This window comes from Oryctolagus cuniculus, chromosome 6 (genome assembly GCF_964237555.1).
Source record: "Oryctolagus cuniculus chromosome 6, mOryCun1.1, whole genome shotgun sequence".
Taxonomy (NCBI): Eukaryota; Metazoa; Chordata; class Mammalia; order Lagomorpha; family Leporidae; genus Oryctolagus; species Oryctolagus cuniculus.
Window position 1 is genome coordinate 133,415,244 of NC_091437.1, and position 72,089 is coordinate 133,487,332.

Sequence of the window (72,089 nt, forward strand, 5' to 3'; positions counted from 1 at the left end):
TATTACTAAATTGTTAGTATTTCCAGGCTTATGTGAGGTATTCAAATGATACAAGTCCTCTTTCTCCTTAAAGTTATTAAAACAGAGGGCATGAAAATGCTGATACACAGTACGTAAAGATCTATTTCTATTCCTGTTATCTATGTCACCTTTTGGTACTGTCTCTTGGTAATTTTTTACTACCAGTAATCACCACCCCACACACATACAATTTTTTCTATTTGGCATTTTTACAACAGTGAATAAAATAACCACACTTGGTTTACCCTAACCAGTAATCCTATCCTGTTCCAGTACCTTTGGTCACAGCTTTAAGTACCTACCTCTACTACAGCAGAGTCAGAAACCACAGCAGATGACCTTAGGATATTTGTAAACACAGCAGTTTTACTGCAATGCAGCCACAGCATTTGCTTACCTACAAAGCCTGCTTTTGAGCTACATGACAGTTGGGTAATTACAACAGGGAACAAATGGTCTGAAGAGCCTAAAATACTTGCTATATGGCCTTTTACAGAAAGTTTGTAGACTCTACACAAGGTTTAGTACTGAGAGGCCTCTATGCACTTTAAAAATGGCAGATGCCTCTTAACTTCTCTAGTCTCTAACTTACCTGAATTTTGAGGTTGGCCTGATCATTTGACCAAAAAGTAAAAATAAATAAAAAAAACTATATATACACACAAATATTTATTTATATTTTATCTTTGTATTACCTTCCTTGAGAGCAAACTTAAGTTCCTGTTGACTGGGTTTCAACTCAACCAAACTGAAAAATCAAACCACTTCTTTGTAAAGGAGACCCAGTAAGAACTTTACATTTCTTAAATACTTTGAGTATCCAGTAAACAATGTGTATGTGTATGTGTGTAACAATCAGATAAGCATTTATAAAATCCAACCTATTCTATCTAGTCTCTGCAGTGTGGGAAATTAAAATACCCTTCAATAGGGAAATGGTTCATTCCGGGTTCCCTGAGAGACTCCTCTCTTACATAACATGGTGTAATTATATGCGTATAAATTAACTGCATTCTGTATCATTTCTACATTACTTATAATAATCTAATCCACTGTAAAGGCTACGTATGTATAGTATTGTAGGAAGCAAAGATAAGAAAAAATCAGTACATGTTCAGCAAATGGAACTCTTTTTTCCCTTGCGTACTTTGAATCTGGGGTTGGTCAAAAAACTTGCAGATATGGAGCACTGACTCTAATTCTGTTCATGTAACACTGTCCTAATGGACAAAATTCTAGAAATGGAGAACAGATTGCTGGTGGCCAAAGGGTTCAATGGCTACAAAAGGGTAGCAAGAGATGTTTGTGATGACAGTTCTGTATGTTGACTACAATGATGACTACACAAGTGTACACACTATAAAATGGCAGAGAGATTCATACACATTGAATTAATGTCAGTATCCTTATTTTTGTACTGTGCTATTGAGTAAAATGAGGTGAACAAAGGGGGACCCCTCTACTATTTTTACAACTTCCTATGAATATATTACTATTCTAAAATAAAAAAAAATTTGACACACAAGGACATTCACATCAAAATAAAATAAACCATGGCCAATTTTATTCAAATTCTCCAAAATTTATATTCAATATGTCATTTCTAAAATGTATGTCACTCTTTATACAATGGTTCCATTATTTCATCTTTATTTTGTAGTTTTTTTCATCTTTTCATTACAGTTCTTCAGTAGAAGCCAGAGTCTTGAGTTGCCCAGTTAGGAGCCTAAAATATGTAGAGAAACCGACAGGGTGAAAGAAAAATACTTTCCAAAACAGCCAATACAGAAAAAAGTGACATAACACATACTTTAGCACTACTACTGCCAAGCTGCTTTAAGGCTTTCACTTTGCAATCACTTAATATGAGTTGCCCCGTCAAAATGTCACCTGATACTGGGGCCTGTGTTGTGGCATTAGCAGGTATCCCACATGGGCACCAGTTCATGTCCTGGCTGCTCCAGTTCCCTGTCAATGGCCTGGGAAAAGCAGTAGAAGATGGCCAAGTGCTTGGACTCACTCCACCCACAGAGGAGACCACATAAAGCTCCTGGCTTCGGCCTGGCTCAACCCTGGCCACTCTTGGGAAGTGAACCAGTGAGTGAAAGACCCCACCCTGCTTCTAACCCTGACTTTTAAATAAATAGATAAATCTTAAAAAAACAACAAAAATTCAGGGTTGGTGTTTTGGCACAGTGGGTTAAGCTGCTGCCTGTAACACCATATTCCATAAGGATGCTAGTTGGAGTCCCGGTTGCCCTAATTCCAATCCAGCTCCCTGCTAATATGCCTGGGAGGGAAGTGGAGGATTGCCAGTCTTGGTTCCCTGTACCCGTGTGAAAGACCCAGATGAAGTTCTGGCCTGGTCCAGCACTGGCCGTTACAGCCATCTGAGGCGTGAACCAGCAGATGGAAGATTTCTCTCAGTCTCTCTCTCTTCCTCTCTCTAACTGCCTTTCAAATAAATAAAATAAACCTATATTAAAAAAAAGTCAACTGATACAGGTCTGCCCAATTAAAAAGAGAAACACAAACATTGGAACAATAATGGATAATGTTATATATAGAAAAATACAATATAAAAGTAATTTTCCAGGCTCAGCTATTCTTGGCCTTGGCTGGGAAATGAAATTCCTATTCTAATTCATCCTTCTCTTTTAAAGCTAAAGGACTAAGCTAAGGACAACCCAGCCCCTAAAATTTAATCTAGTAAGGCCACTGAATGTCCCATAACTGCTTCTCATGCCTTCCTATTCTCCAGTTACACATAATCATGTCTAAAGAGAATTAAAGATGGTTTTTGGACTCCAAAATTACAGGTACATTCAAGTTCCTTCAACACCTAACCGGGCTCACTACCAATACAGGGGGCTAATGGTTATTTTTGGGGTTTTTATTTTAACTTATTTGAAAGGCACGACACACAGACACAGAGAGATCTTCTATTTTCATCTGCTAGTTCACTACTGAAATGATTCCAACAGGGGCCCAAGAACTACAGCAATTAACTGCTGCCTCCCAGAGTAAACAGAAGGAAGCTGAATTGGAACCACAGGCAGGACTCAAACCCTGGCTCTCTGATATGGGAAGTGGTCTTCTGAGGCAGCAGCTTAACTTTCCGTGCCAAAATGCAGCCCCGCAGAACTATCTTTGAGATTTAAAGAGCATAACACTTATCATAGACTCAGAAGAGGACTACACATGAAAATTATCACTTGCCAATGTCAAAATTGTATGTTGAAAACCCTGGATATTAGTTAATGAAATCACACAGGAAGAGTAAAAGAAAAGAAAAATAGTTTAACTAGGAACATAATTTTTCCCCAGTTTCCTGACTAATGTATATAATAAATACAGGAAAAAATTGCATTTAGTCATTTCTTACATAAAACATTCATTCTCTTAAGTAGAAATACAAAGACAGATACAATGAATAGTAAGATGTTCTCAAATGGAGTTCAAGTAACAATTATGTTACACTATTGCTAAATTCCAGACAGAATCAAAATCTGTGATTCTTACCTCTGACCTACTATTCTGATTAAGTTTCTTCTCAATATTCATGGCCAACATCTGGCTTCTAAAAGAAAGGCTTTTGGTCTTTTCAATCACTTGCTGATAGGGTGAGACTGCATTGTTTCCCATAACCACGTGGCCCTAAAATGAAAACAGCAAAATTAGTCTTTTATTATGCTTTTTGAAGTTTTGTTGATTTATTTATTGGAAAAGCAGAGTGACATAAGAGAGGGAGAGACAGAGATCTTCCAGCCACCGGTCCACTCCACAAATGCCCATGAGTGAATTCAGGAACCAAGAACTCCATGCTGACATCCCCACATGGGTGGTAAGTCAAGTACTTGAAACATCATCTGCTGCCTCCCAGGTGCACTAGCAGAAAGCTTATTGGAATCTCAGGCATTCCAACATAGAATGCGAGTGCCCCAAGCAGAAGTTTGACGCACTGTGCCATAACACCCACCCCTGTGCCTTGTAATAGTAATAAGTCATGAGTATGACCTAACAACACTATGGCACACATTTTACCTATTTTTATAGGGATGACACCATTTATCCAGTTAAGGAAAAATGGGAGGTTATTGCTGCTGCCTAAAAATATGACATATTAAACTCTTAATTGAAGAAAATGTTCTAATTTAAAACTCCCAGAAGGATGAAACAAAATTAATATAATACTTACTAATTTGGAATCAATCTTGGCATCCAGTCTTGCATTCCTAATCAAATTCACAATCCACCTTTCAGCTTCTTCTGGAGTCATGTTCAGTTTATCTGCCAACATACTAATTAAAAAAAAAAAAAAAAAAAAAAAAAAAAGTTAAATGGGCCCTAAGAGTTACTTTTTGGTACACAGTGTTTGATCCATATTCTGCACTCAGACTTGTAGTTATTTCTAGGTCATCTTCTATTACATATCATGACTATCCGCATTGTTCATACTTATATTGTCTTGGACTGTCCATAACCTATTCTACTTCACCACATAATAAATCCCTATAGGAAAGGTATCATGTTCTGCATTTATGGAAACCCTTCCAGCTTCTAGAATAGTACCTTACACTTGGCAGGTGCTCAACAAGTAATGTAAGGAAGAAAATATTTTATGATATATAATGATTATATGACATATAATGATTATATACAAACAAAGTAAACCTTCTACAAGGAGCATCAGCATCTAGTGAAAAACCTCACTGAAACTCATGACTGCTGTGGAAGTTTCTGGGATAAATTATACTCTATAACCTATATGGCTCCTGAAACACACTCAGGAAGGGAGGATGTGGGATGAGGGAAGGGAGAGAGTGTGAGATCAGTCTCAAGACCCTGACCTAAAATAGGTATTGGAATCCATATTTTATAGTTTTCCAATTCATAATCAGATTGAAGAGGGCCACTACATTACTTAGTTTGTAAGGACCAAAGTCAGTAGGTAGCCAGTTAGTATCTAATATTTAAGGTTTTAAAGTGTAAGTGCATGCACACGTGGGTACATGAACTGTTTTTTGTCTTCACTGAAGATATTACACATGTTCAGCTTTCCAGTGTAATCACTTGGTTTGATTACAAGAATTGGAATATCATAAAAACCACTTCTTGAAATATTCTAAGCTAAAATTCCTGATCTGACAGCATTCCCATCTCTAAAATGTAAACATTCAGGCCAAGGCCAACTCCAGAGGTCTCAAAAAATTGTAACCAACCACTCCAGCTAACAAAAAATGTCTGTGGAAATAATAGAATCTTTCTGCTATCTTTATTTTATGTGTTTATTGACATGGAGCGAACAGAATTTCATTCAGAATGTGAAAATTAAGTTGGGCTATTAATAAAATATTCTAAAACTAAATATATGAAGAGATAATCATTTAAAAATTTTCCTTGACTGGCTCAGAATTAAAAATGACACCATCAGTAAGGAATATAGCCAACTAAACCACAAAGTTCCGTGGACTTATGTCAAAATTTTGTTTTTCATGTTTTCATAAATAACTGCTGTAAGCACACTTTCATAGCAAACAAACAAAAATTAATGCATTAATTCACATGGATTTTACTCTATCACCATTATTTAACTAAATCTCATTTCTTAAAAATAGACTTATTTATTTATTTAAAGGAAGAGTAACAGGGAGAGACAGAGGGAGAGAGAGATCCCCTAACTGCTGGTTCACTCCCTAAATGGCTGAGCTAGGCTGATCTGAAGCCAGGAACTAGGAGCTTATTCTGGGTCTCCCATGTGGGTACAGGGGCCCAAGAATTTGGGCCATCTTCTGCTACTTTCCCAAGCACATTAGAAGTTAGATGGAACTGAAGTGGAGCAGCTGGGACTTGAACTGGTGCCCATATGGATGTTGGCACTGCAGATGGCAAATTAATCTGCTATGCCACAGCGCCGGCTCCCTTAGTCTCATTTTTAAAAAGCCATTATAAAATTGGGAGATATGCCATTTTATAATTCAACAAAAAGGCTCTGTTTTTTATTTTAGAGACAGGCAAATTTCATTTTCTTCTGCACTAAAAAAAGGAAAACAAATTAATCTAAAGGTAAAGGACAAATTTTTCTTAATACATGGAAAAAGCTTATGGATTTCAGCAAAAGCAGTGATAAGGAAGAAGTTTACAGCAGTAAATGCCTACATTTAAAAAAAAACAGATTTCAATTAAGCAAAAGAACTTTTAACAATGCAATTCAAAGAAAGTAAGAATAAACCAAATCCAACATTAGAAGCAGAAAATAAATAATACAGATCAGACAGGGGCTGCTGCTGTGGCGTAGCAGGGTAAAGCCGCTGTCTGCAGTGCTAGCATCCCATATGGGTGCCGGTTCAAGTCCTGGCTGCTCTACTTCCAATCCAGCTCTCTGCTATGGCCTGGGAAAGCAGTATAAGATGGCCTAAGTCCTTGGGCCCTTGTACCCACGTGGAAAGACCCAGAGGAAGCTCCTGGCTTCAGATTGGTGCAGCTCCGGCCATTAGCGGCCCATTGGGGAGTGAACCAGCGGATGGAAGACCTCTCTCTCTCTCTGCCTCTCCTCTCTGTAAGTCTGACTTTCAAGTAAATAAGTAAATCTGTTAATAAAAAAAAATCAGACAGAAATAAAGGCAATAAGAATTTTTTAAAAATCTACAAAAGAAACAAAACAAAATTTGTTTTTCTGAGAAGATAAAAATTGATATATTTGGTTAAATTAAGAAAAAAAATCATACCAAAATCAGAGATTAAAAAGGGAGACATTACAACCGATACCACAAGAAATATAAAGGACCTTTAGGGACTATAAAGACAACTATAACCAAACTGTAAAACCTAGAAGAACTGAAAAAAATCTGGACACGAAGGAATTAAATTATAAACAGACAGAAAACCTAAACAGACCAATAATGAGCAATGAAATCAAATCAGTCACAGAAAGTCTTCCAACAAAGAAAAGCCCAGCACCAGATAGTTTCGTTGTTGAATTTTACCTAACTATTCTTTTCAAACTTTTTGAAAAATTAAAGGCAGAGAATTTTTGCAAATTCATTCTATGAGCCCACCATTACCCTATCAAAGCCAGACTAGGGTACAACCAAATAAAAAACTGATGAATCAGTCTCTGATGAACATAGATGAAAATTTTCAACAAAATATTAACAAACTGAATCTAATAGTACATCCAAGAGGTACAGCATGATCAAGTGGAATTTACCAAGGATGCAAACATGGTTCAACATATGCAAATCAATGAACAGGTATATCACACCAACATAATGAAGGACAAAAACTAAATGAACATCTCAACAAATACAGAATAGACTTTCACAATTATCCCTTCATGATAAAAACTGAACAAATTAAGCATACAACACATCTGAATCAGTACCATCTATGACAAACTCATAGCTAACATACTGAACTGCAAATAGTCTAAAGTGTTTCCTCTAAGAAAAAACAAGACAAAGATGCCCATTTTCACCAGTCTTAGTCATCAGGATACTGGAAGTCCTAGCCAGAGCCACTGGGCAAGGGAAAGAAAGAAAGTGCATCCAAATTGAAAAGAGGAAGTCAGTATGTTTGTACACAACATGAACTTACATTTGAACTGATAAATTAATTCACTAAAGTTATGATATACAAGATCAATATATAAAAAATCAGTAGCATTTCCATACATCTATAATGAACTAGCTGAAAATGAAATCAAGAAAGCAATCCATTTACAATAACTACAAAAAAATCCAAGAATAAATTCAACCAAAGAGTAAAAGAATTCTACAGTGAAAACCATAAAACACTGGTGAAGGAAAACTGAAAATGACATAATGAAATAGTAAGACATCCAGTGTTCATGGATTATAAGAATTAATATTGCTAAAATGCCTACACTACCCAAAATGATCTCTACACATTCAATGCAATCCCAACCAAAATACGAATATTCTTCACAGAAAAACACCTCCCAAATTCATAGTGAATTACAGAAGACCCTGAATAGCCAAAGCAATGCTGAACAAAAATGAACGCTGGAAACAAGAGAATACCTGACTTTAAAACATTACAAAGCTATACTTATCAAATCAGCATGGTACTGGCATTAATACCAGATACACAGACCAATGAAACTGCTTCAAAAACCACAAATAAATCCATATATTGACAGACAACTGATTTTTGACAAAGGCACCAAGAGTGACATTGGAGAAGGAACAACTTCTCAATAAATAGTGCTGGACATTCATAAGCAATTGCTTCTTAGCCTTTGGCTAAGATCAAGTGTATTCATAAGCAGAAATGACAAACACCCCCCACCCCCATTTCTCACTATATGTATTAAAAAAAACCCACTCAAAATGGATCAAAGACTTAAATGTCAAGATCCTAAAGTATGGAGTACTAGAAGAAAATATAAGAGGAATTAATTCAGGATACCGGTCTGGGCAGAGATCTTTCGGCTATGACCTCACAAGCTCAAGCAACAAAAGGAAAAATTGACTAACAGGATTAAATCAAACTAAAAAGTCTCTGAGTACAGCAGAGGAAAAAATTCAGATGATGAAAGAAATTATTTGTAAAGTATGCCTCCAACAAAGGATTAATTTCCAGAATATTTAAGAAACTGTCAAACTCCATGACAAAACAACAACAACAAAAAACCAAAATGACTTGAAACCACAACTAGATACCACATCTTCCTGGTCAGAATGGCTATTATCTAAAAAAATGGCTATTAACTAAAAAGAAAACAGGGGCTGATGCTGTGGGATAGTGGGTAAAGCCACTACCTATGATGTTGGCATCCCCAGTGGGTGATGGTTTGAGACCCAGATATTCCAATTCTGATCCAGCTCCCTGCTATTGTGCCTGGAAAAGCAGCGCAAGATGGCCCACGTACTCTAGCGAGACCCAGAAGAAACTCCTGGGTTGTGGCCATGTGGGAAGTGAAGCAGCAGACAGATCTTTCTCTGTAACTCTGCCTTTCAAATAAATAAATAAATCAGAGAGAGAGAGAGAGAGAGAGAGAGAGAGAAAAGAAAACAAACAAAAGACAAATGCTAATGCTAGCAATGGTGCAGAGAAAGGAAAGCTCTTAAACACCACTGGTGGGAATGTAAATTATAACAGTTTTATGTAAAACAATATAGAAGCTCCTCAAAAAACAAAACAGAACCATCATATAATCCAGCAATTCCACTAATGGGCATATAATCAAAGGAAAAGAAATCAGTATGCTGAAGAGGTACAAACTTCTGTGTTTATTCAGAACTGTTCACAACAGCAATATAAGGAATCAACATAAACACCCATTGATTGATGAGTGGAATGTTAGTCAGCCATAAAAAAGAATTAAATCCTAGCATTTGTGACAACACAACAAGCTAGAGGACATTCTGTTAAGTTAACATTCTGTTAAGTGAATTAAGTCAGGCATAGTAAAACAAGTATTGAGTGTTCCCACAGATGAAACTAAAATAGTTGATCTCACAGAAATAGGGAGTAAAATAGTGGTTAACAGAGTATGGTATGGGTGGGACGAGCAGACAGAGAATAGCTAAAGGGTACAAGGTGCAGTTGAGGAGAAGGAATAATTTCTAATGTTCTGCAGCAGAGTAACTAAGGTTGACAACAATTAACCGTGTATCTCAAAATAGCTAACAGAAAGGATTTTAGATGTCCCCAACAAAATTATCAATACATGAGGTGATCAATATACCTACAAATTATGTCAATTAAAAACAAATATATAAAAAAATAAAAAACCTAAAAGCATTTTCAAAAAAGATTTTCCTATAACATACTAATCATTTTACTCCAATTAGCACAAACTAAACAAATTGTATTCTCAGGACCTGTATATTCTGCTTTTAAAAAGTAGAAACATAACTTTCAGATACCAATTAATTATCTGTAGTGGGTAAAAATTTAAAATTATTATATAAATCCTATTCAAAGACTAATAACTAAAGTGATAATGAAACATTTAGTGTTGAAACCTGGATTCTGATGATCTGATTCTCCTTGCTGCCTACATCCAATGAGATGTCTTATCAATTATTTTTTCTTACTGCTTCTCATCTAAAGTGACTTATTCTCGTCTCGATACCAATACTTTGTGTACACCAAATATGCCAATGTTCTAAACCACTTCAAGATCTTTGCACAATGCTGTGTTGTTTGCTTAGATGGACCATTCACACTTTTCTTCTCGTGGCTGTTACATGGGTGACAGCTAACATAGCACCCTCATAAGCCAACCAAAGACACCACTCCCAACTATGATTTATTTATCTGTTTGACACTTTCATAGCCCAATTATTTTTCCCATAGTATTCAAAACACTGTAGTTGTTTTAAAAATAACTTCTACAAATACTATAAATCCATCTTCCTTGTTCACTGCTAATATAATCAGTAATTTGCATATTGACCATCACTCAGGAATCAATTAATAATATTCTTCGTTTGACTGCTGTTCTATACACTATACTAGTTTGGGTTCTATTACTATTTCCTAGTTTTTTAACTAAACTACCTCTTGAGTCTCTCCTCAATATATTTTATCTGGCTTAGCCTTAAAACTCAACTGATCAGTTTACTCCCAAATTCCTTTGAAAACTTTTAACAGAACCTTTATACCAAACAAAGAGAATTCAAACTTCTAAGTTGCTCATTCATGGCTCTATATAATTTAACTTTCCAGCCTCCCATTATTGTCCTTTATGAATTCCATATGCTAGCCAAACCAAACTAATTCTCTTCCTTCCTGTCATTCATTCAACAAAATATGAACCTTATTACTTGCTAGTGACAAAAATACCATCTTTTCCTCAAGCCTCCAGAATTAAGCTGGCAGGCTGGGAGACAATCATCTAATTCCCCAAATATATAAACAACACTCAATATAGTGAGGAAAAACTGGAAGATTTAAAACGCAGTTCTAGTCTGGGGGTTTAGGAATATGATAGGAAATAATAATAGGAAATGATAATCTCAGATTTTAAAACAAAACTCCACTCTATGCAGCAACTCTGGAATTCTCTTCCCTACCTCTTTCTTTATATCCATATTCTTATATCTCTTATCTGACAACTGCTAGGGCAACTTGGCAACATGAATCAAGACCCATAAATGTCTGCACGCTCTGAGCTATAATCCCAGTTTAGAGATTTATTGTTTGTTCTACACTTGTTGATCCTTTACTTAGTAAATCAAGTCACAGAAAAACTTGAAATAAGGTCCAAGAAGTATTGGTAAATAATTGATGGCGTTTCAGGTTATCTAACCTACCAATCACTGTGAGAGAGAATTAAAGAATGTGGCCAAGAGTACAGTTTAAGGAACATGAAAATATTCAGTAAAAAAATTAAATGATTAATCAAAATTCCCAAATATACAAATCCATCCTTCTAATTTTCGTGCAAAATGAAGAATTTCTTAGAAAAATAATTCAACCCAGATTTTTGACACAAAAATGTCTTGTTATTTAAATTACACCAAAAAATGTCAACCTTGTATACAGGTAGCTTTATTTTCTGTAAGTTCCTACATACATCTTTAAATTGACTAGTTTTCCTGTTCAGCTGACAGAAAAACATAATATTGAAAATGTTAAAGAAGATGTGCACAGAATCATTAAGTACTACTTTAAAAGACATAACAAAGTTAAGTATTTCATCCGTAGTTTAATTTAGTTAAGCACGTACATGCTTTTAGCACAAAATCAGATACTTGTTTTTGTTTCTGGGCAAATTAATATTAGGTGTCTCACTTAAGAACACAAGATACATATATCTAAATTTAGGGATTCGATGAAGACTTCAACTCTAGACTGATTTTCTATCAAGTATTTAATGCCTGATCTTTTAGAGGACTCCAATGTCTGAACCTTCCCCACAGCCCCCATCTATCTACTCTGTATTCCCCATACTAAAAACTAAAGATCTGCAAAAATAAGGACTTGGGGACAGTTTCGTATGTCTTACTAATAACCTCTTTAAATAATCTGGCTTTCCAAATTTTATCTGATAAGCACAATTTATTACAAATACTGCTGATTTAAGCATTAGGATCTGGAAACCTCTGGCCAGATTTTTACTTAACACTGTGGCCAAATACTTAGCATTTCCAAAGAAAATCACTCCAAGCCTTTCCTAATAGTATGCTATGACAACTAATTAAATAATAAATGTTTAAGTGCTGACTGGGTTTCACTGTAATATTGAGAGGAAATGGAAAAAAGAAAACAGGAGAAAACTGAGAAACTAAATGCTTCACGTGACAACTGAAAACTCTCAATAATTTTCCAATATCTTCAGTAATCAGAAATAAGTTAACTCAGAAATAACTTGTATAAATACAAGTATAATGGCCTTTGAAACCATTTATTGAAAACAATTTATCTCCATGAGGAAATGAAGCTACTTCTCCTATCAGTGAGTGTAATTCTAAATATTGATTGTGCAGTAACAAGAACTTCAAGAAAAATACTCAGACGTAAAATACTACTTAATAGAATAAGCAAGTAGAATGATTTCGTAAGTTAAAGAAATACAAGAGTAGTTGGAAAATACCATCTTTTATAAAAAGCCAAAACTTATCCTGGTATAGGGAAATTATATTAATGAATGCTTCAACATATTTGTCATACACATTCAAAATATTATTTCCATACTTTGTTTTTATCTATAATTGAAAACTGGTCCACGGATTATTTAAAACAGCTTTTAAACTTCAAAAACACACTGTGTCTGATAAGCTATTCAGCTATAAATTCAACTATATTAAACTCCACTATGATAATCTTTTTTGACAGATGTTACATACTTTATGATAAACAGATTTGTATCCTTATCCTACAAATCTATAGGGTTGTATATAAACTTATAAAAACCATTCTTAATATGCATTTTTATAAAAATGTGACTATCATATGTGTTTATAGGCATTTAATCAAAAAATCTCTTTACAGAGAATGTTCCAAATCACAAATACAAAGAGTTGTTTAATAAACCATGGGCTGAAAATTGAGCTATTCAAGATTTGAAACACATCCCTTGGGGAAAGGAAAAAGGGCAAGAGATACATCTTTTCACTTCCCCCAGAAGACAGAATATCAAATAACTTTAGTTAATTACAGGCAGACACAGATCAGCATAAACTTACAAGTGGAATAATTTGTCATAACGAGTACTCAGTGGGAAAAACTGTAATTTGGGGCCCAAAGATACTCCATTTAGAGTTATGAGGGGTCATAGAATCTTCTCCCCAACTTCTCTGATTTTCCAATGTACAAAATATACTCATGTTATTCTAGTTCTTCCATTTTTTTCGAAACACCTATTATAATTTGTGATTTCATGTATTTGTATACTTATTTCATATTTATATCTTCCTCTGAATTTTAAAGTCTTAAAGGGTGAGCTCCCTATTTTCTGCTCAGAAGAAGTATTCATTAATATTTGTAATATCTTCTTTAAACAACTATACTATTAGATATATTGCTATTAATTAATATCAGCATGATGATACATAGTGTATTTGTCTTCTTTAGAAAGCTGGACACATCTTTTAGAAAAAGTTTTGTAAATTCATAAACAATAAAATTATAGAAACAGAGAACAGAGGAGTGGTTGCCAGGAATTAAAGAGGATAGGAAGGAAATATGGCCATAAGAGAGCAACTTGAGAAATTGTGTGGTGACAGAAATGTGCTTTATCTTGACTGTCAATATCCTGGTGGCCAATATTTTATTGTGGTTTTTGCAAGAGATTACCATAAGGGAAAACTGAGTAAAGGATGTAGGGTATCATCTTTATTTCTTAATGCTGACTTATGAGACTATAAAAAAAATTTACTTAAAAAAAAACAAACACAACATTTTACATCAAAATTACTTAGAAGACCTTTTAAGAACTACAGGGTAGATACTGGAGTTTATCCCCAGAACATACTTTTGGCTTTTAGGAGGCAGGCTCAGTCAACAATTATTGCTTTGCCATCCTTTGTTGCTTTCCCAGGTGTTAGCAGAGCTGGATCAGAAGTGAAGCAGCTGGGACTTGAACCAGTGCCCACATGGGATGCTGGCATTGCAGGCCATGGCTTTACTTTTACTGCCACAACACTGGCCCTGAGAACAACTACTTTTTACTCTACATATTGCTTAAATATAAATGTTAGCTCTGTTGGTTGTTATGAATTCCAACTCTGTGGAGTCTGTTAGAGATTTTTGCTGTATTTATAAATGTACAATATTATATATATTATTTTCAACTGCAGTATTTCTAACCCTTTAAAGCAGCCTTAAAATATGAAGACTAAGGACATAAGGCATTATACTAAACATATTAAGTTGCTCATTCATTTTTCACTCAATTACTCCAGCAGGCTGTATTTTCATGCCTAAGATGCGGGAGACCAAATGCTGTGGTTCTGATTCTGGCTTTATGTTGGATAGCCGCCCCAGAGACAGGGCACAGCAGCACCATTATTCATCACAGCATAGCAGACTCAATAATTCTCAGTCTAGGATGGACAGCTCCCAGGCCCCAGGCAAAGGGAAAACAAATGGAGCTGAGGATTCACGAGAAAATGGGAACTCCGGAATTCCAGGATTACACTGTACTCTTCAGGTCCTGGTGACTCCTCTACTTTACATCAGAGGCCATTCTGGAACTCTAGGGTTGCAGATGTTCACTAAGACTGCTGGAGTTCCAGTGGGAGTCAGTTTTTAGTGTATTCATTTGTGGGCAACATGTAGACTTCATTTCTACACTGGAGCAACAACTTCAGTCTTTGGATCTCGTGCTATTTATATAGCCCCACAGAAAAGGCAAGTGGGATGACAGGATAAGAGAAAACTAGGGAGAACTAGTTGGTAAACCTATCTGCTTATCATGCTGGGAGGTAGCATCCCCAGCACGTTGGAGAACTGCAGAAGAAAAAAGGCACAAAAAAGCACCAAAGAAAAATATAAATTACATCTCTGAGAACAGAATGAAATTTTAAAGTTTAAAACAAGGTAAAATAAAGCCTGTTAATGACTATGAGCTATATAAATAGTTTTAGAGCTTTGTTAGTAAAGTGTTTCTTCATTCAGGACGCAGTGCGGGTCAAAGTATTTTTTGATACAGTCAACCAATACTTACAAAAATAAATTTAGGAAAATTTGATTATTAACTAAAGACTAAAAATGATACCATCATTAAAACCCAAAGAAAGGCCAGCGCCGCGGCTCACTAGGCTAATCCTCTGCCTAGCGGTGCTGGCACACCGGGTTCTAGTCCCGGTCAGGGCGCCGGATTCTTTCCTGGTTGCCCCTCTTCCAGGCCAGCTCTCTGCTGTGGCCCGGGAGTGCAGTGGAGGATGGCCCAAGTGCTTGGGCCCTGCACCCCATGGGAGACCAGGAGAAGCACCCGGCTCCTGCCTTTGGATTAGCGTGGTGCGCCGGCCGCAGCGTGCCAGCCGTGGCGGCCATTGGAGGGTGAACCAATGGCAAAGGGAAGACCTTTCTCTCTGTCTCTCTCTCTCACTGTCCACTCTGCCTGTCAAAAAACAAAAACAAAAACAAACAAAAACAAACAAACAAACAAACAAACAAAACACAACTATTGCCTGAATGCAATACTTTTTGTTCAATTCCATTTAAACTTCTATGCAAGGAAAGCGATTTCTCAAATAAGTAATGACAAAGTACTAAAGGCTAAAATGCCTACAGTGCTGTCTGTAGCACTCAAATTTGCCAAAAACAAGATCATATTTCTTTTCCAATTATATATTGATGAATCTTGGAATTATTTACTCCAGTTAAGCCTAAATCATATTTTAGTCAAGTTACGTTCTATTCATACCTACCATTCTGAGATGTAAATGAAATGAATAGAAATGTTTAAATTAATTAGAAAGGCTGGCACTGTGGTATAGCAGGTAAAGCTGCTGCCTGCAGTGCCAGCATCCCATTTGGGTGCCAGTTTGAGTCTTGGCTGCTCTACTTCTGATCCAGCTCTCTGCTATGGCCTAGGAAAACAGACAATGCCCCAAGTCCTTGAGCCCCTGCACCCGCCTTGGAGACCTGGAAGAAGTTTCTGGTTCCTGGCTTCAGATCAGCCCAGTTCTGGCCGTTGCAGCCATTTGGGGAGTGAACCAGTGGATGAAGACCTCTCTGTAACTCTGCCTTTCAAATAAATAAATAAATTTTAAGAACAAAACAAAACTAAATTAGGACTAAATTTACAGGATTTACAACATGTATACCCCCCCAAATCAGTAAAAAATCAGATACTTGGACATGAAATATCAGGAATGTTTCCTTTATGGTTATGTAGACATTATAAAATGCTATAAATTCTGGCCACGTGAGGACCGAGGCATTTCTAAAACAAACTAAAGACTAGCACAAAGTCTGAGAAAAAAAAATGCAGGAGTACTTACAGATAATCCGTATAAAATAAAACTCTACACATACTGAGACAGACTCAAAAACTGACTTAATGGTATTCCTACTGGCTCAATGGATGCATTAAAAAGTAAATTATACTAAATCTTCATTTAAAAAATATAAATTGCTCACAATGAATAAAAATTAACAATGAGATACAGTACAATGAATATCAGAGACTTAGTAACCTAGGCTCTAATATTAAATAAAATCTATACAGCTTAATGTCCCTAAGCCTAAAGTTCCTCAGCTAAAATAGTCAGTGGTCAGGAGAATTAGTAACAAGCAGCGTGAAGGGGCTCTGCTTTGATCTGCTTATACCCACATATAAATGCATAATACATTCATATATCACACACATGAGTTGAAAGCCATTGTTCTTCAACTTGAAATGTGAAGGACCTTTCAAGTGCAGATAAAACATTTCCATTACTGCAGAGAATTCTATGGGAAGTCCTACTCCAGATGATTTAACAGTTCTATGTTGCTAGATTAGAAACTTTCTAATTTCTTCTAGCTCAAAAAATTCTGGCCTAATTTTAAAAGAACAGAAATGAATTTATGTATTCTCAATTACCTAAGTCAGTAAAATATCCCAAAACTACCCTTCCCAAAGTATAAAAAACCTAAGAGAAAAGAATTCTATCATTTTTTTTTTTTTTTTGGGACAGGCAGAGTGGACAGTGAGAGAGAGAGGGACAGAGAGAAAGGTCTTCCTTTGCTGTTGTTCACCCTCCAATGGCCGCCACAGCTGGCGCACCGCACTGATCTGATGGCAGGAGCCAGGTACCTATCCTGGTCTCCCATGGGGTGCAGGGCCCAAGCACTTGGGCCATCCTCCACTGCACTCCCTGGCCACAGCAGAGAGCTGGCCTGGAAGAGGGGCAACCGGGACAGAATCCGGCGCCCTGACCGGGACTAGAACTCGGTGTGCTGGCGCTGCAAGGCGGAGGATTAGCCTAGTGAGCCGCGGCGCCGGCTAGAATTCTATCATTTGAATAAAAAGATTTCTGGACTTTGCAAAGGCACTAGAAATTTAATCTTAAAGTAGTTTAGTGAATTCTCTGTGGTCCAATCAAAGAAAAAACAAAACCCTACATCAAGATAAATTTGAAAATTTCTTATCTAATGATAATGTCATATGAAAGGTTACATAAACATTCCCAGTCCATTTATTACCTTCTAGAACTGTATATATCATGTGAGTATGCAGAACAAGTAATTTTACAGTTAAACATTATAAAAAGAGTGAGCATTTATTTGATGTAGTTAAGTGGTTAAAAAGCTGCTTGGGATGCCCAGATCCCAAAATGGAATGTTTGGGGTCAAATCTCAGCTCTGCTTCTGATTCCAGCTTCCTGCTAATGTGCATGCTGGCAGGGAGCAGGGGATGGCTCAAGTACTTGGGTCCTTGCCACCCATACTGGAGACTGGCATCGAGTTCTGGGCTCCTGGCATCAGCCTGGACCACTACTGGCTGCTGTAGGCGTTTGGGGAGTGAAACAGAGACAGGAGCTCTCTATCTGCTTTTCCAATAAATAAAATTTAAAAATTAACAAATATCATAAACTGAGTCCCAAGGAAAAAAGTAAGATTCAATAAAGAGAAAAAGCCAGTATTAGAACAAATCTTATTTGTGGTACTACAGAAGTGAAAACTAAAGAAAGCGATACCAAGGACAAATATGCATGTTTACTAATACAAAGGACAGGAGAAATTGACTCATTTTACAAATATTTATACTATATCTGTACTACACTATACAAAGCATGCTATATGCTAGAAAGCTAGTATGCTAGGTATTAAAATTACAAAAACAAGAGTCAGTTTTCAAAAGGCTCACTATAGAGGTAAAGTTCTGGACAAAAAAAAACCAAAATAAAACAAAACAAAAACACCACCCAAGTGACCACAGTCTAACCAGAAATGGGGAAATCAAAACACTAACAGCCCTATTTCACAACCCTAGTCATAAATTTCAGAAACAAAGAACAATGCAAGAATTCAGTTATCAACTGTCCACTAGCACCCCACATATGATGCACCTATTAGTAGTCTGAATGTATTCTTTAAGAAAGTAAGATTTTTAAGTTGTCTCCAAACTAGAGAAAAGTACCAATAAAACTAAATCAGCGCCCCACATATGATGCACCTACCTCTATTTCACAAAAAACTACATACTAAGAATTTGAATGTATTCTTTAAAAGAGTAAGATTTAAAAATTGTCTGCAAGTTAGAGAAAAGTAGTAATAAAACTGATGTTAAGGATTCAGTTACCACAGAAAAAAACCCACAATCATCCTATACTTCTAACCCTGGATAACCACTTCAGTGACAATCCAATAAAATTAGCAAAGTATGGATCCTTCAAGCAAAAAACAAATGGCATTAAAGAAAAAGAATCTGGTCTACACAATTCCTTAGAGGCAAACATTAAAGTAGCTAAGTTTAAAAAAAAATTATGTTTGGCTTCATCTGTGGCCAAAGGGCACTGGCTATTTTTCAAATTCTAATACGTAAAATTACTTTCTAATAGGTTATGTACATTTCACAACTTTCCCCAATAACTTTTTACACAATAGAGAGAATTTCAACTAAAATTCACCATAATTTTTCTGTGTTTCAACATTTTAGCGCATGTTACAGCAGTTTACTATATAAGAATTCAAATATGTAATTAAATAAAAACAAACTCAATTAACAGAAGTGATTGCCAAATGTAATAGTCTTTCAACAGAATTTCTGATTTATGAAGGGCTAACTCTTGAACTGTTGAAAACCATTTTTAAAACTGGTTACTTCACTTTCCTCCCTGTGTAATGGTTTAATAATATTAGGTAACTGTCAATTATGTTATCTTTTTGAAAAATTATGTTGTGCCACACATCATGCAAGCTAAATATTTCTGAGCCTGTAGCTTCTCATAATTAAAAAAAGTTAGGGGTGCTAAAAGTAATCCATTATCAAATTATTTTCTTCTAAAAGCAAATGGAAATAAAATTAACTGGAATCTTATTAAATGTAACTTTCCAAGACATTAAAAAAGAGAAAATACACATCAACACAGGGTTTTCTTACTTAATGCTGATACACTGGTGGATGCGACAAAAAGTCTCAAATATGAAAAGACGGGCATTTTCAATGAAATCTTCAAGACAAGCCACCAAAAAGAAATCATTCACAAGCACCTATGTTATGAAACATAAAAGAAAAAATTAATAATGCTGACAAGCAATTTTCAAAAACTTGACTCAAAACTTGTAGCTACTATTCCATTATGGAATATATATATTTATGGAATGTATTTATGGAAATGCTATTCCATTTATGGTATAACTAAAAGACTATTTTATTAATTTTTTTACCTTTTAAGGATACAAATTTCATAAGTATTTTAGGAATATAATCCCACCATAAACACCCTCTCACCCACAGTCCCATACCTTCTCCTCCTCCTCCTCCCATTCCCATTCCCAATTACAATCCATTTTCAATCAACTTTGTACAGAGAAGATCAACTCTATACTAAGATTTCAACAATTTACACACACACGCACACATTCTCATAATACAACTCACTGAAGACAGAGGCTGCAAGGGGAGTTAGTGCACAGTGATTCCTGTTGCTTGTTATTTTAACAATTAACACTCTTATATATGACTCCTGTTGTTAATTTAACAATTAACACTCTTATGCATGATGTCAGTGACCACCCGAGGCTCTTGACATGAGCTGCCAAGGGTATGGAATCTACAATCTCTGTCAATATTTAGACAAAGCCATAAGCAAAGTAGAAGTTCTCTCCTTCCTTCAGAGAAAAGTACATCCTCCTTTGATGGCCACTTCTTTCTACTAGGGTTTCACTCACAGAGATCCTTCATGGAGAACATTTTTTGCCATAGTGTCTTGACTTTCCATGCCCAAAATGCTCTCATGGGCTTTTCAGCCAGACAAGTAAGCCTTAAGAGCTGTTTCTGAGCTCAGAGTATTACTTAAAGCGATTATAAAAGATTACTTTAAGAACCCAAATGTCCTCTGACTCTTCTGGTTCCACAATAAGCCCTAGATACTCAAGCATAATGAACATACACCAATATTTACTTTAATAAAATGTTACATGTGCCTATAGTAACACAAGCTATAATATTGGTTTCTACTTCTATATTTTGTATAGTAGTTGAAAATCACCTCTGAGTGTATTTACGTATTGTTCCCTTATAGAAATAAGATCTCAGTCTGTCAAAAAATTTACTTATTTTGTGGCAAAATTTGTATTGAAAAGATGAATCCGATGACTAGTAATGTGTGAATGTGGTAAAGGCAATTAAATTTAGCAATTAAGCTCTTAGTTTAGTTTCTTAAAACTTACAATCTGATTCAGAAGAACCATAATCTAACTTTTCCACATTTCTTCAAGGAATTTTAGTTTCTGCTAATAGGACACTAGTAATACAATAATAATCTGCTTTATAGCAAATGAGAAATATAATCATGTGAACATTTCCCAAGATAAGCCCACCTAAGAAACAAACTGAGAACAAGAGCTGTGATGGGCAACTCAAAGTGATCACCCTAAAGTACACAGGAAGTATTTTATGTTTACTCATTCAGAGTAAGACATAGAATCAGGATATACCTGTGAATTTACAGTATATCCAAATGTTTGAATAAACCTTCTTAACAAAAGGAATCTATCTATAGCAACAAATTCTCAAACCATGAGTTATTTAAAATACACAATTATTTTTGATAGAATTACTTGATATGATAATTAAAACACTGCAAGATTAACTCTATAATGCTAAAAGAATTAAGAACAGTATTAGTTTGCAAGTAAAACTTTATACTCACTGATTCACATTCCCTCAGCTTTTTCTGAGCCCCATCAAAGTCAAAGTTAACATATAAGCATTCAACAAATTCTGTAATTGGGTCTTTATAGGTGTAAGATTCCTGTAAAATTAAGTCAAAGGTTAAGTTAGATCTGTTTCAACATTACTTATTACAATGTCCTTAGATTATCCCAATTTTCATGTTTTCTCTATTGTTGCCATTAATTTCTAGTAAATTACTATCATCTCAAAGCAATGGCTTCTGCACTGATTCCAGGATCATGTCTTCCAAATCAAGTTCTCTAAATTCTCCCCAGAGTAATTCCAATACCAAAAGTCTCCATTAGTCAGTAAACAGTGATAAACTTCCCCAATATAAAGACATCCATACCCTACTGAATGGTAATGACTTCTCTGTACTTAATTCATTCTTAGATCAAATTAATATTTTAAGTTCTTTTTTCAATCCATGGTTCTTGCTGAAGCATTTACCAAAAATCAATCAGCTGTAGTGTTACTCAATTTGGAGACAATTAATTGTATTCTCCATACAGATCACCCTTATTAAATTATGAGGCAAGTAATGACCCCTCAATGAACAGTTCCAGACTCCAGATCTTCTTTCACTCTGTAGTAAGAGTAACACAAGTACATAATATATTTTAAGTATCCACCTAGTAGACAGCAATAATCATTCTATCACATCTAACATAGGTATATTTTAGACTTACAGAGAGTAATGTCCAAGAGGGTCATCCATCTTTTAAATTTCATGTATACTTCCCTATTTTCTAAAAACATTTTTATCTTAAGAAGTAGGGGTTTTACTTTAAAATAAAGAGGGTACATCTAAAGATTAGGTATGGCCAACACCGTGGCTCAATAAGGCTAAACCTCCGCCTTGCAGCGCCGGCACACCGGGTTCTAGTCCCGGTCGGGGTACTGGATTCTGTCCCGGTTGCCCCTCTTCCAGGCCAGCTCTCTGCTGTGGCCCGGGAAGGCAGTGGAGGATGGCCCAAGTGCTTGGGCCCTGCACCCCATGGGAGACCAGGAGAAGCACCTGGCTCCTGCCATCAGATCAGCGCAGTGTGCCAGCCGTAGCGGCCATTGGAGGGTGAACCAATGGCAAAGGAAGATCTTTCTCTCTGTCTCTCTCTCTCTCACTGTCCACTCTGCCTGTCAAAAAAAAAATTAGGTATGTTTAAAAATCAATGAAGATTAATTTTTACCTGTTGAATAACTTTGACAAGATCTTTCAGCACCTGCCGGCGTTTTCGAACATCTTTGTTTGTTATGACTGCTGTGGTCAAATAACGCAGAATATGTGGACACATTGTCTGAATTGCATTAAGATACCTAGGGTTAAAATACAAAAGTTATCTAACATTTAATAACTTCCCTAGTTTTCTAGATATACAAGCCAGTGTGAATTAAAGGAAACACTCGTATAGCCCATTAAATTGCAATATTTCACTAGTCTGAGACTGCAAACACTGTAAGGGGATTTCCTCCAAGAAAGTGCAGAAACAGAATCTAACTTCAGGAAACAAAATGATGAAAATGCCAGCTAACAAAAAAAATGAGTCAAACTTACTTTGGGAGTGGGTGTTTAACTTAGTGGTTAAGATGTCCATGCCTGACATCAGAGAACCTGGCTTTAATTGCTGACTCCAGTTCTTGACTACTTCATTTTGCCAATGTAGACCCTCAGAGGTAACAGCAATTGCAGAAGTAATGGGTTCCTGCCACCCCCATGGGAGACCCGATTTGAGTTCTTGGCCTCTGGTTTTGGACCCAGCCTGGTTAGGCTCCAGACAAGCCCCTGGTTGCAGGAATTCAGGAAGTAAATTAGTGAGTGGGAGCTAGCTCTGTCTCTGCCCCTCAAGTACCAACAAAAATAATAAAAAATCCAAAACAAACAAACAAAAAACCCAACTTATTTTGGTTGAAGCCTCATTTTCATTAACTTTTGTGAGAAACGTCTGCTATGATGCAATATCACATTTTAAATTTTCTAAATTTTCATGACAGCTTCTGTTTTGTCTGCTGAGAATGCTTTGGTGAGGACTTATGGTCTGGTAATATGAATGTATATGGCATTCTTTTAGCATGGCTAGCATGTCAGTTCAATGCCTGGCATTCTAACTCAGTACCAAAAAAAAATCCCCACTCCACCGTGCCTTAAGAACCCAAAGTCTACTGCTCCCTCTTTGTTTTGATCTGACAAGTATACACTAGTAACAACAAAAATATAAATAAAGTGCTGCATTGATGTACTATGCATGGCATGAAAAACACTATTATAGGAGGGTATGTGAAAAAAATTTTTATGGGTCCACTGCCTGTGATACCTGCATCCCATAAGGGTGAAGTTCCAGACCCGGCTGCTACACTTCTTTTTTTTTTTTTTTTTTTTTTTTTGACAGGCAGAGTGGACAGTGAGAGAGAGAGACAGAGAGAAAGGTCTTCCTTTGCCGTTGGTTCACCCTCCAATGGCCGCCGCAGCCGGCGCACCGCGCTGATCCGAAGACAGGAGCCAGGTGCTTTTCCTGGTCTCCCATGGGGTGCAGGGTCCAAGCACCTGGGCCATCCTCCACTGCACTCCCTGGCCACAGCAGAGAGCTGGCCTGGAAGAGGGGCAACCGGGACAGAATCCGGCGCCCCGACTGGGACTAGAACCCGGTGTGCTGGCGCCGCTAGGCGGAGGATTAGCCTAGTGAGCCATGGCGCCAGCCCCGCTACACTTCTGATTCAGCTCCTTGCTAGGGTGCCTGGGAAAGCAGTGGAGGATGGCCCAAACGCTTGGGCCCCTGCACCCATGTAGGAAACCTGGATGAAGCTCCTGGCTCCTGGCTTTGGGTTGGCCCAGTCTGGCTGCTGGAGCTGTTTGGGGAGTAAACCAATGGACAGAAGATCTCTGTCTGTCCTCCCCCTCCCAGGCCCCGTAACTCTACTTTTCAATTACATAAGTAAATCTTTCTAGCTCCCTACTAATGCACCTAGGGAGAGCAGTAAAAGATGGCCCAAGTGCTTGAGCCCCTGTTTACACGTGGGAAACCAGCAAGAAGCTCCTGGCTTCAACTTGGCCCAGCCTCAACCCTTGCAGCCATTTGGGGAGTGAACCAGCAGATGGAAGATTTCTCTCAAATAAACAAATAAATCTTTAAAAAAATATGTAAACATCATTCTTAGATTGCAGGTCATATGCAAACACACTGTGGGTCAGTTTTAGTCCGCAATTTGCAGACAGTAGTACTACGTTCCAGACTCCAAATATGGCTGGAATTCTATACTTTCCATGGCAAATGATTCATCTTGTGCTTATAGGTATTTATGCACCTATGATCAAAAAGCCACAGGAGCCATGGGAATAGGGACATTTTAGTTATCTCAATTCATGTTTTTGTAAGATCAATTATAAATTTAGTTCAATTATAAGGAAAACCAGATAGGTTTTAACAGGCTAATATATGACACACCGTGTTTTGTTTCATACTTCCCTGATTTATCATCTCTCTTCATGTTAATCCAAATTTAAGAGTCAATTTTCATCCTCACTCTGTTTCTTTTCCAATTCCCACTGATAAGTGTTAAACCTACAGTGTTTAGCAGACACAACTGAACACACTTGTGCTCTTTTTTTGTTTTTAGTTTATATGTTTAAACATAAAAACATGGTAGTTGCTCTATTTTTGAAACCAAAGTTTAATTTTTTAATTTTAAATAAGCCCTTTAATATTTGTGTTCAGAAGTATGATCTCGACAGATAATCGGAACTGTTTCATCATGGTTTTTTCCCTCTATCATAACTCTACTTCAGTCATACAATTTTATGGAAAATGTCCTACAATATTTCATAACTGTAGGCCAGAAAATTTAATTATTAAGAGATAAAACAAAATATGTTACCAAATTAAAAATGGTACCTGTTATACACTTGTTACAAAAATGAAAACCTTGTCTTCAAGAATGCTTATAAGTTGGTTGGAGACAAGGTAATTATAGACACCATCGAGCTTGGTGCTGTGGCACAGTGGGTAACGCCCTGGCCTGAAACACATTCCCATATGGGTGCCGGTTCTAGTCCCAGCTGCTCCACTTCCGATCAAGCTCTCTGCTACGGCCTGGGAAAGCAGTAGAAGATGGCTTAAGTCCTTAGGCCCCTGTACCCGCTTGGGAGACCTGCAAGAAGCTCCTGGCTCCTGATTGGCGCATCTCCGGCTGTTGCGGCCACCTGGGGAGTGAACCAGCAGATGGAAGACCTCTCTCTCTGTAACTCCGTCTTTCAAATAAATAAAATAAATCTTTTAAAAAAAATTAAAGATACGATCTAGTAAGCCTATTAATAATAAAACCTGAGGGGGCTGGCGCTCTGGCCCAGCGGGTTAAGGCCCTGGCCTGAAGCACCAGCATCCCATGTAGGTGCCAGTTCAAGACCTGGCTGCTCCACTTCTGATCTGGCTTTCTGATGTGGCCTGGGGAAGCAGTGGAAAATGGCCCAAGCCCTTGGGCCTCTGCACCCGCATGGGAGACCTGGAAGAAGCTCCTGGCTTCGGATCGGCACAGCTCCGGCTATTGGGGCCAATTGGGGAGTGAACCATTGGATGGAAGACCTCTCTCTCTGTGTGTAACTCTGACTCTCAAATAAATAAAAATAAAACTTGAAACTTAAGATGTTCATATTACTTTATTTAGGAAACAAATACTCTTTGCTAACTGAACTTCACATCTTCCTTTTAGCACTGTCTCATGAGCATGTTCTGTTCCCTAACAGTAAACTACAATTAGTGGCAGAGTTTCATCTCTAATAGCCTATGAATACTGCTCTACTTTACACCTGTATCTTATATGTTACATTTAAATGTTCATTTTTTTAATTCAGAAACCATCTGTATTTTAAGCTTAGACTAAATTATGACTGACATAATAAAGGTAACATAGGAGACCTTTCAACCTGTACCAATGTCTAAACTTTCATCTCATGGATGAATGTGTAAATTATCTCCAAAGTATTTCATGTTTTAAAAAAAAATTTGCAACTCATGATCTATGTAAAGTATCAATTTAACATATACTCAATAACACATCAAAGGGTAATACTGTCCTAACAGAAATTAAAACTAAGAACATGACACTTTATTCATGAATGAAAAATAGATACTAGTGGCTGAAATGATGACTTTTAAATTAAGTATATTCAGATATGAAAAGTTAGAATCAAGCAAAAATCAAGTAATGAAGGCATTAATAATGAGGCAGAAAACACAAGGGCACTTATAAAAAACTCATGGAAAAATGGAATTTAAACCTAAGTTTATTTTGGTTTTTTCATTACATTTTGAAGAACTCTTGTATAATGGTAGTCAACAGATTAAATAAAAATCAGGGATGAAAATCCAGCTGCCAACTAACTTAGCAACTGAAGAAGCCTCTAGAAATCAATTTATCTTGTTAATTAACAAATAAACATTAATTTTAAAAGAAATAATCATTTGTAGGATATAGTTTGATATTTTCAAAAAAAAAGTTTTCTTCATTGATAGGCAGTTATTAGACAGATCTTCCATACAAATACCCTCAATAGCTGGGGCTAAGCCAGGCCAAAGCGAAGAACCAGGAACTCTATTTGAATCTCCCATATGGGTGGCAGGCACTTAAGTACCTGGGTCATCATCTGCTACCTCCCAGGAGCATTAGCAAGAAGCTGGACTGGAAATAGGAAAGTTGGGACTCTAATCTAGGCACTTGGGATGCAGGCATCCCAAGCAGCAGCTTAACCCACTCTGCCACAATACCCAACCCTAATTATATTTCTATGACAATGACTCTCTACATTATTTTATACTAAAACTTAAAAAACACTACTTTTTTGGTATTGGTTTCCTTTTGTAAAAATTTGAATTTCATCTTTAATTTATGGGATCTCAATGATAATACTTTCTATAACGGGCCGGCGCCGCAGCTCACCAGGCTAATCCTCCGCCTTGCGGCACCGGTACACCGGGTTTTAGTCCCAGTCGGGGTGCCAGATTCTGTCCTGGTTGCCCCTCTTCTAGGCCAGCTCTCTGCTGTGGCCAGGGAGTGCAGTGGAGGATGGCCCAAGTGCTTGGGCCCTGCACCCCATGGGAGACCAGGAGAAGTACCTGGCTCCTGCCTTTGGATCAGAGCGATGCGCCAGCCGCAGTGCGCCGGCTGCGGCGGCCATTGGAGGGTGAACCAATGGCAAAAGGAAGACCTTTCTCTGTCTCTCTCACTGTCCACTCTGCCTGTCAAAAAAAACCAAAAAACAAAAAAACAACACCTATAACCAATGGCTGGTCTAACGAATTAAACACTGCTTTCTAATTTCATAAAAGAGAGAATGCTGTCAGGAATTAAGTGCCACTATTTTCCCCCTTATTTGTATTATAAAAATTTCAGTGTATCTGAATCCTTTTATTTTTCCAGTTTATAGGTAATCTTTTAGGAGTCATTTGGATTTACATTCTAGATACACACACAACTGAAAAAACAGACAGTCAATCTAGTAACTAATAGCATGGAAAGCTAATTCTTATTGCTGAGTTCAGGCATAGCTTTCCTTATCCTTAACCCATTCAGCAGACAGCAAGATTGGAACCATGGGGCCGGTGCTGTGGTGTACAGTGGGCTGGTTTCATCTCTGGTGCCAGCATCTCATATGGGCATTGATTCGTGTCCCCTCCAGCTGCTCCTCTTCTGATCAAGCTCTCTGCTTATGACCTGGGAAAGCAGTGGAAGATGGCCCAAGTGCTTGGGTCCCAGCACCAACGTGGGTGACCCAGAAGAAGCTCCTGGCTCACAGCTTCATATTGGCACAGCTCTCACCATTGTGGCCATTTGGGGAATGAACCAGCGGATGTAAGACCTTTCTCTATGTCTCTCCTTCTCTCTGTCTCTAACTCTGATTCTGAAATACGTAAACAGTATCTTAAAAGAAAAAAAAAAAGATGACTAGTTCTTATGAGCTCTAAAAGCAGTGTCAAATCTGCTCATTCAAGATAGACTTATCTTTGCATTTCTGATGAGAATATAGACTAGCACTTTAAGATCTTACAGGTTTTATTCAAGAGGGAGGGAAAATACTGAACGCTTTTGCCATTTTTAAAATCTTTTCTGGGGCAGGTGCTGTGGCCAAGCAGGTAAGCTGTGGCCTGCAGCACTGCATCCCATATAGGTGCCAGTTACAGTCCTAGCTGTAGTACTTCTGATCCAGCAAATGTGTCTGGGAAAGCAGCAGAAGATGGCCCAAGTGTTTGGGCCCCTGCCACCTACATGGGAGACCCAGAAGAAGCTCCTGGCTTCTGGTTTAAGCCTAGCCCAGCCCTGGCCTTTATGGCCATTTGGGGAGTGAACTAGCAGATGGAACATCTGTCTCTGCTTCTCTCTCTGTAACTCTTTCAATTAAATAATAAATCTTTAAAAAATAAAATCTCTTCTCAATTGAATGTATCCTTGATTAAAATCCAAATAATGAGAAATATATTCTCAATTTTTGATACTGAAACTCTCTTTAAACGTCTTTTCTATAAAGTGCATGGACAGTTTAACAAAGACACATGTTGCTATTTTACTCATTCACCAGTATCTCCAAATCTCTTACAATGTTTTCATACTGCTCATCTTTCTGGATACTTGAGTCCTCAACTAGGCATAGGATTATAATCCATAAAAGTATCACAAGAAAAAAACTTCTAAAATATAAAAGCCTCAAAGGGTATAAGAAAAAGCTACTTCTGAAGACCAGAATACAAGGGACTTCTCTTGGAGGATTAAGGAAACAAAGGACACAACAGAGCAAAGATGGATTAGTCACATCAGTAAGAGAAAGCTACCATATCAGGAAGACCTGATGTGAATCTAGGAAGACATTAACTCAGATAAAGAAAAACTGGGGACAGAAAGGAATGAGAGTAGATTTGAGGGGTATGGATATGAAATAGATTCATGAATGATAAAGCGCAAACCTTAGAAAAGACTGTTCAAATGTTTAGAGTGATTAATATGCAAAAGAAATGTGCACAGCACTAATCCAAGTGGCACAAACACTCCTACTATGAGGATGGTTACCTAAGGTCGTTAACTTGATGGTGCTATCAAAGATTCTAGTCATAAAATAACTCTATCCTGATTTCAAGTACTTATAAAGCAACCTTCAGTTTACTATTAAGACTTCCTACTAACCCTCGGACACTGTCAGAACAATCTGGTCAAATGCACTTGTTTCTCTTAGCATTACATTTCTTCTTATAAATTACTAATACATTCTGGTTTACATATCAGTCTTTCTGGATTTAATTAAGCTTTGTTCTGCGCAATCTACCTGTAAGATATTGTCACATAAAGTTGCTAACCTTACTATGCCCATTCCCCTGTAAGCCTTTCCCACAAGTTTTGGACACCATCATATGATCATCCGATCATTTATTTAACATTTCAGATTGCAAACAACCTGTGGTAGCACCCAGCACACAGTAAAACACAGACACCTAATTTTTTAAAGCTATACATACCCAATAGCAGTAAAAGTAGTAAAAAATCTGAAAAATCATATTATTGAATGAAATAGAAATATTTCATTTGAAGGAAACAGAAGAAGAAATTATCCTCAAGTGTCTAAACAGTTTCCAAAAACATATCTGGCTTTCTTTTTCCAATCAAATGAGAAACAATGAGCAGAAGCTTAAGAAGCACTTGAGAAAAACAGTTTCCAGCTAACTATACAATGGTCTAATTCACAAAGCATTGCTTTTTCTTAGCATCAAAAGGATTAAACACAAGCTAGATAATATAGAACAGATTCTTCTACAGGATACACATATTCATCAAATAATAAAGTCCAGAGCCTAATTTCTAGAGTTTTAAATACAGTCAGCCCTAGTATAGACAGAGGTTGGTTTCAAAACCCCTTGCCAATGCTGAAGCCCCTGTATACAATGGCATAGTATTTGCATATGCCCTAGTGGCATCCTCCAGTATGCCTTATATCACCTCTACCTTACTTGTAAAATGTAAATGTTATATAACACTAATGAATGAGAAAAAAACTGTGCAGTACAGACCAATGTCTTTTTCACAGAATACTTTCAATCTTCAGCAGATTGAATATGGGAGGATAAAGAAGCTAGGAGGAATATGGAGTACCTACTGCATATACACACCAACTGGGATCCTGTTAAAATGCAGAGTCTGATTTTGCTTCTCTAGAGTGACTCCCTAAGACTCTACATGATGCCCATGCTGCCAACTCAGGAACCGTATTTTAACTGCCACTTTGAAAGACGTATATTACAATTTATCAATTAAGAAGCAAATCTATTACATGAGGAAGGACAACAAATTAAAATATTAGAAAAAAGTACATCTGAAGCTTAAAAAATCCCATATAATTTCAAATGATTAGAGTCAAAATTATACAATGAAAACTTACTGTGGCTGGTAAAGGAAGAGATCGATAATGTTATCTCGACCTTTCGGGTGGTTGAAGAAAACAAACAGAGACCAATGAATGAGCCAAGTTCGCTGCTGAAGAGACTGGAGTGGAGAACTCACAGACTAGAAATATAAAAAAAAAAGTATGCATTAAAATTATTAATATATGAGAAAGAGACAAGTATTATTGCTTTCAAAATTATAATTAAAAAACTAGGCCCTTTTAAAGGCATGCACTAGTGGCATTATGATTGAAGTCTGATCCCTTCCATCTTCTCTCTATAGGATCCTTGATATCCCAAGCTATCACCCTGCTTTTGAAGACAGATTCCATGTTATAGTATTTTTTTTTTTTTTGGACAGGCAGAGTGGACAGTGAGAGAGAGAGACAGAGAGAAAGGTCTTCCTTTGCCATTGGTTCACTCTCCAATGGCCGCCGTGGCCGACACACTGAGGCCAGCGCACTGCGCTGATCCTAAGCCAGGAGCCAGGTGCTTCTTCTTGTCTCCCATGTGGGTGCAGGGCCCAAGCACTTAGGCCATCTTCCACTGCACTCCCGGGCCACAGCAGAGAGCTGGACTGGAAGAGGGGCAACCAGGACAGAATCCAGTACACCAACCAGGACTAGAACCCGGGGTGCTGACGCCGCAGGTGGAGGATTAGCCTATTGAGCCGCGGCGCTGGCCCATATTATAGTGTTTTAAAAGCAAGGGCTTTACTAAACATTCTGTAAGTGGTTTTATTAGACATTAACTGTGTATGAAAACTGTCATCTCTTGCCTAAGACTTGCAATAACAGGAAGCAGTAACAGCACAGTGTCATTTTCAGTGGCAGAGAAGAAAGGGCACATTAGTTGCAACAGAAATGAAGACTGAGTTCTTTTCTCTAAGAATTAAAAAAGAAATTTGACAGTTTCTTCCAAAGAGATTCAGTGAAACTAATCAATCCACTAACCATAATTTTTGTAAGACAATAAAAGCTAATTTGAAAGTTTTAGTTTGTTCAAAGTACATGGTGTTTTTCCTTATCAGGAAGTGTGGAAGACATAAAAACTTCAGAGAATCACAATGAAAAAGTCTAACTTACATTGTTATCTATGGTCTCTTTTAATCGTGTAAGATCTTCCATGGCTGCATCCCAATTCTGCATTAAAATTTCAGAAGCCAGTTTTCCCCAGAGTGAACTTAAAGCATTTCTATCTGTTGCTGGAACCTATTTAAGCAAACACAATTAATTGTATTTTGAATACTCAGAGGAAAAGATAATGTACACTATATACCCCACATATTCAGCCAGACTACTAAAAGATCTGTACATCTTAAAACTGTTGTCAGCTAAGTCTTATGGATCATGCTGGTAAACTCTTTCAAATAATTAATGAAAAATACTCAGATCTTTAATATTCAGTCTAGACCAGAAAATAAATGGTTAACTTTTAAAACTAGGAAAGCACAACGCCATTTTAGTGTAACCCACTTCAGATAATTATACATAATCAAATTATAGGCACTTAAAACTTTGGAAATCAAGACAGATTCATAGGAAATTTGTCACTAAAATCACTGGAATGAAATGTGAGAAACTGAAACCTGTGTTTCATTTATAATGTAAAAAGAAATTTACAGAACAAAAAATTTCCAAATTATGACAAGTGCAAGGTATTATAGAGGTAGAGAAAAAAACAGGCTTACAGGTAAAAATCAATTAACGGTTTTCTAATAAAATTTTAAAAAAATCAAAAACCAAACTGAAACAAAAAACCCTATAAGGGGTATGTTTCACCCCTAGTTTCAAGATAAGTACTAAAGCACACAAATTGTGCAACATTCCATTTCGAACCATGAATTTTTTTTTAAAGATTTTTATTTATGTGAGAGGTAGAGTTATAGACAGTGAGAGGGAGAGACAGAGAGAAAAGGTCTTCCTTCCGTTGGTTCACTCCCCAAATGGCTGCTATGGCCGGCGCTGCGCCAGTCCAAAGCCAGGAGCCAGGTGCTTCTTCCTGGTCTCCCATGCAGGTGCAGGGGCCCAAGGCTTTGGGCCATCTTCTACTGCTTTCCCAGGGCACAGCAGAGAGTTGGATTGGAAGTAGAGCAGCCGGGAATAGAACTGGCGTCCATATGGAATGCCGGCACCACAGGTGGAGGATTAATCTACTGCGCCACGGCGCTGGTCCCTCATGAGAATTTTATACTGGGCCATTTCTATTTATTCTTTCCAGTGGCAAAACACTTATAAGCTAGTAAGAAAAATGAGTAAAACAGGACTCCCTCAGAACAAGGCAACAGAAGTAGATAAAATGACTTTGAAGTGATCATGAGCGTGTAAAGTAGCAGAAGTGAGTAAAGGTGTTTGAGAGAACGTACACCTTCATATCCCAAGTTGTAATTCTGAACTTTTCACTGAAGCACTTATATGGTAGTACACTTTCAAAACACCATTAGTATATAACACAATAAGTTCAATAAAACTGTATGGGCAGGATCAAAAATCCAATCACCAAGTATTCTTGCCCTACTATTTCCTAGTAAATGCTAAACCATTTGTTTTAGCTTCTTCACCTATAACATGAAGATAGTAATAGAACACACCTAGTTGTCATGTATTTTAAGTGACATAATTCACTACCTGTTATGTCTTAAGAACTTAGTGAATGTGAATTAATATCACAACAATGATGAAAATGAAAATATCAAAGTTCTATAGGTTACATAAGCTTTGATGACTGTAATACACACTGTCTAAAATCAGATTCTTCCCTTTGATGACAGTAATTAACTCAAATGCATTGAATAAGATAAAGCAAATTCTAACAGGCAAGTAATAAGACTCAATTCATAAGTTAATTTTGAAAACAGATCCATGAGCACTCACTCTCATTATTATCACAAAATATGTCTATAGTACAACTGTATACCAATATTCATGACAGCAATATTTATAATACCTAAGAACTGGATGTAATCCAAATGTCCATCAGCAGATGAATACATAAACAGAACATGATACATTCATAAAATGTGATACTACTCAGCAGTAAAAAGAAAGTAACTTATGATAAACATGATGATATGAATGATTCTGGTACTTCCTGGTAGAAATAAGTCAGACACAATCATAAATATTATCATTCTGGTTGTAAGAAATTCTAGAACAGACAAAACTAATTATAAGGACAAAAAGATAAATGGAAAGCCAGCATGAGGGGTGGAGTGTACTACAAAGAGGACACAAGGAGTTTCTGGGATTAAAGAAGTATTGTTTATCTTGATTCCATGATGATCACGTAGATGTGTGTATTTGTCAAAATCTCCTGAAATTTAAAAAGTATTTATAAAAACTCATAGAAATGAGTACTATAACTGTACAGGACGAATTGTTTGATATTTATTAAGAAAGAAAATCTGTAAATCAAAATATTTCATCAAGTCTAAGATGCCATCAATTTTAAGATACACTATTACTTACTACTTCCAAAACATAAAACAAGACACACTCCGTTTTCAAATGTTAAGATATGAACAACCATGTGAAAATATAAAATATGTCTTTTATATTGATATTATAACAGGTACCAGAGTCAAACATTTCCATCTAAATGATTAAGCTTCAAAAGCTAGCATTATGCAAGCTGTCAAGTTCTCATGGATTAGTACTTTTAAACAGAATGATAGTGATTTAACAGTAGGTAAGTTTTCAATCACCAGCGTGGGGGCAAAAGGTTACATATATATGATCACAAATAATTTTAGCATCTTAAAATTCTTTTTTTGAATAGCTACTGAACAGTGAGATGGGTTATATTTTGGAGCGACACTTAAGGCTACAGTGAGGTGATAGTTTAATAATTGTTAATAACTTTTAAAACAAAAATATTGAAAAATTCCTATTAAAACTGCTCCATTTCATTTCAATTAACACATTTCTTGGAGTATAAGTCAAAGAAGTTTCACAACTAAACAGGGTATACCTAAAAACTTCTCAATGTATTCTAATAGCCACTAAATCTTTTTAAAATAAAAGCAGATCATAGGGTCACACAGCTTTAATTTATACAACACTGACCTACAATGGGTCATTCGGAGAGTCAAATTCTAATCTCAGATCATAGTTACAATGGCTCTTTCATAGCTTATGTTTCCCTAACCATAGATTTAAAAGAATAATCAACTAACAGAAAAAGAATTTAGAAATGAGGAAAAAAAAAAAAGTACAAAAAAAAATCCAAAAAAAAAAAACAAAAAACAAGCTTAAAGTAAAAACACTGACATTTTCTCATCCCAAATCCAAAACAGGATTTTCATATTTGCTATTAACAACATTTCAAATACAGATTTTATACAGTGTCTACTTAAAGCAAGGTAAATGAGATAATCTGTTCTTTTAAACTTAGCTTCGTTAGCCTCTGCCAATATACCATTAGGAAGCAAATCTAGGTAACTCAAATGTTTTATGCCACAAGGTAGAACAATTTAAAAATGAATTGCATGTAGCTTCTAACAGCGATCTAATCACTAACTAGATTGCTTTCAATGCAGAGCATATTAATTTTGTGCTCAGATAATAGTATTCAATCACTTAACCAACATGCCATTTGAGTTCCAGCCCAAAATTCCTTAGGGGTAATGCAAAAACAGAACCTGGATTTTTACAATTAACAAAAGTAAACACAGAAATTCCCCAATCTTTTATGTATAAACCTACCATTTGCGGAAATGTTCAGACTAATTATAAAACAAGAGTACATAAAAAACATAATAATACTAAACTAGAATGCAATATGTGTGTTAGGATAAAAGCTTTTTGTAGCAGCACAGCACGTTTTTTAATCCCCAAAAGGTTCATGTGTACTACTCTGGCTCAACTCCATGTCATTACAGTTGGCTCTTCATACCAACCTGCTTTCAAGGGTGGATATGCTAGAAGAGTTTCAATATCTGGATTTCCAGCAGTTACCTTAAGTTTCCATGTCTTAGCAAAATGGCACATTCACTCACTGACCAGCAACAATAAATTTACTGTGCTGGAACTCTAACATGACACTAAATCTTCATTCTCAAAATTCACTCCCAGCATTAACAAATGATATGAATAACCAACTCTTTTCATGTACCTGTAATCATACCAGGCTTCTGATTTTACAATCCTGGTTTAAGCTGTTTACATTTCCAAAGTAATCAACTTTTGCTCTCTTAAATCCCTGGTAATATTCAAAGTAAAACTGATGGAATTTTCTGATATGCCACTACAAGTTTAGTACCACTGATGATTACCTTCAGTGCACTTGCAAACTAACCACTGCTAATCTGTAAGTTAAGAATTCATTTTTAAATGAGAGCAAGGGAAAACTTTTTTCAAATCAAATTTAGAAACAAACATAAAACCTTTAATTTTGAAGGAAGAATGATAGCTTTAAAGAAATGAAGTAATCTGTCAGTTTCAACCTAAGAATTACCTGAATCAATCTCTTCCCTCCCCACCAAAAAAGAAAATTTAATTTCTTAGAAAACAAGCAAAGAGAGCAGTTAATAAATCTTTTTGTGGCATGTGGACACAGAAGTGATGAAAAAACGCACCAGAGAATGAAGACAAAATAAACAGATTGTTTCAAGGTTGGAGAAAGTCCATCTTAGCAGGATTTTTCCAATCCAACTTCTAGGATTAACTAGAGAAATCAGAGACTGAGCTATTTGCTAACAATTTGCTACCTTTGAATAAGTAACAAATTATAGTTTCTCAAATGAGAGGTTAGTAATAAGAAAGGCATTTTGATTACTCTAGAACACACATTAAGATAATTACCTAAACAGAAGACAGAATAAGAAAGAAGTCTGTCAATTTAAAGGTCTGATTTTTAATCTGGCTTCAAACCACTCTTTCCCTAACAAAAGCACTGGATCTAGGAATTTATCAAATAGACAAATGAAGATAATAATCAGGGCACTTTAGAGAGAACAGTACCATTCAAACTTATCTACACCCCACATAGTGAAATCAAATAACTGATTTTTACATTCTAATGGCTAAAGAAAGAAGTAAATAGAAATGGTTACTATTAAGGTATAAAATACTTCAAACACCAATAGGATTCCATACTTGTTTAGACCAAGTTCAAGGAATATATACTTCGAATTAAAATTAAGATCAACTTATTCAATAATATTAACTCATTAAGTTTCAAGTTTTCAATTTGACAAATATTTCAGTTATCATCAGTGGCATATTTATTGTTCAATTTCAGTTTTTATGGGTAGTCTCAAATTTTGAGGTTCCAACCTAAGAATTTATTTTTATTGGGTTTTTGCGTTATTGGAAAAAATTTCTTTATTTTTCTGATCAGCAACTGCTGAAAACTTAATTGATAGACCCAAATCTATACACATGTTTTAAGGAACCCAGGGTACCCTACAAAACAGAAAGCAAAGAAACAAATTGAAGTACTTACCAATACTCTAAAAAAGTAAAGATATTCTGCTGCTCCAGAATAATTCCCACATTCATACTGGAATTTTGCATACCTATAGAGTGTATCTAAATATTCTTGCCTAAACTAAAAAAAAAAAAAGTATGTTAATTTCTAGTTTTACAATTCCATTCATTTATTGCTTTAAACATCCTGAAGAAATAAACTATTTTAAAGTTTTCTAAAAGCTGCTCACTTGATCTTAGAGTATACAATTAGGAATTGGTCGATTTAATGCTCAGTTTTGACCTCAAAAACTATGAATTGTAATGATACCTACTCTATTGTAATACAGCTTTGAATTACAGCTGAAGGTCTGGTGTGTATGCTCCTTAGTTTGTGACTGAGATTAGCCAACTATCAAGCATATGCATCCTATTTCTGTATAAATAACAACAAATCTCTGTTCTTGTGAAAATGGGTCCCAAAATCACACTGACTTTTATAATTAATAATGCAAGCAAAGTGAAAGTGAGGAAATCTAATAGGACTCCAAACTAGAACATAAACAAATCCACTCTAACCAGAAAGAGTAATTTGCACAAGGGTTAGCAAACTTGTTATGAAACTGTTAAATGACAAGATAAAATTTGAATCTAACAAAGAATTAATTATTTGCAGAACTTCCCACTTTGAGTTAATACAAGAGAAAGAGAATTGAGAGATCGCTAGGAAAGCCTGTAACATTTATTTGTGAATTTGGGAATTTATGAAGTCCTTTAAAATGTCAAAACTTAACTCTGTTGCTCAAAGTCAATTCTAATTCAAATTTAGCTCTGCTTCTGTTTCTTTCTTATCGCATAAGAAAAGGTAGACTGTGCCCTAAAATATTTAGCTTGCTGTTGGCACTAACATATAATGGTGTTAATAATTCCAGAATAACCAAATCAAAAACTTTGAGAATTTTCTGTTACCTAAAGTTGAGCACAACTATATATTTTCCTGTCAGCACCAATTTAAAACTAAAGTTTCAAAAACATACCAGATGTATTTAAAAATTTCATAATTATTCTGTCAAGCCATGAAGCTATCTGCTAAAAATCTAGATTATAATCAGCCTTATTAAAACATGACAACTGGAAAGTATTTTTAAAAAACACTTACTCCATGCTTGTCTGCCAGGTAATCAAACAGCATTCGACCATCCCTTAATAAAAGCAAAAATTACTATATTTCATATACCACAAGAAAGTCATTATTTGTCCAAAGTCACTTTAAATATCTTATTATATAAACACTGTAAATAAGGCTTCTGGAATATTTAATATATAAAATGTGCATTAATATTTATAGATTTAATACAAAGAGAATACCTCAATTTTGAATGTAAGGAACATAAGAGATCTACAAATCTTACAACATATTTTCCGATTCCTTTAGCTCTAATTAAAAATCATTTGTTCAGTTTTATCATGTCTAAGGGTTTTAGATGCCTTTTAGGTTATAAAACCAGAACATTCTAACTTTTCTATTTTTATAGTAAATTCAGCAGTCTACTTAATAGTAACCTACTGAGAATGGTATTTGTTTTCTGAGGTTAGATTTCTGATAAGAAACCCTAATACATACACTGTACAAAGTAGCAGGAATTAATTCTACATACAAATTTTATCTCCCTCACTCAGCCTTTTGGTCCAGGCAGGGATTAAGCAGCTACCTCCAAGTCCAGCATTTCATAACGTAACTCGGGCAGAGTCCCGGCTTCTCTGCCTCTGATCCAGCTCCTTGCTAGCTATGGCCTGGGAAAGCAGTGAAGAGGGCCCAAATGCTTGGCTCCCTGTCATCAACATGGGAGACCCAGACCCAGATGGAGTTTCCAGCACCTAGCATCACCCTCACTAGCCCTGGTCCTTGCAGCCATTTGGGGTATGAATCATGGGAGGGAAGACTCTCTCTCTATATATAACTTTGCCTTTCACACAAATAAAATCTTACAATTCCTCAAGTGTATATATTGGCAGGTATGAATTGTCACAACAGTAATATTCATTTTTAGTAGATTTTTAAGCATTTCCAATAATGCAAAAGGCTTCAGTAGTAATATTACTAAGTTGACTAAGGCAATACACTTCCTTTGGGAACCAAACAATAAATCTATTTCTAGCTAAAGAAAAGTTAGAAATAAAATGTTATCAATTCCACACTACTTTCCTTGGGCTGGGGATCAGATGCTGGAAGTTAATGAGAATGTAGCAGGTAATAACTGAACTGAGGTTTCTCTTACAGAGAGCAACCCATGTGCTTTTGGTATTACACACAGGGTTTCTTCATCAGTATACTGGGCTGGATAATTCTCCTCTGGTGAATGGGAGGGGAATACTGTCCCACCACCATGGAGTATGTAACAGTATCCCTAATCTTTATTTGCTAGGTGACAGTAACATCCCTCCAGTTGTCACAACCAATAATGTCTGCAGGCAATGTCAAATGTCCCCTGTGAAGGATATATTCAGGTATAGAAAACTGATAAAGAAATTTAAAATTTAGTATTAACATTTATTAAGCAATATAGGCCCCTACAAAATAAGGATTAAAATGAACAAATAGATAAAGCAATCATCTCAACAATAAACTTTTACTACAGGATTCTAAAGTCTGAATTAACATCTGTACTAATCCAGAAATTAGAATTCTTATTAACTTTGTTGTTTTTTTTTTAATTTTGAGACTCAGAAAGAGAGTTCCTCTCATCTGTGAATTCATTCCCCAAACATCTGATGTGGCCACAGCTGGACTTGGCTGAAGCTGGGGAGCCAAGAACTCAACCCAGGTGTCCCACGTGGGTGCCAGGCTCTCAAGTATTTGAGCCGTCATTGTCATTGCTGCCTTCCAGGGTGCGCATTAGCAGGAAGCTGGAGTCTAAAGGCTCCAGAATGAAGAACTGAATGAGGTACTCCAATGTAGGACACAGGCATCATAACTGCTCTTAACTGCTGGGCTTTATTTCCTGCTCTGAAAAAGGAATTTTTACAATTTAAACTAAAAAGAGGTTACCTGGTTGACTGCATTTGCCTTGTAGTTTCTGGATCTTCAAACATCTTCACAATTGGTTCTGTTTCTGCCTGGAGCTGTTTCAGTTGTGCAACAACTGTGGTTCTTTTTTCTCTCAAAGCTAAATGCAAAAGAGTACTATACTGTTAAGAAATCTTGAACTGCACTGCTCACAAGAAGACCGGAAAATCTTCATATAGCTAAATACATATATGCATGTATTTAGTCCTAGTACACTCAAATTCTAGGAACCACTAATCACCTCCCTAGATCCACCATTTCTTCTAGCGCTGCAAAGGCACAGAAAGATGAGGATATCCTTTTCCTACTCTTAGGGGAACTGACAAATTATAGACTGTTCTGAAGATGGAGATGTGAAGAAGGTAGGTAACAATTAACTATTCTTTATTTCCCATTTCAGAGACATCATTTCAGGACTTTTTCTATTTGATCTTATTTAATTCTCAGGTAAATGTTATCCCAGAGTTTCTGAACAGAGGCTCAGAGGGGATTGCATATTATTAAATTTAAATTCAGTCAATAATCTCTGTTCATTGTAATCCAGTTCTTTAATCTCTCAAAGCAAATTCTATAGTTCTTTTTTGCCACAACATGAAAAATCAGAGAAAACTTGCACAAAATCCTGGTAATATGTCTTAGACTTTTTTCTTCATAGACTAAAATTTAAAGAGGCACTGATACTGCAAAAAAAACTGTAATAAGCCAAAAAGGTGACTCATGTTTACTTTAATAATTTCTACATTATATATTAGGAAATACATTCCAGAACAATATTTGTCAAACACAGAAGGGGATCTGCGGTTACATTTTGAGAAATGTCAACTTAAAGTAAATTTTACTTCTCTACTGAGAAGAGTTTAAATGCTAGATAAATAGAAGAAATGCTAAAGTATTTCCTAAACTTATGGACCCACTTTCTTTTTTAAAAGGAACATCTATTAAAAAAGAAAACAAAGATTTATTGCCTTCCTCCGTGTCACCATAGTTCCCCAACTTGAGTGCCAAGTCATACTCAACAGTTTCTGATTAAGGAAATCTGGGGCACAGCCCCAAATTTCTATTTCTCACAAGCTCTCCCAGATGAAATGATGATGCTTGGCCCATACTTGAAGAGCAATAGCTATAAAAGACAGCTTTAAATGGGAAAAAAATGAAACCTTTTAAGGTATACAACATACTAACTAAAAAAGTTAGTAACCAAAAAACTGGGACATTTTGGCTATTTCTAAGCAAACAATCCAAATCTTAAGCACAACTCTAATGAGACATATTGTAAACTGACAGCATTTGATGAACATGTTTTCCTATCTTTCGCAGGGAGAAAATAAAATACTTCAGAAGACCTATAACCTTTATATTAGCTGTTACACAAAGAACTTTAAAGTCATCCAAATAATTAAAGACTTTGGGTTGAAACTCTTTTATAAACCAGAAAACTTTAATCAAATCCTCAATTCAAAGGACAAGATCCAGCTCTAATGACAAAACTTACCATGAGGAATATCATCTGAATAAAGGTTTTTGTATACATCCATAGCAAAGTCTACCATGTTGGTATCACTAAGAAGATCCAACTTCCCTTGTAGTAATTCTTTTTCATTATATATCTGCAAGAGGGAATTATTTTCTAATTAATATATTAAAGTTCCCCAAATAAGCCAATTAATAGTAAGATTAGCTTTCCTGGAAACATACTCTATGAAACATTCTTTTTATATCATATTATTTATCTCTCAAACCCACAGGATGATTATCTACCTCTCCCGGATGTGGCCTCTCCTTAACCCATATACATTATGTCTCAGTTAATAGTTGGGATCCTGGATCCACATCCCTGAAACAAACTAGCACCCTTTTTGTAACCACATTATATCAGGTTTTTGCTTTACCAATTCAAGAAACATTTAAGCCACAGCAAAGGGGCCAAAGTGATATAGACACAAACTTACATAAACATTAAGTATATTGAGCAATATATGAGGATTTTTCACAATATTCAGGGGGAGATGATTCAGCAAAAGAAAGAATTTCTGCGCTGAATTTAATTTTGCCAGGAAGAGATAAAACCCAGGAAGATGCCACAATATAGCTATGAAATTAAAACTGAACCTTCCAAAGGTGGTCTTCAAAAAGTTCATGGAAAAATGCATATTATTGAAAAAAAAAACTGCACAGATTTCAAATCTTCTGCATCAAAATAAACTTTTTAAATGTCATTTTTCCATATACATTTTTAAGTACTTGCATATACAGAAGTTCTACAAAACAGTAAGAAAAGGCAGACAGTTCAGTTGAAAGGCACTTCATTAGAAGTTAACTACATGGTCAGGAAACATGAAAAGGTTCTCAGCTTCACGGATCAACAGAGAAATACATATTAAAGGGTCGCTGCAGTGGTGCAGTAGGTTCCACAGCTGCTGCCAATCCTGGCATCCCATGGACAGCCAGTTTTGAGTCCTGGCAGCTCTGCTTCCGATTCAGCTCCCCGATAATGTGGCTGAGAAAGCACAGGAAAGTGGCCCAAATACTTGTGTCCCTGCCACCCAGGGCGGAGAATGGGATGGAGTTTCCGGCTTCAGTCTGGCGCAGGACCTGGTGGTTGCAATCATTTGCAGAGGGAACCAGCAGATGGAAGATATATCTCTATCTCTCTGACTCTATCACTGCCTGTCAAAAAAACTGAAATTATTAAAAACCCAATGAAAAATTAAAAACTGATAATACCAGTGTTTGTGTGGATGAAGACCAATTGGATATATTCATATCCGACTGGCAACTGTACAACTATCTTGGGAAACTGTTATCTCCTAAAGGCAAACCTACTTTTTGATCCTGCAATTCTGCTCCTTGGTACCCCAAAGAAGTATGTACATATATATTCAAAGTTCAGTTCTGAAAATGTTCACAACAGCACTACCTAGTAGCCAAGTCCATCGGTGTTGGGATGGATAAAGTGTAGCACACTCAAAAAATGGATTAATATTCATCATTGGAATAAAAATCAATGAATTATGGCTGTGGTAAAAAACTTAGCTGACTCTCACAAACAAGGGTGAGTGGAAAAAACAGCAAATGAAACAGTGTGTACTGACTACAGTGTGTCAGAAGAAAGGTTTAGGAGATTTGTCATGTTCTATACATTGATCCAGGTGGCCGTCACACAGGTTCATTGTTCACGTTGAAAAAACTTCATAGGGCTGGTGCTGTGGTGTAGCGGGTTAAGCCGCCACCTGCAGTGCCAGCATCCCATATGGGCTCTGGGTTCTAGTCCTGGTTGCTCCTCTTCCAGTCCAGCTCTCTGTTGTGGCCTGGGAAGGCAGTGGAGGATGGCCCAAGTGCTTGGGCCCTGCACCCGCATGGGAGACCAGGAGGAAGCACCTGGCTCCTGGCTTCGAATTGGCACAGCCAGCCGGCCGTGGCGGCCATTTGGGGGGTGAACCAACGGAAGGAAGACCTTTCTTTCTATAGCGATCTGATCTTTTTTCTGTCATCTCTACCTCTACTGTCATTTTCCACATACCCAACATTCATACGAAAGATTTTTAAAAACAACTTTATCCAGTACTTCATCTCCCAGGATTCCAACTTATAATCACCCCTTCCATCACTGCTACTAAAGGCTTCAGCATCCTATCTACATTTTCCATTTTTACTCCCCCTTTTGATCCTCAGAACACAGCAGAGACCAAAGTTCCTACCCTCATGAAGCTTACACTCTCCAACACACTACGAATATATCAAACTGGTTGTTTAAAAGTTTAAAAAGTCATTTATGTTTATTAATTGACAAGGCAGGGAAACACACAAAGATAGAAACAGAAGCTGGAATCATCATCAGAGCTGGGACTGGATCCCAGGCACTGATACGGAATATGGACAACCCAAGCAACATCCGTTATAACCACCATGCCAAATGCCTGCACTCGAGCTATTTTTCTTACTCCAGTATCTTCTTGTATCACAACCACTGATAGCATCCTAACCTTCTAGCAAGATTCAACTTACAGCCATTCCTCCACAAAGCCCATTTTGTTCAATGATGATGTAACAGATTCTCAATTCTGATAACTCTGCCAGTACTTTTCTCACTACTTTTTGTCTTCTATTAGACATTCAACTCTAAAAAATATGTAAGTATTTTAGTGGTGAGGTATCTGTTTTTGTTTTTTTTTTTTCCTCCTTGGATTTCTCACAATTCCATGGCCCTAGATTTAGTGAATGCTAACTAAATAACTTTGGCATCTGTCTTCCTCTTGGTGTATTACATCCATCTTCCAAGGATCCTGAGCTGCCATTCATAGCATTAGTCTTGAGCTATGAAAAAACCAGTTTACCAGAAGTCACTGTGCACTTACTCCCCATGTAGGACCTCCGTCCTTAATGAGTTGTACTATGAGAATTAACTGTAAAAGTTGTTCTCAAATTGTACTCTATATCTTGTGTGTGGGAGGGGGGCTACAAACTGTTGAAATCTGTACTTAACATAGAGTTGGTTCTCTGTATATAAAATTAAACTAAAAATGAACCATAATGAAGAAGGGGATGGGAGAGGGCATAGGAGGTAGGATGAGAGGGTGGGTATGGGGGAAAAAAGCACTATATTCTTAAAGTTGCACCTATGAAAAATGCATTCATTAAATAAAAGCTTTAAAAAAAACTAGTTTAGGTTTCTCTTGCCTGCCTTAAAAAACAAGTTTACAGAATACAAACATATTAACTTCAGGCTAGCTAAGAGCATTTCTGCCTTTAATAGTTGGTAAAAGAGTTCAAAACGTGCCATTTTCCTCTTCCTTCATTACTGGTGTGAGTTATCCACAAAAGGAAGCAGAAGGTGGGTTAGGCCACTGTACTCAAACTCTGAAATACAGCAATAACATGAAAAGTCAAGCAAAAATGTTGTCCTTTCAAGGAAAGACTTTATGTGGCCACTAGACAATTACTGAAAATGAACTTGCTGTTTCCTACCATCAAAGTTGTCTATAGGCATTCGGGCTCTTATGAACTCAAGGATTTTCTCTGTACAAATTAACCAAAACTACATGGACACTTGGAAAAACTATCAGAAAAAGTTAACATATATTTGTAGGAATTTTAAAAAATATTTTTAATTGCTGTTGGGACACACCAAATGCATTCCGCAGATCTAGAGCTTCCAGAAACAGAATTCATTTATTTTTCTGGACAAAATTTCTAATTCCTTCATCATAGTAATATTACTTTATTCCAATGACCAACATCAATTTTCCAATAAGCTAGGTATAACTAAACCCAATAAAATTTAGCTCCTCTCCTTCTTTAAAGTTCAAACATTTAGGCCTGAGATGTTTTAAAATGGAGTTGCAGAAGGACAGACTTATTTAAACATCTTGAACATCTAACCGAGTTTTAATGACCAATACAATCACTTGTACTTGGAAGCCTGTACATCTACACAGTGGAAAACAAATGTTGAGTTCGTTTGTGGACAGCGTTTTTTTTTTTTTTTTTTTTTCCGGTCCGCGTCCCCATTGGCCCAAATATGCTACACTTCCAGGAAGTAGCTACTTATTTAACTGCAGGGGAAAAAAAAAACTCATTTCAAAGAAATTAAAGCTGCTAGAGATGTTAAGTCTAAGAAAATCATTTCAAGTGTCCTGGCATACAAAGCCCCAAATCCAAGCCCAGGCTTCCCAGGTCTCACAAGAGCGATCAAAAGCTCTAACTCCGAGGTGCCCAAGGGAAGCAGAGCGACAGCTTCACTCCAGCTGAGCCAGTCCCCCACTTCCGAGAGGAACTGACGCCGAAGCCTCTGCGGCCCCGGCAACTCAACACGTGAAGCAGGGGCTCCCCGCTCCTCCCCACCGCCGAATTCAGCCCTGCGGACCTGCGGGGACGACGGTAACCCCCCGGTAGGTCCTGACGGCCGGGGCCGGGGCCGGGACCGCATTCGGCGGCCGCCTCGCACGTGTGTCAGGCCGAGGGCTGCAGCCATCGCCTCTCGGCCTTGCCCGGCCCCCTACCCGCTCCCACACCTTCCTCGCGCCCCAATCCCCCTCACCTCCTTTACGGAGAGGAACTCAAGCAGCGGAAAGACCAGATGCCGGTCCAAAAAGTGCGCGATCCGAGTAGTCAAGTCGTACTCCGCCATCTTGCCAAAGAAAAAGGGAGTCTGTGTTCACTAAAACTTTATTGACAGCACCGACAATGCACAGACACCGACTGCGCATGTGCGTTGGTTAAACCGGCCCAGGGAGTGGAGCCGGTTCCGCCTAGCGCGCGCAGAGAACAACCACGCATGCGCACAAGGCACCTTCTGCCGCCCTGGGCGTGTACTGCTACGGCGCTAGCCGCGGAGTACCGCGGCTGATGTCTTGCAAGTTAGCAGTCCGTGGTCTGCAGGCGATTCCGTTAATAATCACTGAAAGCTCAGAAATGATTGCCAGGGCAATGTCAGTTCCGTTCGGAATGCGACAAAGGCCAAGACAATGAGGGTTTCGCTCTTCGGGAAGTTTCGTACAGGGAGGAATATCTGAGCTTTCTTTCAGCATCGAGTAATGGTTTTGTAAAGTTGTGAAATTAAGGTGGGAGGGTGGGCGGTTTTAGCTTCGTGGGTAAGGCGCCGGCCAAGATTTGTGTTCTGCATGGGAGCCCCAGGGTTCCACACCCAGCCTGGCTCCTCACTCCAGCTTCCTTCTGGGGCGTAGGTTGGGAGGCAGCGATCCTGGCTCTGCTCAGAGGGAGACCAGGGTTAAGTTCTTCTCTCCCGAATTCCACTTGGTCCAGCCTGGCCATCCCAGACAGTGGGGGAGTGAACCCACGGTAGGAATGCATATTCTCTCTCTAGCATTAAAAAAAAATTTTAAGTGGGGTGGGGTGGGGGTGGGGGTGAGGGTAGTGGCTCTAGACAGAAAACAAGTGAAATAATTGCATAATGTAGTAAGAACTGTAACTTGGCAGAGGTGATTGGGTTGGGCCCATTTAATTAGAGTGAAAGAAACTCCAAATCAGGATTGCCAGAGAAAAATCAGTGGCAATTAAGGTGGTCAAAGAAAATTGAGATAAGGTAACAATTTAGCTGAGTAAGAGAAAGGTGACTAAAATTAGAGCCTAGAGAAAAGACTAAATCCTTGAGACAGGAAAGAATTTGGTGTGTTTCAGAAACTGTTATGTCATGTGATTGAAGAGTGAGGTTAAAGAAGTTAAGAGAGGCAGGCGCTGTGGCGCAGTAGGTTAATCCTCCGCCTGTGGCGCGGGCATCCCTTATGGGCGCCGGTTTTAGTCACGTCTGCTCTTCTTCCAATCCAGCTCTCTGCTATGGCCTAGGAAAGCAGTAGAAGATGGCCCAAGTCTTTGGGCCTCTGTACCTGTGTGGGAGATGGGAGGAAGCTCCTGGCTTCTGGCTTCAGACCAGCGCAGCTACTGCCTTTGTGGCCACTGGGGAGTGAACCAGCGGACTGAAGACCTTTCTGTCTGTCTGTCCTTCTCACTGTCTGTAACTCTACCTCTCAAATAAATAAAATCTTTAAAAAAAAAAAAAAGTTGAGAAGAAATGCCAGTTGTTAACTTCTTTTCATCTTTCAAGCCTTTTCCTTTTGCATAGCCCCAGGGGTCCTGAACCTTTTCCTTAAGTGATAATAGCCAATGTAATGACTTTATGTAATTTACACATTGACAACTCCCAAATTATAGCCCCAGTGTCAACTGTTAATCCTAGATTCACACATACCCAACATCTCAACATGGCCCCAACCAGACTCACTCATGTAGCCCAACAAAATATCCTCCATCTGAGCTCTCTGTGCTCTTCTCTCAGTCAATGGCAACTCCATCCATCCAGTTGCTCCGAAGCAAAATCTTGGAGTCATCCTTAACTTTTATCTCTCTCTTATACGCTACAACGAATCCATCAACAAACTCTTTGATTCTAGCCTGAAAGGCTTATCCCGATCCAGTCAGTTCCTGCCACCTCCCAAGTTACACCTTGCATCTAAACCACCATCATCTAGCTTTGAATTTTGAAAGAGCCTCCTTATTTATCACTTTGCTTCCCTTCTTTTCCTCCCATGCTTTATTCTTCACACAGCAGCCAGAGTGACTTTTGTAAGTCAAATTATGTTCAAAACCCTCTAAACCTTGCTGTCTCACTCATAAATGTTATAATGGCCTTAAAAGCTGTAGATCATCTGGACCCATAACCTCTCTCCTGATCTCCCACATCTCTGCTTCATCACTGTGACCCAGCCATATATATTTTCCTTCAGTTCTTCAGCTACTCCTCCTCAGTTTCCAGATTGGCCTCTTTTATTTGCTGTGTACTGTACCTGAATGTTCTTCCCTCAGTTCTTTGCATGATGGCTCTTTCTCCATTCCCTTCATGTTCTGCTTATATTTCATCCACCCAATGAGACCTCCCTCAACCAATCTACTTAACACCGGCCCCCCACAAACTAATGACAACATTATGCATTGTTGTACAGTATAGTATAGGTAAGGAGCACACAGGATATCCCGGTATTATTTCTGACAACTGCATGTGAATCTAGTATCTCAAAATTCAAAAGCCTAATGAATAAAAGTGATTCCTAGACTGTGGGCTTAAGAAATTTTCTGGGTTGGCATTGTGGTGCAGCAGGTTGATACTACCTGCAACACTAGAATCCCACATTGGAATGCTGATTTGAATTCTGGCTGTTCCACTTGCAATTCAGCTTCATATAGATGCACCTGAAAAGGCACTGAATGATGGCCCAGAGTAGTTGGGCCCCTGCCACCCATGTGGGAGTCCAGGATGAAGTTCCTGGCTCCCAGCTTTAGCCTGGCCCAGCCCAAAGCTGGCTGTTTCAGGCATTTGGGGGAGTGAACTAGCATATGGAAGAGATGTCTCTCTGTCTCTGTCTCTCCCTCACCTTCTGTCACTCTGCCTTTCAAATGAATAAGTAAGTCTTTTAAAAAATTTAAATTAAGAAGATTTATTTACTTGAAAGGCAGAGTGACAGCGAAGGAGAGACAAAGACAGAGATTTCCCATCTGCTGGTTCACTCCCCAAATGGCCTGAACAGCCAGGGCTGGGCCAGGCAGAAGACAGAAGTCAGCAGCTTCATCTGGGTCTTCCATATGGGTGCAGGGGCCCCAATACTTGGGCCATCTTTCACTGCTTTCCCATGCACATTAGCAAGGAGCTGGATCAGAAGTGGAGCAGCCGGGACTCAAACCTGCACCCGTATGGGATGTTAGCATGGCAGGCAGCAGCTTTATCTACTAAACTATAGCACTGGCCCCAATAAATCTTTTTAAAAAGGAAAATTGGGTAACTTCTGTTGACCAGTATAAATGGAGCAGTGGAAAAGGAGCATGTATGGGTGAAAAATAGGAGTTCTGTTTCAGACAGAAAAAGACCCATATTAAATATGCAAGTGGTGAAGTCTAGTAAGAAAATGGAGATACTATTCTGGAGCAGTTGCTATAGTTGTTGATCCCTTATGATGCATACAACTTTGTACTAGATGTTTACAAAGATTTGGTAGTAGGGTATGCTGTCTGCCATACTGTTTACAATATAATTGGGAAAGCAAGTCTAAATAATCACAAACCAGCTTTAGTATAGGCTGCTAAATTGTAGGGGAATACTATTTGTGGATATAAGAGTTAAGAAATGACAGGGTTTCTTGTTTTAACATGGCTTATTTGTCCATATTATTTGAAAAGAGAGACAGAGACAGAAAGACAAACAGATCTTCTACTCATTGATTCACTCCCCAAAGGTATACAACGGCTGGGGCTGGGTCAGGCCAAAGCCAAGAGCTCAAAACTCAATCCAGGTCTTCCATATGAGTGACAGGTACTCAACTACTTGAGCTAGCACCTGCTGCCTCCTGGGGTGAGCATTTGCAGGAAGCTGGAATCAAAAGCAAAGTTGAGACTTACTCCAGTATGGGATGTGGCTATCCCAAGTGTCATCTTAACCACTACACCAAACATGTGCCCTAATAAATGACTGTTTTAATTTTAAGTTTTCTGGAAGTTCAAGGACAGAAGTTTTAATAAAATATAGACAGGAAAAGAAGAAATCTCTAAAGAGAGATATACTTTGTCAGGTGGCAATGAAGTGCTGTGAAGAAAAATAATTCAAGGTAAAGTTAGGGAATGAAGGGGGGAAAGTTTGCTAAAGATTAAGTAGTCAGAGAAGACTTCTGTGATAAGCTAGAACTTGGAAGGAAACCTATGGAAGTGAGGGAGCCTATGGCCATCTACAGCATTCCAGCTAAAGAACGTTTAGAATAAAGGTGCTGAAGCAGAGGTGTGCTAGTTTTCCTTGAAGAATAGCTGTAGGAAATCAGGTAGGTCAGGTAGCAAATCTTAGCTACTTCAACTTGTAGAGGTCGGGGCAGTTCATGTGCAGTGGAGGAGCTGGGAAAGGACTCAACAGTAGCTGGAGGAGTAAGAACCAAAAGAAGAGAATGGTCCAAGCAGTAAGGAACAATTACCTCTGTCACATGGTTCTGTTAGTTCAAGACGATGACTGAGTATTGCCTGTTCACTTTTTTTTTTTAAAGATTTATTTATTTATTTGAAAGAGTTACACAGAGAGAGGAGAGGCAGAGAGAGAGGTCTTCCATCCGATGGTTCACTCCCCAATTGGCCACAATGGCCAGAGCTGTGCTGATTCGAAGCCAGGAGCCAGGAGTTTCTTCCAGGTCTCCCACATGGGTGCAGGGGCCCAAGCACTTGGGCCATCTTCTACTGATTTCCCAGGCCATAGCAGAGAGCTGAATCAGAAGAGGAGCAGCCGGGACTAGAACCCATTTGGGATGCTGGTGCTTCAGGCCAGGGCGTTAACCTGCTGCGTCACAGTGCCGGCCCCGCCTGTTCACTTTTGAACACATACACCTTACTGATGATCTCAACAACAGTGCTGTCATTAAGTGGTGGATGAAAAGTAAGTAAGCTCAAAAGATAAGAGCTCAAAAGATAGTAAGCTCAAAAGATAGGAGGGAAGGGACTGAGATAACATATATGAATAGATTTTTTGAGGAATTTTACCAGAAAAGGAAGGAGAGAAATGGAGCCATTTAGGGACTAATTCTCAAAGATGAGGGCATGTTGATCATCGTGATAACAGTACTTACACAATTGTCATGGAGAAGGCACTATCATGAGAAACTGTATGGCATATAAGGAAGAGCAGGGAATGCTAATCAGGGCCCCAAATAGATAATGAGCATCAGTAGAGAAAGTCGGAATGTTTTATGTATTGAGATTGCTGACTTTTACTGCAGGTAGGAAAGGGAACATCGTGGGTGGTTCAGGAACAACTGGAACACTGAAAACCCAAGAACAGGAGAATGGAAGAGGTGTTTGTGAAGTCAGCAGAAACTAACCACGGAAGGTAGCTGAACATTGCAATCTATGGGCTTGGGAGATATGCCAGAAAAGAAAGCCCAGGCTCAAATAGTAGAAAACTAGTCTGAGGAATTTTAAATTTATCTTCCGTCTTGAGGAGCCTGAAAGTTTTGAGCACGACAGAGAATAATCCTATCTATGCTTCAGGAAGGTAATTCTGACAGCTGCGTGGACAGTGAGTTGTGTGTGAAACACAACCGGGATGTGGAAGGTCTTCAAAACCAGATTGGGGAACTTGGATTTGATCAGATAGGCAAAGGGAGCTACTTATTAGTTTTAAAATAGAAGGACATGAAGACAGCAGTGTTTTGTCCTTCAAAATTAAACTGGAAGTGATTTACAAGATGGATTAAAGTGGTGACAAATTGGAAACTGCTGATGTGCCTGGCTTTTCCCCTGGAATTTTCCTTGCCAGTTAGTGAAAATATCTAGTTTCTTTTACGGAAAATCTGACTTTCTTGCTTTAGGCTTTTCCTAGTGCTTTAGTTAAAAAGAAATATTACAGAGGAAGCATAGGCAAGGTATAATCTACATGGTGTCAGGTAAAGACTTAGATTCTCATACATGGTATCTCAAAAAGTTCCTGGAAAATGTGATTAAAAGACAAGTTATTTTGGGGCAAAAATTTTAAATCTATGAGTAGGTTATTTATTTATTTATTTTAAATTCATTTGAGAGGCAGAGCTACAGACTAAGAGAGAGAGAGAGAGAGAGAGAGAGAGGTCTTATATCTGTTGGTTCACTCCCCAGTGGCCACAATGGCTCAGCTGAACCCATTCAAAGCCAGGAGCCAGGAGTTTCTTCCAGGTCTCCCACATGGGTGCAGGGGCCCAAGCCCTTCAGCCACCCTCCACTGCTTTTTGCTGGCCTCAAGCAGAGAGCTGGATTGGTAGAGGAGCAGCTGGGACATGAACTGGCACCCATATGGGATGCCAGGACCACAGGTGGAGGCTTAGCCCACTAAGCCGTAGCACTGACCCCAAGTGTTTTATAATACATATTTGTCATGCATTTTTGAAGACCTCTTCATGTGCATAGATTTAAAAAATTTTTGCAACAAAATAAACTTACCTTCTATTTCCATTTTCCATGAACTCTGTGAAGTACCCTCGTGTGTTTATCAATATTTATGGAAAACAACAATAAAAAGCCATTTCAGCCTATAAGAAGTTTTTAATTTAGTGAGAGTGGCAAGCTGTAGACTGAAGTAATTGTAGCAGCATATGAGAATGTCTGCAGGAATGCTTCTGGGAGTCCAAGGGAGGCAGTAACTCCCTGCTAGAGGGTAACACTTGACCACCTTTAACTGAAAAGATGTTCAGCTGCCTAAGAAAAGAGGAAGGAATGTTTTAGGCAGGGGGAGGAGCAGGCACCCAGGTGTGGCTTTGAGAAAAGCATAGTGTGGGAGCCAGCACTGTGGCTTAGCAGGTAAAGCCCTGGCTCTAGTGCCGGATTCTCATATGGACATCGGTTCAAGTCCCGCCTGCTCCACTTCCAATTCAGCTCTCTGCTAATGGCCTGAGAAAGCAGTGTAAGATGGCCCAAGCGCTTGGGCCCCCGCACCCATGTGGGAGACCTGGAAGGAGTTTCTGGCTCCTGGCTTTGAATCGGCCCCACTTATTTGGGGAGTAAATCAGCAGATGGAAGACCTCTCTCTGTCTTCCTCTACCTCTGTAACTCTGCCTTTCAAATAAATGAATAATTTTTTTTTAATTTTTTATTATTTTTTGACAGGCAGAGTTAGACAGTGAGAGAGACAGAGAGAAAGGTCTTCCTTCCGTTGGTTCACAGCCCAAATGGCCGCTACGGCCAGCGTGCTGGCCAATCCAAAGCCAGGAGCCAGGTACTTCTTCCTGGTCTCCCATGTGGGTGCAGGGCCCAAGCACTTGGGCCACAGCAGAGAGCTGGACTGGAAGAGGAGCAACCGTGACAGAACTGGCGCCCCAACCGGGACTAGAACCCGGTGTGCCGGCACCGCAGGCAGAGGATTAGCCTAGTGAGCCACTGCACCGGCCAATTTTTTTTTCTTTAAAAAGCATAGTATGATCAGACTTTGAGAGGGTCTTTATGTTAAGAGGATAGTGTGGGTGCTGTCAAGTGACACAACATGAGAATGCATTGAGGGGTCAGGGCCAAACTGTTGAAACCTTTGTGGGCTACTTTGAAGAGTCTGAATACTGAATACTGAAGACCAGTGGCTCTTTTTTTTTTTTTTTAAGACTTATTTTATTTATTTGAAAGAGGTACAGAGAGAGAGAGAGAGAGAGAGGTCGTCCATATGCTGGTTCACTCCCCAAATGGTCACAATGGCTGGAGCTGAGCTGATCCGAAATCAGGAACCAGGAGCATCTTCCAGGTAGCCCATGTGGGTGCAGGGGCCCAAGGACTTGGGCCATTCTCTACTGCTTTCTCAGGTGCCTTAGCAAGGAGGTGGACCAGAAGTGGAGCATCCGGGACTCGCTGACCCAACATTGTTTTCCTGTTGACTCTTTTAATCTGTCCTCTTTGCACACCTGCCTGTTTGTATTTTGGAGCTCTGATCATCTCTCAAGACTATTGCATTAGTCTCTGTGCTCCTGATCCTGCTTGGCTTACCCTATCATCTGGGTTACCTAAATCAGAGCTATGCCTATTACTGGCTGTATTATGTTCCCCACAGATTCATATGTTTATGTCCTTACACTCAGTAACTCAGAAAGTGCCTGTATGTGAGGATAGTATTTAAAGAGGCAATTAAGTTAAAATGAAGTTATTAGGATGGGCTCTAATCCAATGTAATTGGTGTCCTCATAAGAAAAGGAGTTTAAGACACAGATATACACAGACCATGTGAAGACACTGGGAGAGGATGAACATTTGTAAATCAAGGAGAGAGTTCTTGGAAGTAAGAACACTCTCTCATCTTAGTCTTGAACTTCCAGCATCCAGAATTCGAAGAAAGTAAATTGCTGTTTAAGCAAATCATCCATGGTACTTTTTTATGCAGCTCTGGTAAAGTAATATACTCTGCCACTTCCCAATTTGTACAGTAAAAACTCAAAACCTCTTCCCACATAATATAAAGTTCTTCAGGATCTTATCTCATCAGAACATTTTACCCCTTCCACACACTCAACCAATCATCATGTTTATTTCTTCAATAATTCTTCCATCTAAAATGTGCCTTTGCCCCCTCTCACCCTGCTGACCACCTTTTCCTTTGGTAAGACTCGGATGATACATTATCTTTCCTATTCTGTGTTTTCCTTTAGGGAACACATCTGTCATAATCCCTCCCTCTTCCTGCCTGTCTCTACTGGCAGCAAACTTTTACCTCAAGAGTCTAACTTTTTGTTTTAAGATGTTGGTTTCCTCCTACTAGCTTGTAAGCTTCTTGGTAATAATTGCTGTCATTACAGGTCCAGTTCCTGCCTCAGGACCTTGCATACAATAAATAATCAATGTTCTAGAAATGAAGGAATGTGCATGGAGCTTGCATAATCAGAACTATGTGTTCTTGAAAAAAATCAACCCATATGTTGCAATAGTCTAATGAATACCTATCTCTGCTATGATAGGTACATATTTTAATGATCAAAATGCTCATGTCTGCTAATTGAATATCTCTCTTAGACATTTCCAGATTATACTAACAGTTTAAATTCATTTGCTCTTTTTATATACTGCTGGCAGAGAACCGTTTTATTTATTTGAGAGAGACTGTGTACACTTTCATCTACTGGGTGACGGGACATACCTGCAACACTTCAGGCTGGGCTAGGTCTTCTGTGTGGATGGCAGAGATCCAAGTACTTGAGCTGTTACCTTCTGCCTCCCGGGGTACACATTAGCAGGATGCTGGAATCAGGTTAGGACCTGGGACTTAAACCTAGACACCCCTGTATGGACTGCAGGTTCCTCAACTGATGTCAACTACTACACCAAATGCCCAACCCGTATTGTGCTTTATTAAGTCTGCCTTCTTTAGTTATATTTCTGGTTCACTCACTCGACACCAATTCTGCACCAGAGTCTTATGTTCTGATGGTTAAACTACAACTAGGCAGATGATACAGCTGCACAAACCAACAGTTATGCTAAAGTATGTGAAGTACAGTCATGGAGGTGTACGTGAAGTATTAACAGAGTGGTTGATTAGACTGAAAGCATAGACGCATCTTAGATCTTGCTGTTTTCCAGGTCTTTCTGTTGGTGGTGTTGCTGTTGCAGCATAATGATTATTGCTTAGTGTATCTTCAGAAGATGACTTTTTCCTGACCTTATTCCCTCGCTCTGGAGGGACCTTATTGGAACACCCTATGTACTGATTACACCTAAGGCCTGGGTGAGAATTTCCAGAAGCCTCAGTCCTGCTGTCATTCTCATTACAGAATCACACAGAGAGAAGTTGCCTTTGGACGACTTTAATCCCCTTCTTTCTTCACTTACCACCTCATATAAAGCTACGATTGACAGCTAATTCCACTCTAGCTCTGAGAGCTTGTAATATGTGAAGGGAGGGATATTAGGAAAAGTGAACCATCACTGTTCTTTCTCATCTGTCCCCAACGCTGGACCTGGAATGTGGCCACCCTATTGTCTGCGGGAATGTAGTAATTCCCAGTAATTGGGACTATCTCAGAGAAATCTGAGAGAATTGTGATGAATCTAGGAGAGTTGACAAGGTAATATAAACCACTAGCTGTTTCAGAACATAATTAAACATCTATGTATCTGTTTAAGTTCTTTTGATCTTGTACATCTTTTATAGAATATTCTTTGTTATCTGTCTTTAAAAAAATCCCTGCAGGGCAAACAGACTACCACCCAGTTACCAGAGCACTGTTGTTGGTTTAATACACTTATAGAAAGAAATACAGTTATATTGAAACGCATTATAGGTTTTTAATAATGACACATTGTTGGTGAACACATCCTCTTGGGTGGTAACAACTACCTCCAATTATCTGAACAAAAATATTAATATTTATTTGAAAAGCAGGGTGTGGAAAATATTGGCTCTTTAAGAAAGTAATTTTAACATACATTTTCCATGTTATGCTTAAGTTATATATCTCAAGAAATTGTTAGGGTCAGTTAGCTATGTAGGAATTAAAGTAGCCGTTTATGTACAACAAATTACTTCTAATCTAGCCAAAAAATAAATAGTAGGTGTTGAGGGTATATAGAGGTCCAGGCAGAACTTTCAGCCTCAAACCTCAACAGGAAAACAGTTTTCTGGGGACTCCAGCGGTCCAAAGCAGCAGAAATAGCTGGCAGGATAGAAATACTGTTCACAGGTGAGGTAAGCCCTTTGTTATATTATACTTGATCTGTTTACACATCTGTCTCTTCCAATTAACTATGAGTTCTCCAAGGTCAGGAATAAGGTTAATTTATAGCTCTATCCCACATATCTTGTGGGGACAGTAAAGAAAAAGGAAAAGAGGCCTGAAGAAAGCTCCAAAAGGGAATAAAAAGTGGGACTCGTGAAAAGAAACTTGACTATTTTAATATCATGTCAACCTAACGTAATGATGAGAGACTACGTGCATGACTAGAGAAGTCTTCCCTGACTTCTCTACTTAGAAAGACATCCCCAGATTCTCATCACGTTGTTTATTTTCTTCCCGTGGTTAGAATAGTCTATAACATCTTTGAACATTTAATTACCAAGTTACATCCACCCTCTCACCTCCAGGTAGTTCCTAGAATGCAGGACTCCAACCTGTGGTCTTACTCATTATTGCCCAGTAAGTATTTGTTTCTCAGCAACTATTTGCTTTGTGAATCTTTGGATGAATTACTAAGTGTGATACAGGCCAAATGCATTTGTATCCTGGAAATTTCATACAGGATAGAAAGAGCATACTTCTTAGCATACAGTGGGCAGAGGGGAAGTGGAAATATTCACGAAGAACAGGAACATGCCTTGAATTCTGGTGTTTGAGCTCTGAGAGGCCAGTCTCCCCCTTCCACTCTTCTAAGAATCGAAGGGAATCAACCTCATGTGAGTGGAGGAAGGTACCTGTGTTAGTAGTATTATCTTCGACATCCTCTCTGAGTCCTGGAGACAGGAAATGAAGAAATTGCACCAAGAGCTGACCACTTATGTTTATCAGAAGTATACCGTACCTAGGGTGGGTATCTGGCACAGCAGTTAAGATGCTGCGTGTGATGCCTGCCTCCTTTATCAGAGTGCCTGGATTTGAGTCCTGGCTCTGCTTATGATACTGGCTTCCTGCTAATGCACACCCCAGGAGACACCAGATGATGGCTCAAGTGATTGAGTCCCATGAAATCCAAATTGAGTTCCTAGCTCCCAGTGTTTGGGGAATGAAATTGCACATGGGCGATCTCTGTCTCTATTTTTCCCTCTCAAATAAAATAAATATTTTTAAAAGCTCATTATTTAAAAAATTATTTTGTACCTACACATGACAAGAACCAAGCGAAGCCAGCAAGACACAAAGATGCCTAAGAAGAAAGTTGAAGGGCAGCAGCAGTTCCAGACCTACTGTCAGCTCACAGATGCTGGGAGAGATTCATGTACTAGCTTCATCAGCTGGCTTTGTCTCTCCATCTCGTTTACATTTTACAAAAATTTTCTTTTAAAATCATCTCTTTTTTACTTTCCATTCCTTTTAATGCATCATGTGTTATGTTAATTCGCAATTATTTTCCGTTTGGTTTCATCTTTGCTTCTGAAATGATATTTCCTTTTATTCCTAACTCCTTCCTGAGTTCTGTCATGTCAATATTGAGCATTTATAATTCTGCCTTACAATATTCTTCCATGACTTGAATCATTTCCTTAACATTTTTAAGCATGTTTTTAAAAAGCAAGCTAGAGTTTTGAGCTATGTGGTGGGCACATCTGCTTGGCCTATCTTCCTTGGCTTTGCAGATGTCAGTTTGCTCTTTATTTTTTTCTGACAATAATTTCATATGGAATTTTCCCTACAGACTCTCTTGGTGCTCATTTCTATGGAAAATTGGTCTTTTCTGGATTTTTGCAATGAGGCAAAGTGTAGTTAACCTTTTCTGACTTCAACAAGCTCTCTCTTCTGTTGATTTTGTTCAGTGGTCTCAACCTTGGTGGCTCTCGTCGTGAGACTCCCTGAGCATGTGTCCAGTTGTCCCACTGCTTTTGAGATTTTATGCTCACAGCAACCAGCAGCTTCTGTTCCTCTGTGGTGGCCATGTCCAGATGGCAGCAGCCAGAGTCCAAGTTTTGTAGTCATTGGAGGGTTTCATCGCTCTTGTCCCTATAGACAAAGTGTTCCCTCCGATGGGGACCATGCATTGTGAGGCACTGCACCTTGAGCAGCAGTCTGTGCCCAGGACCTCTAAGAGAACCCCTCCCCATGCCTGCATCTGCTCTCACCTGCTGGCAGCAATCTCTGAGCCTCTGCTAGCTACTGTCCTTGACAATCTGTGACTGTGGGAGAGGGAGGTTTGCTCCAACCTGCTAGTATTTTGAGTCTCTTAGCTTTGTTGCAAATGTTGTCCAGGTATTTTGGCTTCACCTTCTTGAAGCTATGTGCCTGTTTGTGTAGGAATTCAGAGACTGACAACATGAGCTACTGCCATTCTTCTGGAATCCTCGATACCTGCATTTAAAGCTGAGACAAACCTGGAACTGAACATAGGTGACCTTACAGTCAGGCTCTTTGAACAGTCCTAAATATTCAACAGATGCATCATCCCAATGTGTCCCTATCATTCCCTCCCAATTAGGAAGTTATTTCTGCTTAACTTTTCCATTTTGTCCTCATCCTCCATTTTTGGCTTAAGCAATGCTTTAATATGCACATGTGACCACACCAAAGGTATTCTGTACAGAGTAAATCTTAAACTCCTTGGCAAGGCATGCAAGATCCTCCACAACTAGGCCTTTCTTCGTCTTTGGAAAGGCTTCCCACCACTTAGCCTTCAAACTCAGGGCATTAGTCATATTGGACTGCTTGTGGTCATGTATGTACATGGCAATTCGGGCCTCAATGCTTTTGTGTGTGTGTGTGTGTGTGTGTTTTGTTTTTGCTGTTGTTGCGTCTTACTGTATGCCTGGAATGGCTTTCCCTCTTGTTTCTATGGCTACTTCTTATTGAACATTCCAGACTTAACTGACCTTCTCTGAAATCACATAGCATCTAGTACTTACTTTTATCTTGTCATTTATCAGGTAAAATGTATATGCGATCTGATAAAGTACCCATCTTCTCCACTTGACAGTAAACTAGGGAACATACATGGGTACTTTGAAACGCTTATGGGAAAATGGAATTAAAAGATAACTTTATTTTGGTGCAAACAGTTTGGAAATCTGTGAACAGTTTTGTCATAATATGTATCTTCTATAAACATTTTGAAAATCCCTCGTATCTTATTCACCTTTGTGTTCCAGCATCAAGCACAGTGCCTAGCATATAGCTAATAGATTCTATGTCTTTTCTGAGGTTTTCACCTCTCTTAGTAGTTTAACCATGTTGAATTTCATTCACCACCTTGATATATTGAAAGCAAAATGTCTCTGTGCTGATGACTCCTGAATTCTTCTCTCTGACACAGGCATCTCTTCTGAGCTCTGGATTACTTATTCAACTCTTGGGTAACATCTGCTCTTGTGTGTCTCTCAAGAACACAACATCAAGATCCAGCTCTGGACTAGTGTTCCCTTTCTTGATCGATGGCAAGCTGTCACCCCTGCCAGGAAATCAGAGTCATGTTAACCCATTCTGTTTTGTAAATTCTGAAGCATCACATCTTTTTTATTCCATCTTCCTAGACTCTCTCAGCTTCATCCTTTTCTCTCCTTCTCCACTGTCACTGCACCAATTGGAGCCATATTATTTGTCCCCTGAAGCTATTGAAAACAGATTCCTAACTGTAATCCTGTGTCCACTCTGACTTCCTCTAATCTATTTTATATCTGACAGGCAAAATTGTGGTTTGAAAAATGAGAACCTGGTTATATTATCCTCTGCTTAAAAGTGATACAAAGCTTTTCAGTGGTTTTAGCATGTAGTCTGAAACTCCTCAGGTTGTCCTCTAAGTTACTGTTCTTCAGTTTGCTCAGTGAATTCTGCAAGTTCCTCAAATTCAACCAGCTTCTTGCCATCACACAGTGATGCTGTTTCCTCTGCCTAAATGCTTCTCCCTGTCTTCCTTCCCCTACATTAAGCCAAATCCACACCTTACCTTTAAATGTAGTAAATATTTCTTTGCTATTCTTCGTAGTATGCATGCCTAAACAATATAGTTTTGCTTGCTTTTTGAATATTACATAAATGAAATCACACATAAGGATACGTACAGTATCCTTATGTGACTTATATTTTCTGTTCAACATTATGTTTGAAGGATTCATCCATGTTGCTAAATATTTTTGTTTGTTAATTTTCATTGCTTTAAAATATTTCATATTTCAGGAAAATCTGTTCTGGAGGTGATGAACTTTGGGGTTTCCAGGCTGGGGCTACAATGGGCTATGAATGGTGCTGCCATGGACCTTCTTGTCCATGTTTCTGTTTACCCATTTCTTGAGGGTTTATACCTATGAACTTTGGCAGTTGGTGCCAAACTATTTTCTAAAGTGAACATTCAAGCTTTCACCCCTACTAAGAGAATATGGGAGTCCATATTGCTACACATCCTGACCAATACTTGTTAATTTATGCTGTTCTGTTGGAGGCGTATTTTGCATACAGTTATTAACTATAAATTTTTTATAAAATAATAGTATGGCAATATATTGTCAAATGTTTCCAAAAGTTGCCACAACAAAAACTCCTACCACAGTGCCCTTCTGCGATATGACTTTGTAGCCCCTCCATTTACAAAACAGACTTTGTGTCTTTTCCCTCTAAATATGACTGGCGCTATGACTTGCTTTGACTTCTGACTAAAGTTTTCAGAAGTCTGGCAGCCTTCACTTTTGTTCTCATGGGATCCAGCCACCATGTAAATAAGCTCAGGCTAGACTGCTGAATGATGGAGAGATTATGGAGGAAGAGAGAGGCCAAGTCAGCCCCTAGCTATTCCAACCATCCCAGCTAAGATGCCAGATACATGAGGGAGGTCACCACAGGCATTCCAGGCTCAGTCAAGCCTTCAGCTGAATGAAGCTGCACGGGTAACTCCAGTCAGTACTTTGTAAAGAAATAATAAGGGTTGTTATTTTCAAGACACGAAGTTGTGGAGATTTTGTTATGTGGCAAAAGGTAGCGGAATCACAAAATATCAAAAGCCTTCAACATCCTTATACACACTGTGTCTGTTTCTTTCTTTTAAGTATCTCCCATTCAAGTACTAACCAGGCCCAACCCCACTTAGCCTCCGAGATCAGATGAGATTGGGCATGTTTAGGGTGATATGGCTGTAGACTCATTTAACTAGCTTAAAGAAATATTTTAGGGCCTGGCATTGTGGTACAGTAACTAAAACTGCTGCCTGTGATGCCAGCAACATATTTGGATGCTGGTTCCTGTCCCTGCTACTTCACTTCTGATCTAACTCCCTGCTAATGACCTGGGAAAACAACAGATGCTTGTCCAAGCGCTTGGGCCCCTGCTACCCAGGTGGAGACCCAGATGGGGCTCCTGGCTTCTGGCTTCAGCCTGGCCCAGCTCTGGCCATTGTGTTCATTTGCGGAGTGAACCAGCTGATGGAAAATCTCTTTTCCTCTCTCTCTGTCTCTCCCTCTCTATCTGTAACACTGCCTTTGAAATAAATAAATAAATACATTTTTTTAAAAAGAAATATTTTAAAATGCCATTAGAAGTATGCACAAAATGTTGATTGCAATGTTATTTATATTTTTAAAGTATAAATAAATTGTTTAAAATTTAAAGTAGATTGTAATAAAATAAATTATGATACATTCATGATATAAAACACTATATAGGGGCCAGCGCCGTGGCTCACTAGGTTAATCCTCCGCCTGTGGTGCTGGTATTCCATATGGGCACCAGGTTCTAGTCCTGGTTGCTCCTCTTCCAGTCCAGCTCTCTGCTGTGGCCCGGGAAGGCAGTGGAGGATGGTCCAAGTGCTTGGGCCCCTGCACCCGTGTGGGATATCAGAGGAAGCACCTGGCTCCTGGGTTTGGATCAGCGCAGCGCCGGCTGTGGCGGCCATTTGGGGAGTGAACCAATGGAAGGAAGACATTTCTCTCTGTCTCTCTCTCTCACTGTCTAACTCTATCTGTCAAATAAAAAAAAAATAAAAAAATATAAAAAAACCTATACAGACAAAATTATATTGAAAAATTTTCTCTGAAAATTTTATTGAGAGAGAGAGAGAGAGGTTCTCATCTATTGGTTCACTCCCCCAATACCTGCAAAGCTCCACCCCCCCTCCTCACCTCCAACCGCCCCCACTCCCAGGCTGGGGTCAAAGTCAGGAGCCAGGAACACAAGCCAGGTTTTCCATATTGAGGGCAGTTTCTTGAGCCATCACTGTTGCTTCCCAGGGTCTGCATTAGCTGGAAGGTAGACTCAGGAGCCAGAGCCAGGAATCACACTCAGGTACTCCCATGTGGGACAAGGGCTTCCTAACTGCTAGGCTAAATATTTGCCCCCAAAAGATTTTTAGTGACAGTGGAAAATATTGAAGAAAAATAAGTGGTAATGGATACACACACACACACACATTTATCCAATTCATTTCATTCCTGGCCTGTTAAAAAATTGTACAGTGAAAAAGAATACTAGGAAATATAATTACATTAACAATGGTTTGGGATTGAAAATTTTTCCCAATTCTTTGCAAGTTTTATTTATTACTTATATAAGGAGAGAACAGAAATTGTTGTTGCTTTTGAAGTAGGAGAAAATTTGCTATCAAATTTGACATGCTCTGAAGGAGGAAATGTGCCTACAGTTTGTCATACAGGCTGTGGCACTCTACTTCCCCTGGTGGCAGGCAGTTCCAATTTCAGGAGCAGACCTGAAGGCTGGTTTCTCAATCTTTATTTTTTATATTAATTAAAGAAAAAGAAATCCCACTGTTTTTTTTTCTTGGAATTACTTTATAAGAGAAGGGGCATTTCAAGTTGTAAAGGTAGGAAGAACAAAATAAAGGACTTTATGAATAACTTAGTGTGGTCTTTTTTAATTTTCATTTTGCTATAGATTGTAGGAAACTTTATTTGGTAGGCTCTGGCCCAAAGAAAGAAATAATAGTGCTAAACCTTAAAATTACAGAGGGAAAGCAAATGGCAACTATACTTGTATTCCAGCTCAGTAGAAAGCTGTTAGGTTTCCTCATGAACTTATCGTTAAGGTGGTGAGGAATAGAACTTCTAGAGCCATTAGTCAAGTTGGCTTTCTTACTAGGGCAGAGTTTCTCTGAATGAAGGTACTTATGAAATAATGTTTTAAAGAGACCGAATCTCAGACCCGTTGATTCTGAATCTCTGGGCTTGTGGCCTAGGGATCTACATTTTTAACAACATCCTCGGGAATCTTTTGCACCTAAACTTGAAGGAAACATTGTCTTTCCTAGATTTTCTATCCTGACCTGGTTGGTGGTTACATAGCTGTAACATACATGTCAACTTCTCTATCTTAATCTTGCTGGTGGTTACATGGCTATAAAATATATATGTAAATATTTATCAAGAAATACAATTATAAATTTCACAAAAGCTATACCTCATTAAAAAGTAAAATGAAACAAAAATGCTGGCTGTTATATAATGTTTTAGCACAATAAGTAAATTTGTTACTTGATGAATTTTGATTTATACTGATTGCCATAGTCTCAATATTTCTGTTGTACTGAGTAGACTGTTTTGCATTTTTGTCAGCAAACTTGGGCAATGGTCATTTTAGAAAGAATCTTTTACATATTTTTGGTTAAAATAGTCTTGATTTTTTGAGTGGAAAAAGAATTTTAGTTTATAGCCAAGTTTGTTTGGCTGCTGTTTAGTCTTTGATGTAGATAAAATTCACTATTTCAGATTTTTAAAATTTTCTATTTCTTTAGAAGGTTGATGATTCAAGAAAATGATACTTTCAAACCTTGTAGTCTTTGTTCTGTGAATATGAAGAAGTGAAAACTTCTGTAGAAAGAAAGAGAAGAAGGAAGGGGGGAGGCATGGAGGTGAGAAAGGAAAATACAGAAAGAAAGAAAATGGAAGAAATGACAAAATATTACTACTCGTCCTTTCAAAATACACCTACCCAAATAGCTTAAGGCATTTCACATGCTTTTATCCTTAATTACATTCCTAGCTATTTATTCTTTGATTCCCTTCTAGAACAACCTTCGTAGCTACATTACAGCTCTTGTGACGCTTTGTATTCAAGCCTGTTTTGCCATTAAGGTTTGTCTCTCGCAGCTTTCTTATTTGTAAGCACTATATGAAAGATTCAGAGTGAGGAGCAGAACACCTTTAAGAGCTGGTAGCCTCTCATTTTGATCCCTGATTTATCACACACTTTCACAATTTCATTAGTGTCAGAAGGAGGCCTCTTTTCTCTTGGAATGCTATATTCTTTGGGGATGAAGTGGTCAGTTGTTCACATGTATTGGAGTATCTCTTGAGTATTTAGCATCTGGATTCAGCCATCATCACAGTAGTAAGAGACAGAGCAGGCCAGAACTGATTCTGTACAGGAGAATAGCAGGACCAGCACCAAATCCACCATGGCTGTTTCCCTGCTATTGTGGATATATCAGTAAGGCATCTTTGTGGAATACTTCTACAGCCTTTCATTTAATTTGTATTTCTGTTACCCAGGCTAATATATACATGCAGTTAGGGAATGATTCTTATATAAGTGAATGATGTTACTACAAAATTTTCAAGAGATTGTAAGCCATAATTTTTATTTCGGTTGCAGACTGTTTTTCTCATGTACACATAATGGTATTTTTCTTTTTTTTTTCAGTAATAGTACTAACAATATTAGAAGGACTTCTGAAATATAATAAATGGCCTGTGTTTGCTCAAAAATTATTTCCTTAGCACCACGAAGAGAGACAAATTCTCAAGCTAGATGTAGCATCTGACTTATTTTGTATACATAAAAATTTTTATTATAAAAACCGTATAATGTACTTTATGAATATTAGCTTATTCACATGTTATTAACACGAGTCAATGGAGAAAGCAACGAACAGAACTAAGAGAGGGAGAGAGAGAAGGAGAGAGAGAGCTCACTCCTCAGATGTCCAGGAGCAGGGAAGTTAATCCAGAACTCCCATGTGAGTGGCAGGGACACAATTATTCGGACCATCAACTGCTGCTTCCCAAGGTATATGTCAGCAGGAAGCTGGAGTAGGAAACAGATCCAGGACTCCAGCCCAGGCACTCTGATGTGGAATGCAGGCATCCCAAGAGAAAACTTAACTGCTGTGCCAAGCACCTTCCTGCGGTGTTTGCATTCTTTTTTTTTTTTTTTTTAGATTCATTTATTTATTCGAAATGCACAGTTACAGAGAGAGAGGTGAGAGAAAGAGAGAGAGAGATATCGATCTTCCATTCACTGGTTCACTCCCCAAATTGCCTCAAAGGCCACAACGGCTGGGAATAGGTCAGACTGAAGCCAAGAACTAGGAGCCAGGAGCCTCTTCTGAGTCTCCCACATGGGTGCAGGGTCTCAAGGACTTGGGCCATCTTCCACTGCTTTCCCAGGTGCACTAGCAGGGAGCTGGATCAGAAGTGGGGCAGCCAGGACTTGAACTGGAGCCCATATGGGATGCTGGCCCTACAGAATGTGGCTTTACTTGCTATGCCACAGCACTGGCCCCTGTGTTTGTATTCTTAATCATTTACTAAAGTTATAGATATCAAGATTAAAAAAAAATGATTTGTTGAGGTATAATTGACATAATCTGTACACATTTAAAAATATATAATTTGATAAGTTTTAAAAACCATTTTTAAACATATAGCTCAGTAATGTTTAGAATATTTGAATTGTTGTGTAATAGATCTCCACAACTTTTCATGCCACAAAAGTGAATCTCTATAGCCATGAGACAACAGTTTCCTATTTCTCCCTCCCCTCAGCTCCTGGCAACCACCACCTACTTTTTGTTTCTATAAATTTTACTTCTTTAAGGACCTCATTTAACGCATGTAAATGGAATCACAAAGTATTTTTTTTATTTTGTAACTGGATTATTGCACTTAACATGATGTCCTCAAGGTTCTTCCATATTGTAGCATGTATGAGAATTTTCTTCCTTTCTAAGGGTGAATATGATTCCATTGTATGTATTTTGCTTATCCATTCATCTGTCAATGGACAGTGGGTTGCTTCTACCTCTTGGCTATTATGAAGAATGTTGTAGTGAACATGCATGTGCAACTGTATCTTTGAGAATGAGCTTTCTACTCTTTTGGATACATATCCCAAAGTAGGATTGCTGGCTCACATCTTTAGTTTTCTGAAGGAACTACTATACCGTTTATATGTTGGTTACACCATTAAATTTTTTTTATTTATTTTATTTCTTGAAGAAGGAGAGAGAGTGTATGTGAGAGAGAGGTATCGTATTCACTGGTTTATTCCCCAAATGCCTGCAACATCCAGGGCTGGTCTAGGCCAAGGCCAGGAGACAGGAACTCAATTAGAGTCACCCACATGGTGGCAGGAACCCAGTTATTTGAGCCATGACATGACCTTCATTAGCAGGAAGCTGGAATGGAGAGCACAGCTGGGATTTAAACCCAGGCATTATGGTATGGGATGCAAGTGGGCTTAACCACTATGCTATAACACCCACCCTAACTTCATGGTTTTATATTCTCATCAACAGTGCAATGAAGTTATAATTTCTGCACATCCTTATCAAGCGTTGCTATTTTCTGGTTCCTGCTAGACAGAAATGAGTGTAAGGTGATATCTTATTGCAGTTTTGATTTGCATTTGTCTATTAGTAATGTGGAGCATCTTTTTATATGCATATTGGCCACTTCATCTTCAGAGAGATGTCTGTTAAGAATTTTGCCCATTTTATAATCACATTTTTTAAAATTTGACAGATAGAGTTACAGACAGTGAGACAGAGAGAGAGAGAGACAGAGAGAAAGGTCTTCCTTCGGTTGGTTCACTCCCCAAATGGCCGCTACAGCTGGCGTTGCACCGATCCAAAGCCAGGAGCCAGGTGCTTCTTCCTGGTCTCCTATGCAGGTGCAGGGGCCCAAGTGCTTGGGCCATCCTCCACAGCCCTCCTGGGCCACAGGAGAGCTGGACTGGAAGAGGAGCAACCTGGACTAAAACCGGCGCCCATATGGGATGCCTGCGCCGCAGGCGGAGGATTAACCAAGTGAGCCATGGCGCCAGTCCCATTGGCTGCCTCTTTTTTAAAGATTTATTTATTTATTTGAAAGTCAGAGTTACAGAGAGTGGTGGGAAGTTGGAGTTACACCGGGGGTGGAAGGGTGGGGAGAGCATGGTGAGAGAGAGATTGAGAGAGAGATCTTCTACCTTCTGGTTCACTCCCAAAATAGCTGTAATGGCCGGGGCTGGATCAGGCCGATGCTAGGAGCCAGGAGCTTCTTCCAGTTTTCCCACATGGGTGCAGGGGGCCCAAGCACTTGGGCCATTTTCCGCTGCTTTCCCAGGTGCGTTAGCAGGGAGCTGGATTGGAAGTGGAGCAGCTGAGAATTGAACCATTACCCATATGGGATGCTGACATTGCATGCACTGGCTTTACTTAATACACCACAGCACTGGCCCCTACAAAATTTTTTTTTTTTTAAGAAGAAAGAAAAGTAGAGGTTGGAGAGAAAAAAATGGTGGAGACCTCTCAGAGCTGTCTTCCTTGATCTAAGTACTGCCATATCTGTTTCAATGAAACATTCTTACTTGGTCTAGATATACAGAGGCCGCTGAATTTGTATGGTTTTGATTGATTTGCTCATTTCTATTTTGTTTCTGTATGGAAATATGCTTTGCTTTTTAAATCTTTGCATTTTGATGTAAAGTAACTAATCTTCAATTATGACAAATGAGCTCTCCCATTAAGAAAATTTTCCATTGTCTTCATTTGTCACATAATCTTTACAAGATTTAGTGTAAATTTTTGAACTTTTAAAATGATCTCATGAATAACATAAGAAAAGTTATATGTGTGTGTGTGTGTGTGCACGCGCGTGTGTATACTGTTGAGTGGTAGAAAACTGTGTTGAGTATTTCTTTTCTAAACATAGTTGAAAAGTTCAGCATAAAGGAACTGTGTCTTGGGATAAGAGTCATTTTCAAGAGCATCTGGGTAATAAATCATGGGGAATTGTATTTTCAATACTTTATCATGAATAGCAATGAATCACTAGCTTTTTGATAGAGGATAATTTTTTGTAACCAGAACTCACACATCCAGTTGAGTGTAAGTCTTCCAAAGTTGTAGGTAATATACTTATTTTTCAGAACTGATTTTTGAATTGTCCTGAAGCTAACTGTTTTTAATTGTTGGCTTAAGATTATGCTCTTAAAGCTGTATATATGAAATACATGAAATTTGTTCACCTTAAATAAATTAAAAATTAAAAATCAATTTCATTTATTTGATAAACCTATCTCATTTTTAACCCAAAATTTTCATTTATTTTTCAGTTTGACCATCTATTGGACTTGAATCTGAATTGCTCCAGTTTGGTTCCAAAAATAAATGTACTTTCATGGAAAAGTAATTTGCCACCAGAAGAGGATATGCAAAAGAATATGTACATTTTCCAAAAATGATTTAAGAAACAGCATTGTTATCCAAATAAGTGTATATCCTCCTAGGGAATCTACTCTGAGAGAGACTGTTCAGAAGTATTATTTGCGACATTGTTTCCTTAACATCCTGACACAGTACAACAGAAGTAACTCAATAGAGTTATAGAATGATATATTTTACAAGGAAGAAAGTACTCTCTAGATTTTCAAATCAAGTCTTCTACTTTTACAAGTAAGGAAAGGGAAGAGTTAGACAACCTAAGTAAGTTGCAGAAGACCAACTACCTTCTTAGTTGTTGATGGAGTGTGGGACATCCAAGATGTTTTATTAGGATTCTTTTTTTATTTCTCCAAGCTATAATTTAGTATAACTGAAGTTGTGAATTGGCAAGTGACTAGCAAAGTTCAATCAGCAGATGTGCTTGCTTTGGCTGGATTTTTTTTTTAATTTAAATTTTTTTTAAAGGCAGACAGATGGAAAGAGATAGACAAGGACAGAGACAGACACAGCGAGACCTTCTATCTGATGCTTCCCCCTTCAAATGTCAGAAACCAGGAGCAGGGAACTCAGTCCAGGTCTCCCACGTGGGTGGTGGGGACCTAACTACTTAGCCATTCATCTGCTGCCTCCCAGGGTGTAATTAGCAGGAAGCTGGAGAAGTGGAGTTAGGCCTTCTGCCACAAGCTGGAAAATTTTAAATATGATTTTAAATACCTCTAAGTGGAGGCAATAGTTCTCCATTTCACATTAGTAACAGTTTTCAGTCACATATGAAATGCATGGCCTTTGGATAAGGTTGCCAGATTTAACAAACAAAAATTTGAATTTCAGGTAAATAACTCTTATTTTTTGATATAAGCATATCCCAAACATTGCACGGGCTATAGACATACTAAAAATATTCACCATTTGTTTGAAATTCAAATTTAAGCAAATGTCCTTTATTTTATTTGTCAAACCTAGGTTTGAAGCATTTGAGGCCTTCATAGGACCACATTGAATCTCACCTCCCAGCCAGGTATGGCAGAAATGCTTACTATTCATTTAGTAACCCTGTGTCCCTCCAATTTCACATCTTCTTTGGAATTGGGCAGACCACATGACCAGTTCTGATGAATGTGCTAGGATGTTAGAAGTGGTGCGCATCAGTTGATTGATGTACTCGAAAGTCAAAGTACAATCTCCCAGGCTGCTCATTCCCTGCTGCAGTGAACTAGAACCATGTGTTCAGGATGGCCTAGTCACATGCCAAAGGCAGCCTTAGATCCCTGAAGAAAAGCTGTAATGAAGGGACCCAGGAGAACCACTGGACTAACAGCACACTTGGGATGTGTCAAAAGTCAACTTTTTATCTGTTAATCCACTGAAATCTCAGGATTGCTTTAATTACTGCAACTTGGCATAACCAATAGTGACACACTGTGTAACATCAGATGAGTAAATAAATGGTGTGAGTCTAAGTTTTTTGTTGCTCTTTGATTTTTATGGAATTGCAATCGACTTACCAAGTTTGTTGGGAGGTCTGAATGAGAATTACAAGTGAAAATCTTCAGCATTCTGTCTACTTCACGGCAGGCTGCAACAAATGAGAATGAAGTTTAATTATAGCATTTCCATTACGAATATTATTTTTAATGCTTATAACAATCTTACAAAATTGGTGTTATTATCATTTCCATTTTATAACTAAAGGAAATGAGGCTTGGAGTAGTAAAGCAATTTACCCAAGGTCATTTCACAAAGTTCTTATTAAATTGAGAGTTAAGTCTCTATTCCAGGACACTATGACTCCGAAATCCATACCTTCCAATCTATGCCATGTAAACATTTTACTTGTGTCTGACAGAAGCCTGATTCTGTGCCATTCATTCATAATAACAGACAACCATATAAGATGTACTGTATTAACATTAGACATTAGAGATAAAAAGATAAACATTCAGACCAATATTTATTTTTATTTATTTGAAAGCCAGAATGAGAAACAGACAGACAGACAGACAGACAAAATCTCTTTCAACAATTTCAGTTGTTTCAAATGCCCTAACAGTTGGAGCTGGTCCAGGCTAAAGCCAGAAACACTACCCAGGTCTCCCATGTGAATGGCAGGGACCCAAGTACCTGAGCTATCATCTGCTGCCTTCCAGGGGATATACTGGCAAGCATCTGTATGGGAAGTGGAGGCAGGACTCAAGCCTAGACACTTGGATATGGGATGCCTGCCTCCAGACCAATCTTGCCCTTACAGAAATCTCAGTTATTCTCAGGCAAATGAATATGTAATTAAGAATTATTAGAACAAGTTACTTGATAGATGGAAGTCTAAGATTCAAAAGAAACATATGTTTGGGATTGAGGGAGCAGAGTGTATTAGAGAGGCTTCAAGGAGGTGGTGAAACCTAGGCTAAGTTTTGAGAGATGGCTATGAGTTTGTCGGACTGAGATTACAAGAACAGCCTGGCTTTTCTAAGCAAAAGGAACATGTGTGAAACATGCACAAAGCAATTTAGTATGTTTGGGAATTAGATTTCTATTGGGTTATAATTACATAGTGATTTCAGTTCATAGCATAGGCTGCCCAGTAGGAGTCCAAGTGGCATGGATGGGGATGCAAGAAGGAAAAAGGACTTGCATTTCCTTTCAGAAATGCCAAGATACCACCAAAAGCAGAGAAAGGTGTAGAAATAACCTGTCTTGTTCCTGCTCTCTGATCTCCCACTGCTGTCTCTCATTGGAAAACCTAAATGGAAGATAGTTGGTAAGAGAGCTAAGGAAATACAGCCTCAACAGCCACTCTACTTACTGCCACACAGAACATAATCTGGGAAAGGTAAACGAGA

At 38.3% G+C, this 72,089-nt stretch overlaps 1 protein-coding gene and 2 long non-coding RNA genes across 6 annotated transcripts in view; 1 reads left to right on the top strand and 2 right to left on the bottom strand.

Annotated features, from left to right (window-relative positions):
• Positions 1-1,563: 1,563 nt before the first annotated feature.
• Positions 1,564-46,434, bottom strand: EIF3E (eukaryotic translation initiation factor 3 subunit E). Its single transcript, XM_002710732.5, has 13 exons — positions 46,250-46,434; positions 41,705-41,819; positions 40,195-40,312; positions 38,305-38,347; positions 37,183-37,287; positions 31,824-31,949; positions 30,735-30,859; positions 22,516-22,642; positions 21,306-21,407; positions 19,532-19,641; positions 4,220-4,322; positions 3,544-3,678; positions 1,564-1,747 (listed from the first exon to the last, which is right to left on the bottom strand). Exons 1-13 carry the CDS (start codon positions 46,337-46,339, stop codon positions 1,709-1,711), a joined length of 1,338 nt encoding a protein of 445 aa, XP_002710778.1. The 5' UTR covers positions 46,340-46,434; the 3' UTR covers positions 1,564-1,708.
• A 54-nt stretch (positions 46,435-46,488) lies between these two features.
• Positions 46,489-47,729, top strand: LOC127490751 (uncharacterized). Its single transcript, XR_007919142.2, has 3 exons — positions 46,489-46,742; positions 46,896-47,010; positions 47,497-47,729. It is a non-coding gene; the product is annotated as an uncharacterized lncRNA (long non-coding RNA).
• An 8,672-nt stretch (positions 47,730-56,401) lies between these two features.
• Positions 56,402-72,089, bottom strand: part of LOC103348112 (uncharacterized) — a 209,379-nt gene continuing 193,691 nt past the window's right edge. For 2 of the 4 annotated variants that reach the window (XR_011389294.1, XR_011389297.1), the window contains 2 exons: positions 70,755-70,825; positions 59,852-60,276 (listed from right to left, as the gene is read on the bottom strand). This is a non-coding gene — a long non-coding RNA (uncharacterized lncRNA). Of the gene's footprint in view, positions 57,638-59,851; positions 60,277-67,878; positions 68,166-70,754; positions 70,826-72,089 lie in introns of those variants that run through there. The other 2 variants (XR_011389296.1, XR_011389295.1) reach the window with 2 other exon arrangements.

Excerpts from the sequence above, each read along its gene's own strand:
- EIF3E (XM_002710732.5), bottom strand. The coding sequence starts at position 46,339 with ATGGCGGAGTACGACTTGACTACTCGGATCGCGCACTTTTTGGACCGG. Across the intron at positions 41,820-46,249 it reads AGTTCCTCTCCGTAAAGGAG|ATATATAATGAAAAAGAATT; the intron begins GTGAGGGGGATT and ends TCCCTCTTGCAG. Across the intron at positions 31,950-37,182 it reads TTTACTTTTTTAGAGTATTG|GTTCCAGCAACAGATAGAAA; the intron begins GTAAGTACTTCA and ends TTGCTTAAATAG.